The 72,089-nt window shown below is 39.7% G+C and overlaps 1 long non-coding RNA gene across 1 annotated transcript; it reads right to left on the bottom strand.

The window, feature by feature from the left end:
• Positions 1–37,080: 37,080 nt before the first annotated feature.
• Positions 37,081–37,610, bottom strand: LOC121399631. Its single transcript, XR_005965227.1, has 2 exons — positions 37,577–37,610; positions 37,081–37,333 (listed from the first exon to the last, which is right to left on the bottom strand). It is a non-coding gene; the product is annotated as an uncharacterized LOC121399631 (long non-coding RNA).
• Between the last annotated feature and the right edge of the window lie 34,479 nt (positions 37,611–72,089).

Genomic DNA, 72,089 nt, shown 5'->3' with positions numbered 1-72,089 from the left:
AGAAAAAAAGGTTTCTGGTATTTCTTGCAACTAGGGAGCCTGCAGTGACTCCATGATTGTTCCTTGCAAGGCTGATGTAGATAATTAGATTACCATAGCAAAGATACTCCTCCCATACTAGACTCCTGATAACAAAACAGTCACAACAAAGGGTAAGGGTCTTTATACTGGTAATATCATTTTCTACCACAAACATGGAAGATCAAACATGTCCCTGTTTGTCATATTTAGCTCAAGAAATAACAGAAAACAAAGATTTTTCTTTTTGAATAATGCAATAGACAAAATGGATGAGCAAAAGGCCTATTTATTGAACTCTTGTTGAGCAAAGGGGCACATGGCACCTTTAAAGTCACATTGGCTCAACATTTAGGACTGAATCCAAATCCCACACAAAGTGTTGGGGTGTGGCTGATTCCTGAATGTGGATTTGGTGATGTTTAAATGAATACCTGCGAAATAGATTTATTATATTTGGAATATATTTGGCCAAAGGTTTAGGACTGCTTTATCTGATAACAGAGTTGATAAATGTTACTGTGTATGTAATATTTCTGCTAATCATAAACAATAAAACATATAACAAAACCACAAATATCTGGATCTGACCTAAATCTGTTACAATAGGCTTTAATTAAAGCAAAACACTGAATAGGGTGAATGCGACAGAATCATGTATTCGTCTAGTTGAAAACAACTAACTGCCTCTTTACCTAAATATCGGACATTTATTGCTTCCTCAGGAAACCATCATGTCTGCCCCAGGAATTTGAGTTTATTTACCCAACCACCAAGGGGGCTTTCACAGTTTTTATGATCTAAGAGCTTAAACAGATTAGTGTGAATTTAGGTTGGAATTAGTTGGAAGAGAGAAAATAAGAGACTATGATCCCTATAATCAAACTTTATTTTCTCTCTGTAATGCGTGTACTTCCAATACATAAATACTGTTATAAGGCGCTTAGAATTCTTCCAAAATAGGAAGTTTTTTTTATCTTTATCTAATGAAGCCAACAGGTTGACATGAGAGCCAGTGTGGGAGAATCATTTTTGATAACCTTCTCACTTGTTGGGAGTTAAAAGCACCTTAGGCAACATCAGTTCTGATTCTTCTCTAAATCAGACCTTGGAAGAAGATGAAAGAGCTTAAGTATCTGCAAAAGGTTTTTTGGAACACAGCGGAGTCGACAGAGATATTATAAAAGAGGCCTTATGCTGTGGGAATGATATAAACAAAAGAGATTAAGTGTTTACGATATGTCTTTCAAGCAGAGGAATAATCCCCTCTAGTTGGCACTGCATGAAAATGATTTTAATCAATCTAAAAGGAGGAGATGGATGCTTCATGAAAGAAATGTTCATAATGGCGCTTTGAAAAAAGGGGAAGAGCTCCTGTTTATTAAGGGTCAGTGAGAAATTGAAAATTAGAATGTGAAAATAAAATAAAATACAGCAACAGAAATGCCAGGAATACATTATAAAGAAATATAAATATTAAAATGGAAAGGGGATAAAAAGATAAAAGCTGGGTTGTTACACTCACATCTATGTCTGTGTTCATATTTAGTCTTTATAATCTCTATGTCAAGGAGCTCTCAGGGTGAAGATAATCTGTGTTCTGTTCTGTATATTCCACTGACATGATTCCCATTACTTTAGAAAAACACAAATGGAGCATACTTAAAGGAGAAGTAAAGTCTAACTAATGAAGTAGCTAGAAATTTTGTACATTATGTTTTGTGCTTCTGTACCAGCCCAAGGCAACCTCAGTCCTTTAGCAGTAAAGATCTGTGTCTCCAAAGATGCCCCAGTAGCTCCCCATCTTCTTTTCTGCTGATTCACTGCACATGCTCTGTGCTGCTGTCACTTACTGAGCTTAGGGACCCACTCACAATATACAGTACACATAGAATAGAAATGTCACAATATAAGGCTGATTAGTAATTAATACAGATAATTACTACATGTCAGCTCAGAAACCAGTACAATTAGCATCAAAATATAATATTTAGCTTTGTAGCATCAGCTTATATTACAGGCCAACCTAATTTTCTGCTGGATAATTAGTGACGAGCCCTAAGCTTAGCTTCTCAACAGCTGCCCAGAGCCCACTGAGCATGTGAGTGTCACAGACACTTTCCAAGATGGTGACCCCCTGTGACAAGTTTGAAGTCCTGGATCATTGCTGCTATTGACAAGCTGAAACTTTAGGCTGGTGCGATAAGTTCAGTATTCAGTTGAGCCATATTAATTTTTAGGGTTTAGTTCTCAGCATATGACAAAATGCATAATTAAGTCCAGTCCAGAGGGGGGCTCTGAAACTGCAGCCATGGTGGGCCCCGGGCCCCCCAGTCTGACCCTGTCTATCCCCCACAGTTTTATAGACTCTGAGTACCTACAACTGCTTTGTACAGTTTTACATTTATTCCCCAATATAAAAAGAAATTTGTGCCATTTCAACAAAGCAGAGCTCTACGTAGGTTACTAAAGGTGTACATGGACTTAAATACAATAAATTCAGCATTAATTAAACCCAATAGGAATGTATTGCCTCCTATAAGGATTAATAAGGCCTTAGATGCGAGTACAAGGTACTGTTTTGTTATTTCAGAGAAAAAGGAAATTATTTATAAAAAATAGAATTATTTGATTAATATGGTGTCTATAGCAGCCAGCCTTCACACAATTCTTTCTGGATAACGGGTTTGCGGATAATGGATCTCATTCCTGTACAGCATTAACCCTATTTTATCTTCTATTAATTTCGACTTAGACAGTCAAGTATGACTTGGCTTACAGTGAGCACAAATCCATCCTTTGATGTTTGAAAGCTTTTATACAAAGGGCTGTAATCTGTCTAATTGCTTGCCCCTGCCGACCCCTTCTTCATAGAACTAAATCAGCAGCACTTGGGATCATAAATCTGGGCTTCTGCCGTCATTGTTGTGTATGGTTTTATTTAAGCTGTCCTCTGCCAAGGTAAACTTTTGTATCATACTTTAAATGTGAAAGCGTTTTTGTGCACAGAATAATGTAACCCTCAGGAATTTACAGCCTTGTCATAAAAATATACAGTATGCTGTTTAAGAGGCACCTGCTTATGTCATAAATGTGATTCTCCTATGTGTTATGTTTTGGGTAGCTGAGGATGAGGAGAGTATAACAGTGCTTTATTAGCAGAGTCATACAGCCATTACACAACAGTAAGCTTTCACTTTTAAGCTACCAGGAAGTATGCACAGTATAAGTCTGAGCACAGTGACATCTATAGGCCATTTGTATAAACACCACACTATGGGGCAACTTTACTTATGGTCGAATATCGAGGGTTAATTAACCCTCAATATTCAACTGCCAAATGTAAATCCTTCGACTTCGAATATCGAAGTCGAAGGATTTACCGCAAATAGTTTGATCCAATTTTTTTTTAATCCATCGATCGAACGATTTTTCTTCCACCTAAAAATTGATAGAAAGCCTATGGGGACCTTCCCCATAGGCTAATATGGCACCTCAGTAGGTTTTAGGTGGCGAAGTAGGGGGTCGAAGTTTTTTTTAAAGAGACAGTACTTCGATTATCGAATGGTCGAACGATTTTTAGTTTGAATCGTTCGATTCGAAGTCTAAGTAGCCAATTTGATGGTCGTAGTAGCCAAAAAAAAAATCGAAATTCAACGTTTTTTTTTACTAAGTAAATGGGCCCCTATGTGTAATGCCGGCCCTATGTGCAAAATATATAAATGTTTTAATTGTTGCCATCCTGTTTACAACTTTATTATCAATGTGTGGTTTAAGGGATAAAACATTAATATAACACTATGTCCAAGGCAATAAATAGAATAATTGTTATGTCTATATTAATGGGATTGAAGACCACTGAGGAAGCAGAGTTCAGGGAGTCATATAGTCATATAGTCCAGTAAGTAGCCCAGAAAAGCGAGCCTGGCACAGGTGGAGCGGCAAGAGCCATGACAGGGGGGGTGAATAGGGACCCAGGGTTGATGGGATTTGTAGTTTAGGAAACAGCAGTGAAGAGGGAGGAGGCTTAAATAGACGAGAAGGAAAGGGATAGCCATTAACGCATGGATGTCTGAAAGGAGAGGACAACGTTCCTTACCTCCCGCATTTGAAGTACAGAAATTGGGTTTTGGATGAAGGGTAAGGTAAAAAAATTGTCTCAGACTTGCAGTGCTGGTTGCCTCGTAGAGCTCCCCTTGTGACGAGCCAAAAGGGGGCCAATGGATTGAGATGCGTGCATGTTATGGAGGGGCAGGCCTGGGGCTAGGATTTGGCACAGGAAGTGGGAAGTTTGGAGGCCGGTGCTTAGTCACAGGCTTGGTGAGGGTTTGTTTAAATAGTTTATGTTAATTAAAGATACATAATTGTTAACTGTAATTAAGTTTAATAACTGCAAAGCAGCCTACATCGGATAAATGTTGAAGTACTTGTTTATGGAAAGTCATATCAAAGTTGCTTACATGTTTATGTGTTGTTATTGAATTGAGCTGCGGCCATGAATTCAGACTGGAGTCTGGTTATTGATGTAATTGGGGAAGGTCGATCTTAAGTGGGATCGTTTTTGCAACCTCTCCTAGTCATGCAGTATCCAAGGCACTAAAGAGTTTCTAGTTGAAATTCAGGCACAGGTCAGGGTGAGGAGAGTCAGAACCAGAAGATGAGCCAATAATATCAATTTAGAGATCGAACAGGAACTCACAAAATAACTTCTATAATTAGACCCACATTAAACTGGCCATAGACGCAACGATCTGATTGTACAAATCAAGGATTCGTATTATTTTCGGACCGTGTGCGGTTTTTCGTCTGCCGGAGATCGGTCGTTGTCGATCGGACAGGTTAAAAGATTTCTGTCGGCTGCCGATAATATCTCTGCGTGTATTGCCGATCGTACGATTTTCAGGGGGAGACTGTCACCAGCTTTTGTCGGACATAACTTTCGTACGATTGCTGTCAGGGGCAGAACATCGGCTGATCTGTTCTTTTACTACTTTATTTGATCGGAATGGTTAGTGGCAGGTCGGGAGATGGGAAAGTCAGATCATACGATGATTTGTATGATCGGATCTTTGCATCTATGGCAGCTTTAGAGCCATGGGTGATGCCATCTTGGATGCACTGCTCATGACTCATGACAATACTGTACAATCTGTTTCAGATAGGTGAAAAGTACATGGCACAAAGGGTGAAACATATATCACATTGCTGAACCAAAATGTACCAAGTCTGTTACTGATACAGGTATGGGACCTGTAATCCAGAATGCTCTGGACCTGGCGTGCTCCGAATAAGGAATCTTACCATAATTTGAATCTCCAAACCTTCAAATCTGTTAAATATCATTTCAACTTTAAAAAAACCCAATAGGCTGGTTTTGCTTCTAATAAGGATTAATTATATCTTAGTTTGGATCAAGTAGACAGTATTGTGTTATTTTTACAGTGAAAATTTTTAAAAATGTGAATTATTTTATTTAAATGGAGATATGGCCTTCCCTTAATTCAGAGCTTTCTGGATAATGGGTTTCTGAAATTTCCCATACCTGTATATGTGTCACCAGCAGAAATCACTAAAAGAGAAAGGAAAATGATGCAGTACAGCAGCCAACCTTATGGGTTACTGGATTTACAGACTAATGATTTACACAGATCACCTGTGGCTGGATTGGCAACAGGTGAGATAAGCCACGCCTACTTGCAGTTACAAAGCATTGCCATAGGCGTGAACCGGGGCTCACATAGAGCAGTGGTAATACAAACAACATAAGAACACCATGTCCCTGGTTCAACTCCCGGCAGGTTGTAACACGTTTACTACAACAGATATTTAAGAACGGATTCCAGTTGTAATTTCCTTATTAAAGCAGTTGACATTTATATGTGTGTGTATGTGTGTGCTATTCCAAATGATCGCCTAGAGAGGAGTACAAATAAAAAGTTTTGACTCCCAGCACACAATTCACTAGAAGCTGGGAGCCTATGTTTAACCTGCATCAACATAGACTTTCATAAGACTTTGTATTAGCTGAGAGTTTGAATACAGGACTTTGCATGTTTATTTTTGGCTATTAAATTCATGGCATGGCAACAGATACGCAATTAAATAGCCATGTGTTCTTATAGGAAAGCGCCATTAAACTGCAAAATTATGAACTGAGGAGAGCGGACATTGTGCCTAGTTGTTCACTGGGGATTAGAATTTAGTGTAATCGGCTGGTTTTGCCTCCAATAAGGATTAATTCTATTTTAGTTGGGATCAAGTACAACCTACTGTTTTATTATTACAGAGAAAAAAGGAAATAATTTAAAGAAAAAAATGGTAATATTTGGATAAAATGGAGTCTATGGGAAACAGCCTTTCCAGTTATAGTCAGGTAATCCCAGTGGTGGCCAATAAAAGGGCAACCAAGTTTGGGAGTTTTAACCTTAAAAGTAAGTTGCGGGTAAAACTTATTCCCTGTGTAAAATGTATAACGAAGCAATAGAATTCTCAATGAATCAGATTAAAATTAAGTGTAGGACTATTTTATAGAATGACTAATTCTAAACAACTTTTTAACTGGTCTTCATGTTTAATTTTCTATAGTTTTTTTAATTAAGTTCCTTTTTCACCTGACTCTTTCAAATGAGGGTCACTGACCCCATCTAAAAACAATCACTCTGTAAAGCTACACATTTATGGGCAGATTTATCAAGGGTCGAAGTGAATTCGAGGGAATTTTCGAAGTAAAAAAAAAAATCGAAATTCGAAGTAGTATTTTGGATACTTCGACCATCGAATAGGATACTACGACTTCGAATTTAATTCGAATTCGATTTGAAGTAAAAATAGTTTGAATATTCGACCATTCGATAATCGAAGTACTGTCTCTTTTAAAAAGCTTCGACTTCAATACTTCGCCAAATTAAACCTGCCAAAGTGCTATGTTAACCTATTCTAAGTTTTTGGATAAAATCGTTCGGATCAAAGGATTTAATTGGACGATTTTACTTCAACCGCAGAATACCCAAATTCGATGAAAATAGTTCAAATTCGATATTCGAATTCAAGTATTTTAATTCGATGGTTGAATTTCGAAGTATTTTTTACTTCAAAATTCGACCCTTGATAAATCTGTCCCTTATTGTTATTGTTACTTTTTATTACTCATCTTTCTACTCAGGCCTCTCCTATTCATATTTCAGTTGCTTATTCAAATCAATGCATGGTTGCTAGGGGAATTGGACCCTAGCATTCAGATTGTTGCAATACCATAATGAAGAGCTGCTGAAAAAAAAGCTAAATAAGACAAAAAAACACAAAAATAAAAAATGAAAACCAATGGCAAATTGTCTCAGAATATCACTCTCTACATCATACTAAAAAAAATAATTTAAAGGTCAACCACCCCTTAAAACTGGTATCTTGTTTGGGGTGCAATTGTTGTGCCGCTATAATAAAAGGCAGTAAAATTAATCACCCAAAAAAAGGTTATGAAACTAATATAAATTCATATGCTACGTGTAAATCCAATCATGTTGTATATCTACTTAAATGCCCATGTGGCTTAGGATACGTAGGTCAGACATCCAGGGAAGTTAAACTGAGAATTCAGGAGCATAAAGGCAATATCAGGAACTTTAAGGCTAATACACAGACAGATACGTCTGTTTCAAGTCACTTTTTTGAATGTAAGCATAATCCTATGCAACTGCGCTGGTGCGTTATAGACGAAGCTCCCCCTGATAGTAGAGGAGACAATAGACTGAAAAGACTTTTACAGAAAGAAGGCAAGTGGATCAAGAAGCTAGGTACACTTATCCCTGATGGTCTCAACGATTCTTCGAGTCTGAAACCTTATTTGTAATATTAATATTTTGACTCCTTTACTTTACAGACCTTGAAGTTGTGAGAAAAGTTAATGCTGAAATAACAACAAAAATAGGGTAAGATTTTATTGTTCTAAAGTTTTTTAATAGTCTCAAGTATTTTAGCCTTTTTCTAAGGGTAGTTTTAGATGGTAATATCACTTTACCTTGACATTTTGTATCTAACTTTGTTTTTAACAGGTTGGTGAAATTAATGTACTCATTGATACAATGTATTTAATATATAGAATGTATTTTGGCTGTTTCTATACATTGTCTCTATTTGACTAGACACTATGGCACTGAACAATGTATACAATGTATTTTTTATATTTTTTATGACTGGACACGTACTTAAAGAGTACATAATCACCTGAAGATTTGTGGATTGCACTTGAATCACCTGTGGATACAACATTGAACTTTCTGATAATTTGCATACCATATCAGATTGGATGTGGAGATTTAATTGGCAAAATGGGTGTGTTTAAATGTTCACTGTGTATCTGTGTGTGTTACACTTGAGAAAGGGCTTTTTTGGGCCCGAAACATGTCGTGTCTCACAGACTGAAATAAATAAGCATAAGCAGTTAAATCTGCAATTTGAGTGCTCTCCTTTTACTTTCTACTAAGATTAAAACTGGTATCTGTTTGCTAGGGGTTTATCACTCAAATAATCAGAGGGAAGATTTGAATTCATAATGTAACACGTGCCTCCATCCCTCTGTAATTGAATTTGTAAATCAGACTATTTTATTTCTCCAGTCTAAATTTTAGAATCCACTGTAAAACGCTTTTCCATTTCTGAGCAATTTACCAATAAAGAATCCAGATGGAAGCTAATGGCCATGATTCTCAAATGTCCTTCATATTTCTTCATTTAAGTTAAGTAGATGATGTATTTTTCTTGCACTTTTTTTTTGTATGTGTGTGTGTGCGTTTGACATATCAGCTTTTTCCTATTTCTGGTCTGATGTATTTGCAATGTCTGGAAGTAAAAGGCCCAATGAAATCTCAAGGACTTATGGCACAGGGGTTGCTCCAGCCTTACAATGTTATTGTTATGGAACGCTTGCCAAAAGCAACATCTTGTACGTTCTTCATTTTTTGAAAATTTGTTTTCATAATGCAACTTTTTTTTTAAATCTTTTTTTTACAAATACAGCCAATTTTTATAACAAAAATATACTCACATAATGGGCATGACTTCATTTAAAAAGGTGCCAGTAGCAGCTTAAATCAGTGGCAACTTGAAGTAAAGTTATTTCATATAAGATGTAGGTTGTAATTTGCGGCAAATTTCCGTGTGTAATAAATTCTGGAAACTCCCGCGAAAATTCACCGGCGACCAAAAATTTGGGACGCACGATGGAAAAGTCACTCGAATCAAAACCGTTGCACATTAACACTGTTCGGAGGCCCATTGATTTTAACACCTGCGTCAATTTTCAAGTTTCGCAAATTTTTCACCATTTTGCAAATTTCACTGGAAATTCGCAAATTTTTTCGGAGAAGCAAAATGGGAAATTTCGCCCATAACTAGTTGTAATGAAAGAGAAGGAAACGTCAAGAACCTCTGCTGAGGTTTTATAGAATAAATAGTGATTTCCGGCAGCCATGATGGAATTTGTAAAACCAGGACCAGAACAAACCTCTCTGTATAATGCTGAAATAGTGATCCACAGAGATGGGTTTACAGTAGGACAAAAAGGAAACTGTACCCCTCCCCCCCCCAGCACAAGTAGCGCTACTATCTCATTCTTATCCCTTGTTGTGGATACTAGTGATTTGGCACTGGCTAGAAAAAAAATGACTTTGGGGTAAACAAAATGCCTGAAATATGTAAAAATAAATAAAAACAATGGTATAAAATGCCCAAAATATCTACAAATAAATAAAGAAATGTATTTAAAGCAATAATAGCAATGTAGCCTCCCAATCCATATGGTTCTTTTGAATATTTTGATTATATTTACATGAATATTAGATGTTTTTTACAGATTAACTTCCCCATAAGTAGATAATTTAGAGAACTGTGCAGTGGAAACCAATATAAACCAGTCAGACGTTTGCTTTCACTATTTTATCTGCAGGAAAGGGGTAAAAACCAACTGCTCATTGGTTGGTGTAGGTCACTGGTTGAACATGACAGGGGCATGAAAGTGCTTTAAAGTAATTCAAATATCATATACTGTTTCAGTGTAGGACTGGGACACCAGGGGCCCACCCAAAAACCTTTGACTAGGGGCCCACTAATTAATCTTAGACCAGGGGACCACTCTTTGTACTATTATTCTTCCTCTTCTCACTCAACCTCTATTCTCCTAGTCTCTTTTCTTTACATACTATAATATAATATTCCATCTATTTAGCCACTTTGTTCTCATAGAAATAGGGAATGGCCATGAAATAGGCCAAATGTTTAGCAGCATAAGGGCCCACTGACATCTGGGCCCTGGTATCCCGGTCAGGGCCGCCATCAGGGGGGGACAGGGGGGACAATCGTACCGTGCCCGGTTATGAAGGGGGGCCTAGCAGCGCTGCATTTTTTGAAGATGCGGGCCCCCTTACTAGAGCTCGAGCCGTACGTCTTGCCTCTGCGTTGCCAAATGAGGAAGTGCCGAAAAGCCGAAGCCGATGCACCGAAAAGACCCGAAGTCACGAAAAAAGCCGAAGTCCCGAAGCGCCGAAAAGACCCAAAGTCACAAAGCGCCGAAAAGACCCGAAGTCACGAAAACAGCCAAAAATTGAAGTCCTGAAGCGGTGAAAAGACCCGAAGTCACGAAAGGAGGCGAATTTGAAGTACTGAAGCCATGAGTTCAATTCTACTGAACACCAGTTTGTGGTTTTTTTTTTTTTTAATCCCCTGGCCACCAATGTATTATTTTAATATTCTATAGGCCCTTGCGACCAATCTTTTTTTAAAACATTTTTTTTGGGCGGGATATGGGGTGGAGCTTGGTCGTCAGTGTGGGCAGGGCCCAGCGGGCCCCAAAAATTTTGTTGTATGGGGCCCCGTGATTTCTAATGGCGGCCCTGATCCAGGTGGGCCAGTCCGACATTGTACTGTTTCCCTGCACTGGTAAAACTGGTGTGTTTCTTTTAGAAACTCTACTATAGTTTATATAAACAAACCGCTGTGTAGTAATGGGGCAAGGATCAGGTTACACAGCAAATAATAATTACATTTTGTAGAATACCATTGTATTCTATTGCAGAGTGTATCTGTTATCTGCTATGTAACCTGTGCCTTTTCTCCTTTTTCAGCCTAAGGGCAGAGATACACGCTCAGATTTGGGGAGAATCTAAATCGATGGCAGGATGGCACTCGGATAGCTTCATTTTCCGAGTTTGGAAAACGAAGAGCACCGATTGTCATCCTGACGATGATTTGCATTCTAGACGGCGGAAGGCAGTTCAGGGAGATTAGCCGCCCCGAAGAAGAGGAGACTAATCTCCCCAAATCTGAGCGTGTGTCTCTGCCCTGAATAACTGCCCCACGGCAGCATATTTACATACTATAGTAGTGTTTCTAAAGCAAACACATAACTTATACCAATGCAGGGCAACAGTGCTTTATATTTTAATTGCTTTAAAATGTTTTTATTTTTTGGTGTTCCTTTAAAATAGCAAACCATGACAGTATCCCTTTAAAGGGGAACGAAACCCTAAAATGAATATGGCTACAAATTCCATGTTTTATATACTGAACTTATTGCACCAATTTAAAGTTTCAGCTTGTCACTAGCAGCAATGATCCAGGACTTCAAACTTGTCACAGGGGGTCACCATCTTGGAAAGTGTCTGTGACACTCACATGCTCAGTGGGCTCTGAGCAGCTGTTGAGAAGCTAAGCTTAGGGGTCGTCCCTAATTATCCAGCAGAAAATGAGCTTCCCTGGCTGTAATATAAACTGATGCTACAGGTTTGCTGATTATTACATTCTGATGCTAATTGCACTGGTTTCTGTGCTGCCATGTAGTTATTATCTGTATTAATTACTAATCAGCCTTATAGTGTGACATTTCTATTCTATGTGTACTGTATATTGTGAGTGGGTCCCTAAGCTCAGTAAGTGACAGCAGCACAGAGCATGTGCAGTGAATCAGCAGAAAAGAAGATGGGGAGCTACTGGGGCATCTTTGGAGACACAGATCTTTACTGCTAAATGACTGTGGTTGCCTTGGACTGCAAACAATACCCAAGAGCGAGGAGCACACTTTTTTAAATATATATATATACATATATGATTTTTAGGAGAGATTGTTACACATTGAACTTGTGAGACTCTTTAGGCCGCCCCAGCCTGCTAAGTAGCAGATTCAAACTTGTTATTTCATATGAAAAGCCTCTTCACACTCAGTTGAATATGTGTCTGGCAGCTTCTTCGTGTCTCTGCGGGTACCGGACACCAGGTTTGAAAAACTGATTAAGGCTAATTGAGCAGCAGAGAAAAAAAACACAACATAACAATTTCAGACTAAGCCCAGTCTCATGTAGGCCACATATCTTAAAGTCATTAGATTTGTAAATTAAAGGGAAAGAGCAACCCTCCTTCACCTGCCTGTGATATTCTGGGGTTTTATCTGGAGGGCCACAAGCCACCCATCTCCTTTATATATTAACCTTTTATTGACTGGGGGAGGTCAGATTGGATGTTCTTTCCAAAAACCGATTCATGAAGTTATACAAATGCCAGAAAGCAGTTTCATTGAGTTTATGTTGCGTTTGGGATTCTTAAACATAATTGTAGCACTATAGTAAACTGAGTGCACCATTCTCTATCCATAGGCTTCATTCCTATACCGAGGGATGAAACCTTAATTATTCAGGGAAGCACAAAAAGGAGAGCACTCACCCACTCCACGCCAAAGCACGTCCGGACTCCCTGTGCTGACACGTAGAAGCATCTCCGGAAACCACTCTGAAATTATGTGTCAAATAGTGTGGTTTTCCACGGAGCACCAGGCAGTGTTGGGCCTTAAAAGTTGAAGTTTATTGAAAAATGAATTAAATATTTGAAATACCCGCAAACAGTGAATCAAAAACCCCCACGCTTAATTATTCAGGGGTAAGCCCTCACAAATGGTGTGGAGGCAGGGTGTAGTACAACTGTAACTTGGTGCAGGGTACAATAATTGGGTGCCAGAGGTTCTTATAACTTAACCAGAGAACATATTTATTGAAAAGGAGCATCCACAATGGAGTGTACATACAGAGCAAACATGATGAACAGTGGATAGGCATATACTCACAGCACCTTTGGTAAGTATCAGTCCCCGAAGGGACATGTACATGTACAGCAGCAAGGATGTAACCCAGCTTTCAGCCTTTTCCCTAAGTGGAACCTGAGGGGAAACTCGCATCCCTAGGTCTGTACACTTAGTTCCTACTTCTGGGCAATTGGTACCCGGGATCATAATCCCACTGAACTCCTCGGAGGAGCCTAAAGCTACTCGGCTAAATAGCCAAACTATCTGTCACTCCTAGAGTGACCTCTTAAGGTGAGTAGCCTATCCTTACTAGACCTGACCTATCTAGGTACCACTCAAGCTCTTCCTGCCCGCTCAGGCCAGAGCTTGCACAAGATGGACCCTGAGTACATGGCTGCCCAAGACGTTATACTTTAGCACAGTGACATCTACTGGGCACTGATAGAACACCAAGGGGCTTAGCTTTAAACAGGATAAGGAAACAGGTCCTCCTCCTAGCTGTATTTTAGGACCCAGTTATGCGTCTATAACACTAGGGGACTTCTTGCTAAATAAAACTGGGAGACTAATTTACCACTAATTACTTATATAATTAAAAATTGAGGGGCAGCCTGGGGGGACATGTAGGCAGGGTTGAACTGGACATCCGGAGCCCACAGGGGTGAACTTTAAGGGCCCTCCTTCTGGCATCCGCCTTACTCCCCTCCCCCATACACCCATACATTTTACCTTTCTCCCATAGGCAGGGGAGCAGGTTTGAGTACAGGTGGTGGAGTAGGCCTCAGTCTGGGAGGTGAAGTGGGCCTCCGTCAGGGCGGTGGAGCATGCCTGAGTCCAGGCAGTGGAGCAGATTTGGGTCCAGGTGGGACAGTGCCTCATGAAAACCAGGGTCCACCGGGTTTTTTTCCTGGTGTCTCACTGGCCCAGTCCGACACTGCATGTAAGCATTGCACATCCCACCCCTTAATTCATTTAGATGTGCAGGTTAGGAAGCAGATCATTTTAATCCTGTATGAAATCCAAAATGTGGCAAAATTCCTGGAATAAATGTTGGATGAGTCAGCACTTAGGGGTGCCCCTTCATGCTTTAATACATGTGTCTGGGGTACCTCCTGTTTCTTAATAGAAACCTAGTAAGGGTAACAACTTATTTATTTATGTATTTATTTTGCCTTTGACTACCTCCCTTTTTATCCTGTATTTATCCTGTGAAGCACCTAACTCATCACTTACAGGCATACTGTATGTACTCTATAAATAACACTTAAGGAGTTGTAATGAAACCCGAAATTCTGATTTTGTCTTTTGACACTTTTTAGCAGTTGCTGAAACCTCTGCAAACAAGCATTTAGCATATGTAGCACCCCTAGTAAGGTTAAATTGCAAGCTCTTTCCTCAGATTGACCCATGGAGTTACCCAAAGGCACTCTTGTTTAAAAAAAATACCAATAGAGATAAATTCATAATTATAATATCCTCAGCCATATTTTTATTTTAACCCCAAATAACTATTTTTAGAGAGGAGTATTGTGAATATAAATTGTAAATCCGAAACCACTTGTCTCGAATTAAGCTTCACCTGTGCAACATCTTGTTACCAAGCAACATATTATTCCCCAATTTTTCCAATAAACTCAGACATTTGCAAACAATATTGAGAAGAGAATGGTTTGCTAGGCAGCTGGCACTGTTTTTACATTGTTAAGCTTTCTTGGCCTCAGCAGACACTTAAGTTTTTCTATGTGACCGACCAATCTCAGCCAAGTTCATAGTTGTGTGAGCTATCAAAAATGACAGAATATTGGCAAATAGGAGCACCTCTTTAGCCAGAAACTTTCCATGGTCCAGCTGGGATCAATTACGCTGAATAGTCATTGCTGCAGGACTAAATTTTAAAACTTTATTCTGAAATTGGGTTTTGCATATTTGCCAGGAAGAATTAAACACCTCCTTGCCCCGAAGATTGGGATAAGGATTGCACCTGTGAAAAGCTTTGACATCAATAAGCGGAGCACTAGATATAGTATGTATTTCTGGTCATTGTTAGTCTCCTAGCTCTCCATGGACCCATCTAATGATGAAGCCCTCAACTGATTGCAAACCAAATTAGCAATGAAATCTCAGACCAGATAACTTGTTTCAATCCCATGATGTTTAGGAGGGTTTTTGTGAAGATATTTATTTGCCTATGTTGTTCTATTAAAAATAAAATTATACCGTACCAGCCAGTATAGAGGTTTCAAAGTCTTAGAAACAACGAAGAGGGGGAGAGCTGGTATGGAACTGTATTACATGGGGGATCAAAAGTGGAAGTCTGAAGCTAAGACATTTGAGGAATGTGTAATATAGAAGGTAAGTTAAAAATCTAGATATTTTCCTTCATCTGAAAAAACTGGCTACCTGGCAAGATGACATTTAATCATGATAAATGTAAGGTAATGCTCTTGTTTATTTAGAAATAGCCAAGCCATTTACAGTATCCTAGTGATGGGCAAATTTGTCCCGTTTTGCTTCGCCACGAAATTTTGTGGGACTCAAAACTGACGCCGGCGACAATTCAGACGCTTGCGACATTTGACACGCATTAAAGTCAGACAAATAACTTTCACGAATGTATTCACTGACCAAAGAGCATTTGTTTTAAGATGGAGTCAATCCCCATTTGAAACCTGGAAAGAGTCAGATAGAAAAACTATACAAAATAAATAATGAAGACCAACTGAAAAGTTGCTTAGAATAAGCAGCTTTATAACATACTAAAAGTTAACTTAAAGGTGAAGCACCCCTTTAAGGACATATTGAAAATATGAAGAAGAGTTACTGGAACATCTCAGTTATGAGAAATTATTGGTCAACTTGGGATTGTTTCTTCTGGAGATAAGGAAGGATATGGTAACCAAAAGCAAGCCACTTATACCCTTCAAGTTAGGCAAATCCTAAATGGAGAAGGACAGATTGTTAAAAAAATAGTAACACCAAAAAAGTATTTAACATATAATTTACTTTTGATAAAACTAATCTGTTTGTTGAAAAATACTGCTATATTGATATAAACAAGCTGCTGTGTAATGGAGGCAATTAAAATAGCGCTAAATAGCACAGGTTAAATAGCAGAAAACACTACTTTAAAACACTTTCATTTGTTGGCATAACTGTTCCTTTAAGCTGTAGCAAGCAATGCATGTGAGTAGTATTGATTTGTAGGAGCAGAGGGTCATTCTTTCTGTTTAAAGCACTGGTAAGGTCCCATCTAGAATATTCACCCAAATTGTGGTCTTAAAAGGGATATCAATGAAATAGATAACAAAACTGGTAAAGGTTATGAGAGAAAGTTGGTCAAGTTGAGATTGTTTACACTGGAGATAATGGGGGTATGTTTATAGTGTAAAAATATATAAGGTGATCGTATAATAAATTCTCAAATTCTTTCCTTTCCAGTAAGTCCTTCCAGCAGACCTCCTTCTGAAAAGAGATTTTACCATAAAAGGGTTTATTACAGTGAGAGCTGTGAAGTTGCACTGGCAGATATATTAGTTCTCAGCAGAAGGTTGATCTAGGGCAGGGTTCCTCAACCTTTCATACACATGAGCCACATTCAAATGTTGAAAGAGTTGAGGAGCAACACAAGCATGATAGTTCCTGGGGGTGCCAAATAAGTGCTGTGATTGGTCATGTGGTAGCCTCTATGTGGACTGGCAGCCTACAGAAGACTCTGTTTGGCAGTACACCTGTTTTTTATGCAACCAAAACTTGTCTCCAAGCCTGGAATTGAAAAATAAGCACCTGCTTTGAGGTCACTGGAAGCAACATCCAAGGGGTTTGGGGATCACTGATATAGGGACTTGTCCTAAGTCAGAAAGAAAATGTTCTCCCTCTGAGGCAGGTTTGAGAAACTTTAGATTTTTCATCTTTCTTCTTGATGAGCTAAGAGTTAGGCAGGTTTCCTTTAGACACATGTCTTTATTAAGCCTTATTAAGTTTTATCAAGAAAAAGAATAACCACACACCCAGCACTTCAAACTGTGTGCACATTTTCTGTGGTGCTACACCATGGACGTCACTGGCCAAGTTGACACAAACATAGAAGCTACACACTTTAATGCAATGGGAGGTGCTTACCCGATTTATTCTGTCATTACTATTAACTTTAGGTGGAGATGGTCGAATGAATGGATCGATTGACATCTTTTCATCCAGTTCAGTGGTGATTGTAGCAAATGGTCTGCCTGGGGTAGAATCATCCAGCCACATCATCCATCAAGGCCCAGACTCTCAATCTGTGGGATCTGGCAAATGCCAGAGTGGCTGCTGTAAGATGCCATAGAAAGTTATAATTTACAGGGCTGGTTGGGGACTTATCATGATCGGCACCCTAACTCCAGAACCAAGGTTAGGCTCCCTGGTCTTGGCTCTTACTTCTGCCTTTAACAACCGCCTTTCACCTTTAGCCCTCAGCTAATTGAATGCTGTCAGGTCTTACTAAGAGAGGAGCAAAGCTAAAGGTTCTGGATGAGCAAAGGGGCACAATTGTTTCACCAAGGATACTCAAAGGAAGACAACACAGCTTGGAAGACAGACCAGACAATTTAACATGGACGGACAGGCTGGGCCAGCACAAGCAGAGTTAAGAATAGTCAGATAGGATGGGAGAGCGTAGAATAAACAGAAAGGCAATGGTCATATTTGAGAGTTCAGAATAAACAGCCAGACAAGGGTCAGGATACAGAGTTCAGAATAGTCAGGCAAGGTTCAATAACCAGAAGATCAACAGGAACAAACTAAATTGAACCTAACAACAGGCAATGAGCTCAACACAGAAATCCCCTTTTATACCGTTTGAATTTCGCGACATTGCGCAGTGACATCATCATGCCGGCACATAAACCCAGAAGCACGCGGCCGTGCGCACTCTAGGGGAACCGGCACAGGAATGAGGAACACGGCAGCATGCAGCAGGTGTCCCCGCCGCCCACTAGACCAACAGGGTGAGTCCTTACAGGACTATTTGGTCTTTTGTGTACTTGGAATGCCAAGACTTATTTTCACTCCCAATTCAGATCTGAATTCATCCACTAAAAACACATGTTGTCTCTAAAACTAGATGTTTTACCAACAGGTAACTTAGATAAGGGGGACAAAAGGACAGGATGCAGGATAACTGCCACAGTGCAATTTTATTGCAATCCAAAATAAAATTGCACTATGGCAGTAATCGTGCATCCTGTCCTTTTGTGTATATGGTGTTGAGACACATGACCAGGCAAAATGTCCTGACATGGCTGCCTACACACCAATATTATAAAAAAAAAATATATATATATACTTGCTGGCTCAGGAATGGAATTTTATATTGTAGAGTGAGTTATTTGTAGTGTAAACAGTGAAATAAAAACTACACCATAAAAATCATGACAGAATTCCTTTAAGTATGTTTACCAAAAGTCTGCATGTGCATTATTACTTCATAGTGGGACCACCCATAGGTGCATTCCCGGATCCCACTAGGTGGAGGCGCTGTGCTAAGTACCAGGTACCCAGTCTCTCCCAATACCACTGCAGAGTGGCTCAGGTTTGTTCCGTGCCATCAGCTAAGCACCACAAGTGGAGTGTAACACCGACAGAAGGAGTGTATATAGGGTTACAATGTATAAAGGTTATAGCAGGCCTGAACTGGCCATCTGTGGGTTCTGGCAAATGCCAGAGGGGCTGCTGTAAGATGCCATAAACACTCACTATTTTGTAGGCTGGTGGGCAGCTGATTGGGCCTCTGTGTACCTGAAGTGGCAGGGCCTATTTTGACTTCCAGTCCAGACATGCGTTATAGTTTTGTGTTAATATTTAATCAAAATAAAAAAGAAACAACCTAGCAAATTTATGGCTACTCTGGCAAGACAAGTTATTCTGAACATCAGAAAGGACATCAAAGGGACGACGGCACTGATAAAATAACCAGAAGGGCTACAGTGGCATCATGACATTTGGATCTGCAACCTATCCCCATGTCATTGGTCTGGGTGTACATTCTTTGGAAGCACAGAGCAAATACACAGATGCACTCAGATCCCCAAAGGAGCACTTTATTCCTCTATCAGTCATGGAGACATCCTAATATGTTTAACAGTTTGTCTGCAGAGCAATTACACTGAATGATCAGGCAATGCTTAGCTCTTAGTATTGCAGTTCTAGTCAGAGAAATACAGGAGATATATATATTATCAATGGCATTGTGTTTGTGTTGTAGTGTAATGCACTATAGTGTGTCCAATAGTGTGTCTATAGAATCCCTTATAATCCCTACAGCAATCTCATTAGGGTGAAAATTAACCACTTGCGGCATTTTAAGACCTTATATATTACTGTTTAGAATAAAGAGGATTTAATGATGTTTCAAAAGATCCTGGACTGAATCGTTTTCACCTTAATGACATGGGGTTAGTTGTCATCTCTCGTATTTGGTTGCCACCTTCACTCTTTTTTTACTATGATGACGCACATGATGAATATGTAAATGGAATAGAATACTGAAGAGCAAAGTTTGCAATTCTATTTAGCATCTTTCAGCCAGTTGTGATTGATAATGTTCTGCTGAGCTGATCAAGGCTGGTGGAGAGATAATAGTATGTATGTATGTATAACTTTATTTGTAAAGCTCTGTTAAGGAACGGCAGCGCTGTACAGTGCATAAAAGTACAATATATATAAAAGTATACATGGGGGAGACAAATCACATAATAAATATATACAGAATCATATGACAAAGAGCTTAAGTGCTATGTGGTAAGAGACATAGTGAGAAGGAGTTCCCTGACCCATAGAGCTTACAGTCTAAGTGGATGGGAGGCTAACATACAGGTACAAATTGGAGATAAAAAGTGCACAAAGTAAGGCATAGTCAGTAGGGATAGGACTAGTCAAATGTTCTAGTCATCCAAAAGGTAGACTCTTAATTTTTTCTTGAAGAGATTAAGAGAGGATTCCTGACGGAGGAATTCCGGGATGGCATTCCAGACATCAAGAGCAGCAAGATAGAAGGGTCTGAGACGAGAGGTGGCAGTGGATGTGGATGGTGTGAAGAGAAGGTGACTCTGAGAAGAGCGGAGAAGAAACGTATAGTGAGACAAGAGAAGAAATGTATTGAGGAGCAGAGGAGTGAGGGGCTTTGAATGTTAGTAGAAGGGTTTTATATGCTATCCTTTGCTTAACAGGCAGCCACGCTAAGGATTTTATTTGGGGTTGAGCAGGTTCCCTTTTAGGAGAGAGCAGATGGATCCTGGTGGCAGAGATTGATTGATTGGAGGGGAGAGAGTACAATACTTCACCAATTAATGCAATGACCTGAATGGCCTAAACATTGGCTTCATTTTGTTACTAATCCCAAAGAAACCAGAAGCAACTTACGGGCTCATTTATCAACACTGGACAGATTTGCCACAGTTTATTGCACTGATGGAAATTTAGACATAAAAACCCATTATTTGTTTGGTTATGAATGATTCAAATGGACGTGTTTTATATCTGTTGATACGCAAACACAGTGCAGTTAGGACACACTAAGATGCAAACCATGTGTGTACATCGCCTGTAGGTTAATCAGATAAACGAGCTATATTCATGTTGTCATAAGAAAATACAAGAAAATCAGCATCATTTTGTCCATAGGGATCCTGTTCAATAATGTAAGTGGTCGGTGCTGAATCAGTTTATTTTTATTAACGTGTGACTGGTAGATACTGAAGTGTTTATTGTTTCTCTTTAAATTTAAGTGACAGCTGTATAATTATTATATTGCCCCACTCTGCTATTTTTTGTCATGCGTTTCGTGATTGCTGCTTAATAACACAACATATATTTCCCAGTGCTGGCATGTTGGTTAGTTTTCCTGTCCAATATTTTGAGTTATTTCCTCAATGTGGTTTTTGATGCAAAGAAAAAAAAAATTGACCTTTTTGACTTTTTGTGAACAAAAATGGCAAAAATAATAGCTGATAAAATAAATGATTTTGCATCACACACATATACAATATATATATTGCTCCAACAGGTAGCTCTACAAAATATTGAAGCAAGAGGTTTGACTAATTCTAGAAACAGAAAGAAAAATTAGAAAAATTGTTTAACACTTTTTTTATGTTAAACAATAAACTAAATTTGAGTTCAGGCACTTTACAATTAAAATATCGCAGAGAATAAGGTGTTAGCGTAGAGTCACGGGCATGAATAATTTTGCAAGGCCTTGTATCTACAGTATATGTACAATCTGGCATGATAATTTCTATATCTCAAATGTAGTTATCTCTTTTTTGTTTTCAACGTTTGCCAATATTGCTGGAAATACTATGATCTGCCAGATAGATTATCTCTTTAAACATCCCAGTCATACTGTCCTGCTAATGATGTGCAGAGCAATAGATAAAAGAAATGCATTAACACCATTCTGTCAAAGTACAAAACGTAAAATAAGCAGAAACCTTTACTGTTTTAAGTCAATCTGATTATTGTGTATTACAAAGGAAAAAGCTTTTGAACAAAAGATATATCTTCCTCACACCATAATGCTCTTTGGGAATAGAATCTAATCTAATGGAATTAGTGGAAGTGAGGTCTAATATCCTCAACTCCAACTAGACTTCTAAAATGACATTTTGAAATCATGTATAACTGGACCCCTTTTATTGTACATGAATAATGTTATATAATATTTAATATGCATGGTGTTGTGGATTCTAGACGTCTATCCACAATTGTATGCAGTATGCCAAGTGCAAAATATGGTTGTGTTTTGTTCTTTTTAACTTTTAACTTCTTTTTACTTAATTTTTTAACTTTGTAGCTTGATTTGGAGGCAGCTCTCTATCCAAGAGGGGCAGGTGGGGTGGAGTCGCATGCTGTACCCCATGCCACCATATGAACACCACTAACTTGCATGTCATTGAGACACTCAAGTTAAGGAGCATCAGGAGGTCTCTCTATCCAAGAGGGGCAGGTGGGGTGGAAGCACATGGTGTCCACATCCCACCCTATACCATCCCCTAACTTGCTGTGAATCAGACACTTAAGTTAGGGAGCATCAAGAGATAAAGGTCACATCAAGGCCTATCCTTACCACCTGCACCAGCACCTAGTCACCTCAAGCATCTTATTGGTTGCTTTAGGTTATTGACATCAACTTCGTTCCTTTTCTACATATGGCAGTAAGACCTCCTAGGAAATAACCAATTTCCTAATCGCAATGCAATCATTTTTAGTGGATGCAATCAGTGCCAATAACCCATACCTCACTTGTTTAAATTGGAGACTGTAGTTAGTTCCAAGTGTAGTATGTTATTGCTTTCAAATTGTAGATGAGTATTTGTCACCCAAGCTTGCTCTGTAAAGAACATAACAGAGACTGGCCGTGCTGTGGCGTTGATGCACTCAGGAAGGGAATCTCTAGCATGGTACAGCTGGCACACAGGCCAATTTCATTGTAAGCTATCAAGCTGTTCCTATGGCATAGGTGGAACTATCTCTAACACTTATCTAATTAGTAAGCAGTTCTACATCCCAGAGTCACTAGAGCAACACATCCATACAATGGTCATGTCCTACTGGTCATAGATGCATGCTCTCGGGCAGGCTTTCAAAGTGTTGTTTTAAATAGCTCCAGCATAATCAATAATTAGGCAACCTGCTTAATTTGTTGGGCTAAAAATATTATTAGATTTTTTTAATAAAATTAGTTTTTAACTAGAATTTCTCTTTTTTTTTACCCGTTTTCTCAAAGGGTAGAGCCCTCTTTATGAAGCATCACTAGCACAAGTTTTTAGAGTTTGTCAATAGTCTCTTTAAATATTATTGAGCTCTGGCTAATTTACTGAATAATAACCCTATACTGAAATGTTGTTCTTTGGTCTACGTGATATTTTTATTTAAAAAAACAAAACAAATGTAGGTTGCTTTTAATGTGACATTAAATAACCCCAATAGGCTGGTTTTGCTTCCATTTAAAGATTTATTATATCTTAGTTGGGATCAAGTACAAGCTACTGTTTTATTATTACAGAGAAAAAGGAAATAGTTTTTTAGAAATTTGGATTATTTGGATAAAATTTAGTCTATGGGAGACAGCCTTTCTGTAATTATAAGATTTCTGGATAATGGGTTTCCAGATAACAGATCCCATACTTGTAATAGCTTTTACTTATTTGTGGTAAGTTTGTTCCAGTGTGACACTTTACATAAATTCCTCAAGAAAACCCCAGGTCCCCAAGCATTCTGGGTAATGGATCCCATACCTACATTTTATATGTTTCCTGTGTAAGAGGGAAGTCTGTTTTACTTTGTTAATTGACAGTATGTCTGCCTGTAGCTGTGTTTTGTGTTAGAGCAATGGCATACAAGTTGTATAGATTGACTCTTTAAATGTCAAGGATCTCAGTGCATCATTTCCTATTGTCAGTAGTTGAAATTTCTACAAAATGAGCTTTCTGCCTGGTGTAACAAATGCAGACCTATAGCTACTTGCTGCACTGCCTATTGCTGTAATAATGTTTTTTTAAAAAAAAATAAAAACCCATTAAATTTGCAATTTCAGCAAAATTCGCTATTTTTGACTAAGAAAAACCTGCTGAGATGCATTCATACTAATACGTACACCAATGTTTGTTTAAAAGAAAAAACAGTTGTGTGGAGCATTCTCGATTTGCTTTTACCATGAAAGCCAATGTAATTCTAAAGAAGAGAAGTTTTATCGGGAGCTTTCACGCTCAAGAAAAAAATACCCAAGAATGGAATAAATCATAAAATATAAAAATGGCATGAGAAAACTACTGTACAGTATATTAAGGTTTTATCTATTACATTGCACCTACACACTGTCAGGAACAGTGTTTGGCGTTCCATCCCATCTGACACCTGATCAAAATAGTGGCACCCATGGTTGTAATGTCCATGTGTTTGCACATGAAACACCGCCAGTTTTAAATACATGAATACTAGGATTAATGTCTAATTAGAGCTTCTTCTTGATAAATTCCTGGGTAAATACTACTTTTTCTGCCTGGTTCCTGACCCCACTGCCTGTTTTTGACCATCTATCTGTCAACTGATAGCCTTGTCCATTACCCAGTATATTGCCTATGTCACCAAGAGACTCTACTGATACATATGTATCAGATTTTGGTCTTTTGAGTCAAGTTAACTCCTTGGTCCTGACTTCAACCCCAAAAGGCTAAGTGGTTTTGACTCATCTGACTAATCATTACTATTTGTGTTCCTAAAAGCAGCAAAGCTACTGTGTAATGAGCAGGCTTATAAATGTTAACCACCCTGGAAGTATCAACAAAATTGGTGTTTAGTCATCCAAAACCTGCCAGTAGAAGAATTTGATTTATTATTTATTTGGGTCCTGCATTCAGACACCGGATGCACTTACTGGGCCTATTCGGATGCCGCCAGGTCTTAATGTGAGAGGACCAAGGAGAGAGTTTTGGGCAAGCAAGGGAACCATGCGTGTAAATAGAACGGAGAATAGGAGCGTGGTCAAAGATAGGCCGAGTCAATACCAATTCAGGATGCGCAGTACAGAATCAAGAGGCAGAGAACATAGTCAAGGTCACAGGCTAGGTCTATACACAAAATTATAGATTTAAACAGGATCCAATAGACAGGCAGCAGACAAGGGTTGGTCAGGGTCAGGCAGGGTCAAGAACTGATCAGAATACAGAAGAAATCGCACTAAGGAACTATTTGAATAGACCTATGTTGGGCAATGATACAGTATTAGCCGGCTCTTTAAATATTTGAATTTCGCGTCCCCACCACAGCACCACCGGACAACCGCGGATTCTCACAAAAGTATAATAGGAATAGCATCTGCTATATATCCAATTCTGCATAAGAAATCCCAGCTATGAATCCAACGAGTCACAGAGACAGGCATCCCCTAGAGGCACATTTACCTAGGGTCGAATATCGAGGGTTAATTAACCCTCGATATTCGACCGTCAAAGTAAAATCCTTCGACTTCGAATATCGAAGACGAATGATTTTGCGATATTCCTGCGATCGAATGATCGAAGGAATAATCGTTCGGTCGAACGATTAAATCCTTCGAACCGAACGATTCGAAGGATTTTAATCCATCGATCGAAGGATAGTCCTTCGATCAGGAAATTGTTAGGAAGCCTATGGGGGCCTCGGTAGGTTTTAGGTGGCGAACTAGGGGGTCGAAGAAATTTTTAAAGAGACAGTACTTCGACTATCGAATGGTCGAATAGTCGAACGATTTTTAGTTCAATCGTTCGATTCGAAGTCGAAGGTCGTAGTCGAAGGTCGAAGTAGCCCATTCGATGGTCGAATTAGCCATATTCGACCATTCGAAATTCAAACTATTTTTCCTCTATTCCTTCACTCGAACTAAGTAAATGGGCCCCCTAATGTTCAGTTTTATGGATCCCTTATGAAATTGCATTTACATATACATTTGACTATGAGAGCCGTCCTGGGCAAATAAAGGTGCATTTGCTTGATTCTGCCCCTGCACAAACTAGACCCAGTTTTATGTCATCTCTAGAATTAAGAATCAAAAAAGCAGGTTCTTTTGCATTTTCTCTTCTTGTAGATTAAGGCTAGAGATGAGTGAACAGCTGCAGTTTCATTTTACAAATATCAGTTTTTTTTCTTTTTTGCCTTTTCTTTCCAAAACATCTGTTTTGCAGTCGTTTTACTGACCCTTTGAAAATGGCCTGTTTTGCTGCAAGTTAACCTTTCAGAATATTTTTTTCATGAGTTTGAGATTTCTTTATAATCCCTAATATGCTAAAAAGAAAATAGGAAAGCAGCGATAAGATAAATACATAATTATTATTGCAGTTGCCGGTGCAACATGATGCCCATTAATTGCTTCCAATTGCTGTTTTTCGATGGTACCATGCAACACTTCTAATACTTTAATCTTCTCTCTGTCCCATGTTTCCTTCTTCACTTGGTCCCTGTGCTTCACCCTATCACCTCATCCCCATAAACTATATTGCAGTTTTTCTCTGTTGTTACTGAGAGAAAATAATGTGAATGCACCTGGAAGCCGCCCTGCCTTGGATGAATTCTGTTCTCAAGCTAGCCTTGGTCACTAATACCCTGGCCTTGAGGGCAGAGCCACCTGTTTGTCTATAAGAGCTGTTCACTGTGCTGTGGAGTGATATCTGTGTCCTCTTGCACCAGTAACTCCCTTTTTATACGACTATAAAAGCCTAATTTTCTTCTTGTTATGGGTTACTCAGTGACTGAGTTCAGAATCCACAGAGCTTGTGTTAAATCAACGTTGTCTTACACCTCAATCGATCTCCGGTAACTGAATTTTCCCAACATCGTTCAGTAGTATAACTGGTCCTGGATGTGGTCCCAGGTTTTACTGAGAACAAGGGCGCACCAATACACACAACAAACAAGCGTGTTAGAGGATACAGTCTGGACCCCCAAAATAATGCTTAAATATAATGATTAGATTATATTTATATAGATTGACTTTAGTTTGCTTTTTCTTTTTAATGCTTGCCACAAATTGGATGTTTTTTCATGGTATCAAACTAATTAACAGCTGTTTCGCTCAATGTAGTTCATTGAAACCATTCTTTCTCCCCCCCCCAGTGCATTTCCCTATAGTACCAATCCCCCCTAAGAATATTTTCCCACAATATTTCTCCTATCCCTCAGTATTTCTCAACAGTACACCCCCCTGTATAAGTCCCTATAGTATTTCCTTTCAGTGTTTTTCCAAACAGAACCATTTCCCCCCTCAGTATTTGTCCCTTCTCTCAGTGTATTTCCCTACAGTACAAATCCCCCTTAGTATATGTCCCTACAGGACCCACCTTTAGTGATTTAACTACCCCACTCATTCCCATTTTAGTATATGTCCCCATCAGTGATGGGCGAATATTTCCTTTTTCGCTTTACTGAAAAATTCACGAATTTCCCGTGAAATTCGCGAAACTGCAAAAAATTCATGAAACGCTGCCTGCGTCTCATTTGGACGCTGGCGTACGTTCTTTTGGATGCATTAATTCGCCAGTGCTGAAACGCAGGAATTCGCCGCTAGAGATGTCGCGAACTGTTCGCCGGCGAACTTGTTCGCGCGAACATCGGGTGTTCGCGCTCGCCGGAAGTTCGCGAACGTCGCGCGACGTTCGCCATTTTGGGTTCGCCATTGTTGGCGCTTTTTTTTGCCCTCTCACCCCAGACCAGCAGGTACATGGCAGCCAATCAGGAAGCTCTCCCCTGGACCACTCCCCTTCCCTATAAAAACCGAAGCCCTGCAGCGTTTTTTCACTCTGCCTGTGTGTGCTGAAGAGATAGTGTAGGGAGAGAGCTGCTGCCTGTTAGTGATTTCAGGGACAGTTGAAAGTTTGCTGGCTAGTAATCGTTTTGATACTGCTCTGTTATTGGAGGGACAGAAGTCTGCAGGGGTTTGAGGGACATTTTAGCTTAGGTAGCTTTGCTGGCTAGTAATCTACCTTCTACTGCAGTGCTCTGTATGTAGCTGCAGTGGGCAGCTGTCCTGCTTCTGATCTCATCTGCTGACTGCTGCAATAACAGTAGTCCTTGTAAGGACTGCTTTTATTTTTTTTTTTGTTGTTTTACTACTACTACTACTACTACTATAAGAGCCCAGTGCTATTAGTCTAGCAGTGTTGGGGAGTGGGACTGGTGTGCTAATCTGCTGCTCCTAGTAGTTCAGCAGCACCAACTTTAATTTTTTTTTTTTAATATTCATTTTTTTTTATTTTACTTTTTTTATTTTACTACCGCTGTAGTAGTGTATAAGTTGACCTTTTAGGCATTATTTGCCCTGTAGGCATTATTTGCACAGTGTTTTCTTCAACCCGCCATCTAGCTGTGTGACCTTGTTCACATTCTGTCTAAATATCCATAATATTACCGTCTCCAGAAAAAACACCGGAGTGACTTTTTTCAAGCAGCCATAATATATTTTACGTAATCCGTATCCACCGCTGTAGTAGTGTATACGTTGACCTTGTAGGCATTATTTGCACAGTGTTTTCTTCAACCGGCCATCTAGCTGTGTGACCTTGTTCACATTCTGTCTAAATATCCATAATATTACCGTCTCCAGAAAAAACACCGGAGTGACTTTTTTCAAGCAGCCATAATATATTTTACGTAATCCGTATCCACCGCTGTAGTAGTGTATACGTTGACCTTGTAGGCATTATTTGCACACTGTTTTCTTCAACCCGCCATCTAGCTGTGTGACCTTGTTCACATTCTGTCTAAATATCCATAATATTACCGTCTCCAGAAAAAACACCGGAGTGACTTTTTTCAAGCAGCCATAATATATTTTACGTAATCCGTATCCACCGCTGTAGTAGTGTATACGTTGACCTTGTAGGCATTATTTGCACACTGTTTTCTTCAACCCGCCATCTAGCTGTGTGACCTTGTTCACATTCTGTCTAAATATCCATAATATTACCGTCTCCAGAAAAAACACCGGAGTGACTTTTTTCAAGCAGCCATAATATATTTTACGTAATCCGTATCCACCGCTGTAGTAGTGTATACGTTGACCTTGTAGGCATTATTTGCACACTGTTTTCTTCAACCCGCCATCTAGCTGTGTGACCTTGTTCACATTCTGTCTAAATATCCATAATATTACCGTCTCCAGAAAAAACACCGGAGTGACTTTTTTCAAGCAGCCATAATATATTTTACGTAATCCGTATCCACCGCTGTAGTAGTGTATACGTTGACCTTGTAGGCATTATTTGCACACTGTTTTCTTCAACCCGCCATCTAGCTGTGTGACCTTGTTCACATTCTGTCTAAATATCCATAATATTACCGTCTCCAGAAAAAACACCGGAGTGACTTTTTTCAAGCAGCCATAATATATTTTACGTAATCCTTATCCACCGCTGTAGTAGTGTATACGTTGACCTTGTAGGCATTATTTGCACACTGTTTTCTTCAACCCGCCATCTAGCTGTGTGACCTTGTTCACATTCTGTCTAAATATCCATAATATTACCGTCTCCAGAAAAAACACCGGAGTGACTTTTTTCAAGCAGCCATAATATATTTTACGTAATCCGTATCCACCGCTGTAGTAGTGTATACGTTGACCTTGTAGGCATTATTTGCACAGTGTTTTCTTCAACCCGCCATCTAGCTGTGTGACCTTGTTCACATTCTGTCTAAATATCCATAATATTACCGTCTCCAGAAAAAACACCGGAGTGACTTTTTTCAAGCAGCCATAATATATTTTACGTAATCCGTATCCACCGCTGTAGTAGTGTATACGTTGACCTTGTAGGCATTATTTGCACACTGTTTTCTTCAACCCGCCATCTAGCTGTGTGACCTTGTTCACATTCTGTCTAAATATCCATAATATTACCGTCTCCAGAAAAAACACCGGAGTGACTTTTTTCAAGCAGCCATAATATATTTTACGTAATCCGTATCCACCGCTGTAGTAGTGTATACGTTGACCTTGTAGGCATTATTTGCACACTGTTTTCTTCAACCCGCCATCTAGCTGTGTGACCTTGTTCACATTCTGTCTAAATATCCATAATATTACCGTCTCCAGAAAAAACACCGGAGTGACTTTTTTCAAGCAGCCATAATATATTTTACGTAATCCGTATCCACCGCTGTAGTAGTGTATACGTTGACCTTGTAGGCATTATTTGCACACTGTTTTCTTCAACCCGCCATCTAGCTGTGTGTATTATCGTTTCCAGAAAAACCAACTGAGTTTTTGTTGTTGTTGTTGTTTTTTAAAAAATAATGCCAGGCAAAGGCAGGCCGCCACGCAGAGGCCGTGCTAGGGGCCGTGCTGCTATGCAATCCTGTGGCCCTAGCAAATTGCCCAGTTTTAAAAAGCCAATGACCCTGAACTCCCAAAATGCTGAAGAGGTAGTTGACTGGCTTACACAGCACACCCCATCCTCTACCGTTTCTAACTTTACCACAACATCCTCCTCATCCTCCACTGCTATGGCCACCCCACGTAACACTTCCTCCACCACCGGTGCCCCTTCTTCACTGGGGTCAGAGGAGTTATTTTCCCATGAGTTTCTTGAACTGAGTAATGCGCAACCATTATTGCCAGAAGAAGATGAAGGAGATGAGGACCTTACACCAGATTTAATTCTGGCAGAGAACACAACAGAGATGGACATAATGAGTGATGAGGAGGAGGTCCCCGCTGCTGCTTCCTTCTGTGATGTGTCAGAAGAAATTGATGCATCTGAGGAGAATGATGATGAGGAGATTGATGTTTTGTGGGTGCCTAGTAGAAGAGAGCAAGAGGAGGGTAGTTCAGATGGAGAGACGGAGAGTCAGAGAGGCAGTAGGAGAATAAGACTTAGAAGAAGCAGGGAGGACAGCCCGCAGGGATCAGTAGGGCAACAACATGTATCGGCACCTGTGTTCAGCCGGCCAACGCACCCGCCATTGCCGCCAATGCCGCCAACTTCTACTGTTACCGCCAGATCGCACACTTCCAAAAAGTCAGCAGTGTGGGATTTTTTTAATGTGTGTGCCTCTGACAAAAGCATTGTAATTTGCAATGAGTGCAGTCAGAAACTGAGCCTTGGTAAGCCCAACAGCCACATAGGTACAACTTCTATGCGAAGGCACATGAGCGGCAAGCACAAAGCACTTTGGGAGCAACACCTCAAAGGCAACAGGCAAACTAAAAGCCACACTCCTTCTGGTCCAGCATCTTACTGCTCTACCTCTGCTCTCCTTGACCCGTCTGAACCACCCTCCACTCCGCCTTCCACCTTGACCACCTGTTCCCATTCCCAGTCATCTGCCACCAGCCAAGTTTCTGTGAAGGCCATGTTTGAGCGTAAGAAGCCAATGTCTGACTGTCACCCCCTTGCCCGGCGTCTGACAGCTGTCTTGTCTGCACTCTTAGCCCGCCAGCTTTTACCATACCAGCTGGTGGACTCTGAGGCCTTCCGCAAATTTGTAGCAATTGGGACACCGCAGTGGAAGGTACCCAGCCGCAATTTTTTTTCTAAAAAGGGAATACCACACCTGTACCAACATGTGCAGAGCCAAGTTACCGCATCTCTGTCACTTAGTGTTGGGCCAAAGGTCCATATGACTACTGACGCATGGTCCTCCAAGCATGGTCAGGGCAGGTATGTCACCTACACTGCCCACTGGGTGAACTTGGTAATGGCTGGGAAGCAGGGAATGGGTAGCTCAACAACAACAGTGGAGTTGGTGTCACCGCCACGGATTGCACGCGGTTCTGCCACCACCTCTACTCCTCCATCGCTCTCTACCTCGTCTTCTTCTTCTTCTTACTCTGCTGCTGGGTCCTCCTTCTCCTCCTCCACACCTGTGCACCCCCAGCTCCCCCTAGGCTATTCGACGTGCCAGGTACGCCGTTGTCACGCTGTCTTGGGGATGACGTGCCTGGAAAGCAAAAACCATACCGGATCTGTACTCCTGTCATCTCTGCAGTCACAGGCCGATCGGTGGCTGACCCCACACCAACTGCAGATCGGAAAAGTGGTGTGTGACAATGGAAGCAATCTGTTGGCAGCGTTGAGACTAGGCAATTTAACACATGTGCCCTGCATGGCACATGTGTTAAATTTAATAGTCCAACGTTTTGTCTCCAAGTACCCAGGATTCCAGGACGTTCTCACCCAGTCCAGAAAGGTGTCGGCCCATTTCAGACGTTCCTACACAGCCATGGCACGCCTTGCTGACATTCAGCAGCGCTACAACATGCCAGTCAGGCGTTTGATTTCTGACAGCCAGACTCGCTGGAATTCAACGCTCCTTATGTTGGAACGTCTGCTGCAACAACAAAGGGCCGTCAACGAGTACCTTTTTGAACTGGGTGGTAGGACTGGATCTGCACAGCTGGGGATTTTTTTCCCCCGTTACTGGGTGCTTATGCGCGATGCCTGCAGGCTCATGCGACCTTTTGAAGAGGTGACAAATATGGTCAGTCGCACCGAAGGCACCATCAGCGACCTAATACCCTTCGCTTTATTCCTGGAGCGTGCCGTGCGACGAGTGACAGATGAGGCTGTAGACCAGCGTGACGAGGAGCTGGAAGCGCACGATTTCTGGTCGGAATCACCAGAACGAACCCAGGCACCTGCTGCAACGCAGGGAGAGGTGCCAGAAGTGGAGTCAGAGGAGGAAGGTGGCTTTGTGGAGGAGGAGGAGGAGGACCAACAGGAGCAGGCTTCCCAGGGGGCTAGTGGTGACCTTTTGGGGACCCCTGGTCTTGTACGTGGCTGGGGGGAGGAGACCGTGGATGATGCAGTCCTTGATAATGAGGAAGCGGAGATGGATAGCTCTGCATCCAACCTTGTGAGAATGGGGTCTTTCATGCTGTCATGCCTGTTGAAGGACCCCCGTATCAAGAGGCTTAAGGAGAAGGACCTGTACTGGGTCGCAACGCTACTAGACCCTCGGTACAAGCATAAAGTGTCAGAAATGTTACCAACATACCACAAGTCCGAAAAGATGCGGCATTTACAAACCAGCCTGCAAAACATGTTGTACAATGCTTTTAAGGGTGATGTCACTTCAGGAACTCATCAACATTCCAGGGGCAGAGGTGCCAGTAATCCTGCCACGAGCACACCTGCAAGGACAAAGCCCTTTGGCCAGTCTGTAACGTCAGACATGCAAATGTTTTTCTGTCCAAGGCAGCGCCACAACCCTTCTGGATCCACCCTCAAAGAACGCCTCGACCGGCAGGTAGCGGACTACCTGGCATTAACTGCAGATATCGACACTCTGAGGAGCGATGAACCCCTGGACTACTGGGTGCGCAGGCTTGATCTGTGGCCAGAGCTGTCACAATTTGCCATGAACCTCTTGTCTTGCCCAGCCTCAAGTGTGCTCTCAGAAAGGACCTTCAGTGCAGCAGGAGGGATTGTAACTGAGAAGAGAACTCGCCTAGGTCACAAAAGTGTCGATTACCTGACCTTTATTAAAATGAATGAGGGGTGGATCTCGGAGGGTTACTGCACGCCGGAAGACTTGTTCTGACTTCTATGCAGCTGTCCTTCTCTTCAAGCCTCATGACTCCACACACAGCTGTCCTTTAGCGTCCTCCTCCTCCCTCCGCCACCGTTACAAACTAGGGTGCAAACCCTACTGGTTTAATTTTTTCTGGCCTCTGTGCTTCAGTGGCTGCAACCAAAAAAACTGGGCAAACAATGTCTACAAGGTCAACGTATGGCAAAAAATGACTATTTTCAGCATTTATATGGCATATTTTTTCTGGCAACTGTGCTTCAGTGGCTGCGTCCAAAAAAATGCATATTTTCTGCATTTATATGGCATAATTTTTTTGGCCTCTGTGCTTCAGTGGCTGCAACCAAAAAAATGCATATTTTCAGCATTTATATGGCATAATTTTTCTGGCCTCTGTGCTTCAGTGGCTGCAACCAAAAAAATTTATATTTTCAGCATTTATATGGCATAATTTTTCTGGCCTCTGTGCTTCAGTGGCTGCAACCAAAAAAATGCATATTTTCAGCATTTATATGGCATAATTTTTCTGGCAACTGTGCTTCAGTGGCTGCGACCAAAAAAATGACTATTTTCAGCATTTATATGGCATATTTTTTCTGGCCTCTGTGCTTCAGTGGCTGCGGCCAAAAAAACTGGGCAAACAATGCCTACAAGGTCAACGACGTTGACCTTGTAGGCATTGTTTGCCCAGTTTTTTTGGCCGCAGCCACTGAAGCACAGAGGCCAGAAAAAATATGCCATATAAATGCTGAAAATAGTCATTTTTTGCCATATACGTTGAGTCAACGTATGGCAAAAAATGACTATTTTCAGCATTTATATGGCATATTTTTTCTGGCCTCTGTGCTTCAGTGGCTGCGGCCAAAAAAACTGGGCAAACAATGCCTACAAGGTCAACGACGTTGACCTTGTAGGCATTGTTTGCCCAGTTTTTTTGGCCGCAGCCACTGAAGCACAGAGGCCAGAAAAAATATGCCATATAAATGCTGAAAATAGTCATTTTTTGCCATACGTTGACTCAACGTATATGGCAAAAAATGACTATTTTCAGCATTTATATGGCATATTTTTTCTGGCAACTGTGCTTCAGTGGCTGCGACCAAAAAAACTGGGCAAACAATGCCTACAAGGTCAACGTATGGCAAAAAATGACTATTTTCAGCATTTATATGGCATATTTTTTCTGGCAACTGTGCTTCAGTGGCTGCAACCAAAAAAACTGGGCAAACAATGTCTACAAGGTCAACGTATGGCGAAAAATGACTATTTTCAGCATTTATATGGCATATTTTTTCTGGCAACTGTGCTTCAGTGGCTGCGTCCAAAAAAACTGGGCAAACAATGCCTACAAGGTCAACGTATGGCAGTTGTTTAAAGAGAACAGTAGATTACTAGCCAGCAAAGCTACCTAAGCTAAAATGTCCCTCAAATCCCTGCAGACTTCTGTCCCTCCAATACAGAGCAGTATCAAGCAGATTACTAGCCAGCAAACTTACTATCATCTGTCCCTGAAATCACTAACAGCTCTGCCCCTACACTATCTCTTCCAAGCACACACAGGCAGATTTTTCAGATACATTTTTGCCCTTGATCCCCCTCTGGCATGCCACTGTCCAGGTCGTTGCACCCTTTAAACAACTTTAAAATCATTTTTCTGGCCAGAAATTTTTTTTTTAGATGTTAAAGTTCGCCTTCCCATTGAAGTCTATGGGGTTCGCGAACCGTTCGCGAACCGCTCGCGTTTTTGCGCAAGTTCGCGAATATGTTCGCGAACTTTTTTTCCGACGTTCGCTACATCCCTATTCGCCGCAAATTCATGCCTAGCGAATACATTCACCCATCACTAGTCCCCACAGTATTTGTCCTATCTCTCAGTGTATTTTCCTATAGTACAAAATGTCCCTATAGTATCTCCCCTCAGTGTGCTTCTCCCATAGTTGAACCCTACAGCCACATATTTCCTTCTCCTTCTCTTATTTATCTTATACAGTACATTCCCCTTTAGTATCTCTCCCCTCAGGATATTTCTCTACAGTATTGTTCCCTTCCCTTGTATTCTCCTACAGTGCCTCTCCCATTCTCCAGCCTGTTTTCCATACAGAATATCTCTTCCCCTCACTGCATTTCCCTACAATACTCATCGACTGGTGCATTTGTTTTCATTGCCTGGTTTACTGTAGTTCATGTTTAATATATACCAGTCCATGGCAGGCTCTCTTTGCTCATTTGTATCAGTTTTGTAATTCAAATTAGCATGGTAAGAAGTTAATTTGCTAAAACACAGCTGAGTGAAAATCCTTGCTCTAAAAGGGACTGTAATATTCCTGGAAAATATCTTAAAGATTCAGTTTACATATGTCACTTTTTTCAACATAACATCTTGTTCGCATCTATAATAATCATTTTTACCCTTTAGGAATTGCATACCGTTTTTAAAAAAACATGTTTTCCATGTTAGGGTTCTGTAAAAAACACATGATCTCTGCCTCTTCAACCAATGTTTCTACCAATGAAGTTTCAAAATATGCATTAATCATTATAGTACCCAATCCTATTGGGTTTATTTAATGTTTATGCAACCAAACCTTTCCTCAAACCTGGAATTCAAAAATAAGCAGCTGCTATGATGCCACCAGGAGCAACATCCAAGGGGTTGGTGAGCAACATGTTGTTCATGAGCCACTGGTTGGGGGCCACTGCTGTACAGAATATTAAGCAACTGCTATAGAGAATGGCAGCCCCCCCCCCCAAGAACAGCAAAATTGTGGGTAGGGTGATTTGATAGGGCATAGAAAGGGTTTGGCCCAAAACAAAAGGTATTATTCCATCCCAACTTTGGTCTTTTCAGCAAAAGTGGAGCTTTGCTGCCTTGGGTGTTTCATTGAGAGGGTTCATACTTGCTGTTTTGGGCTTTTAGTCCTGAGATTCATTTCCAGAAGATTAGCTGGAGGTCATGTGCATATTTTAACTTCTTCATCTGGCCCATTGGGTTGGGTGGTCATCGTGACAGACAGTACACAGTGTAACCCAAAACCTGGATTTTCTTTTTCTTGTCTTGAAGGGAAAGGTGGCCAAGGCCGATTGGGAAGAATTCCAGTAACAAGAACAATCTGTGTCTAAAACTGACCAGTATTGCTGAACTATGGCCTTCATAATTTCAAAACCTAGATTCTCTTTTATTGTCTTAAAGATGAAGGTGGTCAAGGCTGTTTAGGAAGAATTTCAGTAACACAAACAGTCTGTGTTTCAAAACATGTCCAGTATTTATCACACTGCGGTTCGTATAACTCTGCTCTGGAAATTGTAGCTTAGATGATAACGCTTCATTAGTTACTGAGGGATTTGGCAAACTGGATTCAGTGATAAAATATGATGTGCAGATCTGCGATAGAAGGGGAAAATGTGATCAATTGTATATAGGGGCCATTCGGAAAGTTGGTGCAACACTATGAAACCTAATTCCCACTAAAGTGTGACTTTGTAGGGAAACAACATTATATTATGTATAAGAAACAAATAATAATAATAGTGGTAGAAAAGAAAGGACAGAGTTCCTGGCTCCTAGGCTCTCAACAATATTCATGTACACTTTACAGTGAGGTTCAGATTCTGTGCAGCTCTATTACTCTATGCCTACCCAAATGGAATGTACTGGAATGTACTGTACGTTGTACGTTGTCCTCTTCTCCAGTTGCCAGTCCAGCTGGAAAGTACAATCCTGCTGCAGCTGTGTGAGTCCATATCGGTCATCTGGAAAGTGTAAAGTGCAGCTGCAACGGTGCTTCTCTGTGACTGCTTTGACCTGCCAACTGGAATGCAAAGTACAACTTCATCTTCATCCTTCATCATCCTACATTCAGCTTCTTTGCAGAAATCTACAAAAGAGTAAACCTACCAGAAGGCATCCCTTAATTTAGTAATACAACTTCACCAAAGTTGAGAACAGACAGGACGCTGAAGCAGAATTACTGCTGATATGCTCTTTTATTTTCCACACAACATGTTTCGGACAGCATATGTCCTTTTTCAAGTGTGAATACAAGTGAATTACAAAACGATTTATATAGACCACACAGAGGTGAGTGTAACCACACCCCCCACCTGATAAATTAATTAGTAAGCATTAAACGATCCCATATGTGGATATATGTAATATATCAAAAGTTCATGTTGTGACAATCATATAAAACAAAGTGCAGGATTTCCCATTTTCAAAGCCTGGAAGATTAAAAAAGACTGTTAAATAAGTGTTAATAATAATTCATGTGTCTTAAAAATTTTAATATGTATCATAACCACATATATAAATAAACAAGTTAAAAACATTAGAAAACTTGATACAAAGCGGAAGCACTGCCTCGAATAGGCCTACTTCTGCTCAGGACACATATTGCACCACAAACATATATATATTAAGCTTTCCCTGCTGAAATATGCATTTCGAAAGAAGTATAATCTTACCCTTTAGAAGCGAAAATTTGATTTTCAAAATCTGCAAAAAGATTAAAAAATTGTGTTATCATAAGGCGAATTATAAAAAGGGTATTAAGCTCCAATGGTCATTAAGGCCCATGGGTGACACTGTGTTGAGTTTTTTAATCCATCGAGCTTCATGTTGAAGGAGCATTTTCTGAATATTACCCCCTCTTTTGGGTAACTTAACATTTTCCAATACAAGCCACCTTAATTGCATTTGGTTGTGACCATGAGACGCAAAGTGCCTAGATACTGGGGTGTCTGATTGGGTACCTGATTTAAAATTTCTAATATTACCCCTGTGCTCTTTAATTCGTTCTTTTACTGCTCTACTTGTTTGGCCTATATAGGCCAAACCACAGGGGCATTTTAGCATGTAGATTACGTTCTTAGTGTCACAGGTAGAAAAATCTCTTAGGTTTATAATGTTACCTCTAGTGGGATGATTCACTGATTCACCTTTAATAATCGACGAGCAACATATGCAGTTTAAACATGCAAATGTGCCTCTTTTTGGTGGTCCCCAAAATGTTGTTTGTCTTTTATGGTGTATAATGTCCGAAGGACATAAAGAGTCTCTAAGATTACGACCTCTAGTGTAACTAAAGATAGGATTTTGTTTAAAGGCAGACCCATATTTCGCATCCTGTTGCAGAATAGGCCAGTATTTCTTGATGATTTGTTCAATTTTTTTACTTTGTCTCCCATATTTTGATACAAAGGGAATTCTATCTATGTTCTGCTGTTTAGAAACGGACCCTTTCAAAAGATCCTGTCGATTAGTTTTACTAATTTCTTTTTGTATCGATTTTAATTTTACCAAAGGGTATCCTCGTTCAGATAATTTGTGGGTAAGGGTGTCTGCAGCCCGTTTGTACTGTACGTCAGTGGTTGCTATGCGTCGTGCACGTATATACTGGCTTTTTGGTATAGCACCCAATGTATGTGGATTATGATAACTGGAATGGAGTAGTAGTGTATTACGATCTGTAGGTTTAGAGTACATTTCAGTGTAAATTTTACTGTCACAAATGCTCAATCTAACATCTAAAAAATTTAGAGATGTGTCAGAGAATTCACCAGTGAATTTTATAGTGGGATGGAACGAATTAGCCATAGTCAGCATATCTGTAAATACTTGTTCAGTACCTTGCCAAAGTATCAAAATATCGTCCACATACCGCCAGTATTTAAAAATATATTTACTGTACGGACCATTCAAAAAGATTTTTTGTTCCAAGTGGTGGACAAAAATATTTGCAAAGGATGGTGCCACCGATGCCCCCCATCGACGTACCCTGGCGTTGCCAGTAGAATTTCTCGTCAAACCTAAAGTAGTTTTTATGTAATACTAAGGTCAGGCAATCCAATAGAAAATAGATTAGATGATGGTCGATATTTGTTTCTAGAAGTGATTCTTCTATATACTGGAGGCCTTCATTCTGGGGAATGGCAGTATACAGACTCTGTATGTCTATACTGCAAAGACGTAAACCGGTATTAGGGAGGGATATGTCCTGAACTTGTCTAAGTAAATCATTAGTGTCCAAAAGGCATGTGGGTATGCCACGTACAATAGGTTGAAGATATTGGTCCACTAATTTAGACAAGGGTTCCAGAACCGATCCAATCCCAGAAATAATGGGGCGCCCTGGTGGGTTAGCCAGGGATTTATGGATTTTGGGTAACAGATGTAAAATTGGTGTACGGGGGTGTTCTGTAATAAGGAAATCCTTAGTTGATGTATTAATCACACCTTGTTCCCATGCTTCCGTAACCAGACCATCCACCTCCCTTTTGATTGCCCAAACGGGGTCATTAGATATTAACTCATAATGTTCAGGTATGGACAGTTGTCTATTGGCCTCTTCCATATACTGGGAAGTGTTCATTATGACTATAGCACCCCCTTTATCAGCTGGTCTAATTATAATTGCTGAATTATTAGTTAAAGTATGTAGAGCCTCCTTTTCCTTTACAGACAGATTGTGTAAATACTTTGGATTACCCCTTACATCCCATATTTTTTGGACCTCCTTACGTATTACATTCTCAAAAGTAGAGATGGCTGCATTATCAATTAGAGGATTAAATGTGCTGGGTTTTTTTAATTGGCTAGGGTGAAAAGATATAGCGGAATCAGTATTTGGATAATCACAAAAATACATTTTCAATTTCAATCTCCTAACAAATTTCAAAAAATCTATTTCCCAGTCATGCACGTTATTCTCATAATATGGTATATAACCCAGACCTTTGTTTAGTAGTGAAGTTTCCACAGCAGTCAAAGTATGTGAGGATATATTAATACACAAGTCTAGTACCTCACTTTCTGGTGGGTTCGTTGCGGGTATCGTTCCCTTGGTATTGGTGCTCGTGGGTTTCTGTACTGGCGTTTTGGTGGGTAGCGCTGCTCCCTGGTATCCACTTCTAAAAAAGGCTGGCCGGCTGGAGACAAGCTGTAATCATCGCTGCTGCTGGAAGCCTGCATTTCTGTTTGTGCAGCCTCCAATGGCGGACGGTAGCTCTGCCGATTATACCTTTGGGGAGCTGGCGGTCCCATCCAATGGTTCCCTCTAGGGCGCTGTCGGTAATTATCGCCTACCGCGCGGTATTCTGATCGGCCACGTTCCACTCTGGGCTGGTAACGATCCTCACGCTGCTGATTGCGGTCCTCGCGCCATGAGTACACGCGGTTTTGTAGATAGTCGTTAGCATCCCTGTCGAACTTCAATGTTTTTTTAGACGCAATATTATTTCGCAGTCTATTTAATGGTTCACAATGTTGGGAAAAGATTTTAGCAGCCGCTTCCTCCCCCTTATCCGCAATGACCTTTGAGCGGAGTAGTTCAACATCAGTTCTGATTGTATCCACCTGTGTAGACAGGCGATCAACAGAGAGCAGCATCAAATCTTGGCTACATTTGTTACATATGGCATACCACTGTTGTGTAAAAGTGGGATCGTCCACTCCCAGATTCGGCTTAATATCCAATCGTAAGCCTCTCGGGATACGTTTATGTTTGATGTATTGAGCTAGGGTGCTTACATGTAAAGAGATGCTTATTTCTTTCTTTTGCAGGTTTAACAGCTGCTTACCGGCATCATCATCCGGAGCTGAGTTGGTCACATCAAAATGGAATGATTCCACGCGTTTTAGGATCCGTTCAACATCAGAGTCCTCATATGCAAAAGTGGATGTGTGGTCGCTGAGGTTCGGGGTGGATTCCACCGACATTTTTCAGGTAGATTCTGCACCGTTGTATAGGACGGAATGATTCTATCACAATGGTAGATATATACAAGGTGGAGAGTATCGCCAGTCCGACAGGATCTTTTGAAAGGGTCCGTTTCTAAACAGCAGAACATAGATAGAATTCCCTTTGTATCAAAATATGGGAGACAAAGTAAAAAAATTGAACAAATCATCAAGAAATACTGGCCTATTCTGCAACAGGATGCGAAATATGGGTCTGCCTTTAAACAAAATCCTATCTTTAGTTACACTAGAGGTCGTAATCTTAGAGACTCTTTATGTCCTTCGGACATTATACACCATAAAAGACAAACAACATTTTGGGGACCACCAAAAAGAGGCACATTTGCATGTTTAAACTGCATATGTTGCTCGTCGATTATTAAAGGTGAATCAGTGAATCATCCCACTAGAGGTAACATTATAAACCTAAGAGATTTTTCTACCTGTGACACTAAGAACGTAATCTACATGCTAAAATGCCCCTGTGGTTTGGCCTATATAGGCCAAACAAGTAGAGCAGTAAAAGAACGAATTAAAGAGCACAGGGGTAATATTAGAAATTTTAAATCAGGTACCCAATCAGACACCCCAGTATCTAGGCACTTTGCGTCTCATGGTCACAACCAAATGCAATTAAGGTGGCTTGTATTGGAAAATGTTAAGTTACCCAAAAGAGGGGGTAATATTCAGAAAATGCTCCTTCAACATGAAGCTCGATGGATTAAAAAACTCAACACAATGTCACCCATGGGCCTTAATGACCATTGGAGCTTAATACCCTTTTTATAATTCGCCTTATGATAACACAATTTTTTAATCTTTTTACAGATTTTGAAAATCAAATTTTCGCTTCTAAAGGGTAAGATTATACTTCTTTCGAAATGCATATTTCAGCAGGGAAAGCTTAATATATATATGTTTGTGGTGCAATATGTGTCCTGAGCAGAAGTAGGCCTATTCGAGGCAGTGCTTCCGCTTTGTATCAAGTTTTCTAATGTTTTTAACTTGTTTATTTATATATGTGGTTATGATACATATTAAAATTTTTAAGACACATGAATTATTATTAACACTTATTTAACAGTCTTTTTTAATCTTCCAGGCTTTGAAAATGGGAAATCCTGCACTTTGTTTTATATGATTGTCACAACATGAACTTTTGATATATTACATATATCCACATATGGGATCGTTTAATGCTTACTAATTAATTTATCAGGTGGGGGGTGTGGTTACACTCACCTCTGTGTGGTCTATATAAATCGTTTTGTAATTCACTTGTATTCACACTTGAAAAAGGACATATGCTGTCCGAAACATGTTGTGTGGAAAATAAAAGAGCATATCAGCAGTAATTCTGCTTCAGCGTCCTGTCTGTTCTCAACTTTGGTGAAGTTGTATTACTAAATTTTGGTGCTAGGACGGAGCGCCAGTGAGACAGTTACAGGACTGGCGATACGCTCCACCTTGTATATATCTACCATTGTGACAGAAGGCATCCCTTGTTGCACAGAATTTGCATGCAAATGGGACACTTTAAGGGCAGAGCACAAGATTTTATACAAAAGTAGAATCACGCCAGGTGCAAAGCTGAACAGGGTTGAGTAAGTGATGATGAGCAAAGTTCCAATTGTTTCCAAAAGCATTTGTTGAGGCAGTCTGAAAGTGTCCCTTTCTAATGGAAGTTACAAATGCATCTGGTTTCCACAGTGGAGAAATTTTGACACACCACAAGGTATACGCAATAGGCATGCATGCATGAAAGTGCTAGAAGCAATAAGAGGTGTGTGCCCCTTAGCTTGCATTTCACACATTCCACGGCACAGGTGTCTTTGTTTTTGATGAAGTCTACACTTCCTAATGGATTAACAATCTGCTGGGGGTGCAGATCAAAACATTGCCTTATCCGGTGAAGAACCCCAAAACAGAGGCACTGATAAATAAAAGTACATGGTATTAAAGGTCAGCATATAGATCAGTTACAAGCTCATATATGCAAGCATATCTATATGTTTGTGTATGTGTGTTTAGGCATCAGGTGTCATATACATATCCCCAGTAGTGATTGGCGAATTTCTCCCGTTTTGCTTCACCACGAATTTCGCAAATTTCCCGTGAAATTTGCGAAATGGCAATTTTGATGCCCGCGTCAATTTGGCAGCGTCGATGTCAAAGTTGACACTGGCGCCCATTAAAGTTCCGATGCCGTCGGCAGTGGCAAATAAACTTTGACGCTGGCGTTGAAAACATCAAATTCTTTTTAATGCCGGCAAATTTTGTGCCAAATTCTCAAATTTATGCGCCGGCAGCTAAACAGCCAAATTTGCCGCAAATTCACGCCTGGCGAATAAATTCGCCCATCTCTAATCCCCAGCGCTAAGGGTGCAAGAGTGTTCCCCTTGATGGTCATTTAACAAACAATTGTGTTGGGCTCTGGATCCAGCTATTGGGGCAGAGAGCAGTGACAGGGGGTGCAGACAGGTGGTAATAGGATATATTTAATGACAGGGCCCTGGTTGCAGTCTGCACCCTCTGCCACTCCTTAACTTGCATGTCTGAATGAAGTGCAAGTTGGGGGGGCAGGTAGATGATGGTGAAAAGACTCAGCCCACCATGACTGCCACAGCAGGGTATCACTTAAACACCCTGTACACCCCTCCACCACTCCCATGGGTCCCCACCCCAGCCTCAACCCCCTCTTCTCCTTCCCCCCACCTGTGCGTCCTTTCTTATGGCAGCACACAATCTCAGGCAGACATGGGGAGCGGGCCTGGCCAGTGGGGCCAACAGTTCTTTTACCCAGTGTCCTGCCAGCCCAGTCTGACTTTGCCCCCTACCTCTCCTACTCTTCACCAATACAGTGTTGACTAATGCAGTCAGTGCCGTATTTGCGGAGCAAGCAGCAGCCCTGCGACAATGCAAAAATGGCTGATTGCCACCTAAATTCTGTAGGATAAATGACCCCTCATGGTCAGTGTGTGTCAGTTAAAGTATAGGATAATGCATGTGCAGTTTGTGTGTATCTGTGTGTATGTGCCAGTTTAGCATTGTCAGTGCAGCTGTAAGTGCAATTGTCAATGTATGTGACTGTGTTCTGGTAGGTATCACATGTGTGATAGTTTGTGTGTATGTCTTTTTGTTAGTTTGCAGGAGTGTGTATATGTATGTGTATATGTGCTTGCATACGTCTCTGCCTGGAAATAAAATCACCAATCAAACATAACTTTATTATCACATTGATCTGTTATATTTTATTTCCATTCTCCGTAGAAGAACATGTAGATAAATCAGGGCTGTTTTGCTTAGAGTCAGTGCTGCATAGGCTACATTTTGTCTGAAGCAATTGAAATCATCTTGCAAAATAAGCACATTATTATGTAACTGACCCCAGTCTTAGAAAGAGTGCCCCTGACATTTAATGAGGAGTCTCGTATCTAGCGCTGGCAAAAGAAACATAGCTTTCTGCCATTTCCAGACATTCTTCACATAATCGGAATAGCTGTAAGGAGCAGGAGCTATTTCATGCTGTATTGTTCCAATCAGGGGAAGGGGGGGAAAGACATTAATATCATGTATAATCAAAGTTTATACAAATGCGGCTGAATGATGTTGCACAGCAGGACGCTTAACATGGGATGTACAAAGATAAATGAGATTGTAATGGGACCTGCACCTTTAAAAAACAAAAATGTGTGTGCCATGAATGAGCTACTGCTGAATTAGCAAATTCCCTGTCACCGGGGGTCACCAAAAGCAAAAGATCTGAATAAGCACAACAAAGAAAAACAATTCTCCATTATGGAGTGGGGCATAAAAACTGGGTTTTATACAGCGGCGTAGCTAGACTACCCCTGCCCCCCATCACCTATAAACAGATATCAGTCATTATGGGGTATATTTATCAAAGAGTGAAGTTAATAGTGAAGTTCCGCCACTAGAGTAAAATTCCGCCACTCTCCATTCATTTCAATGGGGTTTTTATAGGCGTATTTATCAAAGGGTGAACTTTCACTTTCACCCATTGATAAATACGCCTTTTAAAATCCCATAGAAATGAATTGAGAGCTGCGGAATTTCACTCTAGTGGCGGAACTTCACTGTTTGATAAATTTACCCCTATATGTCTTAACATAACAGAGGCCATTAACCAAAGCAAGTGCAAAGTGAGATTTTAGAATCAAACCGCCATGTTTGTTACTCATAATTCCAACATGAGTGTGGTCATGCTCCAAGATATGTCCACCACAATTTCATAGGATGAGTCAATATTAATGCAATTGCACTTGCATTTTGTCACCAGTTGGATAGTAGAGTTTACATTACTTCTGGGGAACATGTTTGAAGCAGTGTTTGCATTCAATTCACTGGATGCGCCTTTAGCACAGCTATTGACACAATCCACTGTAGGAACCTTAGAGCTACCACACGGTCTAGGGTGGCGGTAGCTTCAGGGTTTCCCTGTTTCAATAGGAAGAGTTGTGCACCATTCATCAGTAGAGGCAGGATGGACTCATTGGCAACCATGTGGAAGTGTAGGAGCACTTTGGTTTTGGACATAATATGTGCTCTACATTGCATCTATTTTAGAGCAACCACATATGTAGGTGACAAGTCGTGTCATACAGTACATATGTCTGGGTAAAAAAGAGGCCTAAGGAATACAGCTCTCCTTTACTAAGGCAGAGGTCCTCTTTTTCACCCGTGAGCAACATGCAGATGAATAAAAAGTTGTGGAGCAACACAGGCATGAAAAATGTTCCTGCGGGATCCAAATAAGGTCTGAGATTAGTCTTTAAGGTAGCCCCTATGTGGACTGGCAGCCTTTAGAAGGCTCTGTTTGGCAGTACAAAATGCAACAAAAACCTGCTTCCAAGACAGGAATTGAAAAATAATCACCTACTTTGAGGCCACTGGGAGCAACATTCAAGGGTTCAGTGATCAACATGCTGCTCACAAGGAACTGGTTGGGCATCACTGTACTAAGGGGTAGCAAGGTGGAAACTAAAAGTTCATAGACCAGGTGCAAAATTCCATGTTTTTGCCCACATCATACTTTGGCATCACTGACTTGTGTTGTGCTTATTTCAGTACGCAGGGTTGCCTGAGCTTGGAAGTGAAACCTACTGGAGGTGTGGCACTTGAGCAGCCCATGGAATGAAAAGGGGTGCAAGATGCAGGGGAGCCCTGAATGATGTCCACACCCACAGTAACTTGGTTTAGAGGGAACACTGGCACACAGGGTGCGTTTTGACCCTTCCTTTATCCACATCACGACTGCACATGTACTGTATGGTTTTGTACTGATGTCTTCTAGAAGAACCTGGCTTTTCATTGAGGCAGTGGCTCAGCATTGAAAACCAATGACACAAGAAATATTTTTCAGTTCCTTTTGAGCTTTACTCTTGGTAAGTGTCCCAGGATTTGCCTGTATTAATATTAGGGTAACTTATTGAGGACCATTTACCCATAATGTTTAGCTCTAATTTCTCTATTCCTTGCTTTCAATTGACCATGTTCTACATTCCTTCTCCATACACCACTGTTTATATGTTTGACATTTATGGTATATTACTGTAAAGGAAAAATTGTGTATCTCATTGGGTAGAACTATGCCATTATGATTATCAGAGTGCAGAGCAAAGGAATTTATCCCCAGCTGAATCTCCGAAGGAGCTGATTTTAGAGACATATTTTTATGGGTCGTGAGTACCAAGACTCATCCTATGCCTTTGTTCTGTCAGCAGTTCAGTATTTTTAGAGATGTTTATTTAGGAATTCAGTCATCAGAGCAAGTTGCCACAATTTAACGAAATCTAGCAATACTTTGATTTGTTTATCCGGTCTTGTTGCTGTGTTGCCATATTAGTATTAGTACAAAAGGATGTGAAAGAATTCAACATAAAATCTGCAAGTTGATATTTCAGTGATTTATTCCTTACATGTACAGCCTTGCCCATTTACTGTCCAGTAGGACATTGTGCATTCAATTTAAACCCCATTGGTGGTTGGGACTTTAAACATCTAAGTTGCATATAGCAATTGTCATTAGAATAAGCTGTTTAATTTTTTCCCTGAGATCCCAAATGGTTTATCCAACATGGCAACGAGCAGTAAGCACCTACAATAAACTCAACTCATGCACAATGGTGTCACCAAGATGATGGGGAGATGTTGCCTAGTAGTAGTAGGTTTATGGATAAAATACCTGCCACATTGTCTTAACCTGAAATGTAGCTATTGTAGGGCTGTCTAAATGATGTCTTATGCAAGCACTCAGGATGATGGGCTATAACCAACTTAACCTTCAATGGTAAACATGCCATGGCCTTAGATTCTCAACCCCATTGATATCTTCACAGTCACGGTGACAACTAGTAAATATGGTTTTTACAGTTCTGCAAGTAGAAGTCTGAGACCTGAAATACAGTATCACAATACCTCTGATGGGCCCCTATATCTGGAGAGAAAAAGAATTATGCAAAGTAAGTATAACATTAATTCTCACACATCAAACATTTTGAAGCCCTTGAAGCCCTTGTTATCTCTTTTGCCAATGTGTTTCTATGTTATCAATTGCCAATTGTCATTTTCTATATTTGCAATTGTGCTTTTATTTGCTAGATTAAAAAAACAGCCCAAGTAAAAGTGAATTAAATATAAGAACCTCTTTTTATCTGAGTCTATCATGTGCCCCCAGTATCTCTCACTTCTGCTTGTGCTGAGCCCACATATTAAAGAATCAACAACTTCCAACAACAACAGTTTGCAGTGAATTTGTTGAAAATGTCCTGGTTATTTAGGAAGAAAGTGTTCCTAGTTTTCTGATCTAAGTTTACTGAAAGAACAAAAAAAATTCTTATTGGATAAAGGGGTCTGTGATTCATGTATTCCCTACTGCAGTGACCCCAACCAGTGGCTCGTATGCAACATGTTCCTCATCGACCCCTTGGATGTTGCTTAATTTTGAATTCCTGGCCTAGAGGCAAGTTTTGGTTGAATAAAAACCAGGTGTACTGTCAAGCAGAGCCTCCTGTAGTCTATCAATCCACATAGGGGCTACCGAATAGCCAATCATAGCCCTTATTTGGTGCCCCCAGGAACATTTTGATCGCTTGTGTTGCTTGTCCCCAAATCTTTTAATATTTGAATGTGGCTCATAGGTAAAAAAAGGTTGGGGGCCCCCGCTCCACTGGAACAGCAGTGAAATGTAACTACAGATAGATACTCAAGGACCTTAAAGGAATAGTTCAGTGTGAAAATAAAAACTAGATAAATAGATAGGCTGTGCAAAATAAAAAATGTTTCTAATATAGTTTGTTAGCCAAAAATGTAATGTATAAAGGCTGGAGTGACTGGATGTTTAACATAATAGTCAGAACAATTCTTCCTGCTTTTCAGCTCTATAAATCTGAGTTAGTTAGCGACTTGAGTTTGTAATTGACCCTCAGCATTCAGCTCAGATTCAAAAGCAACAAGTATGACCCATGTGGCCTCCCCTCAAGTCTCTGATTGGTTACTGCCTGTTAACCAGGGTAACCAGTCAGTGTAAACCAAGAGAGCTGAAAAGCAGGAAGTAGTGTTCTGGCTATTATGTTACACATCCAGTTACTCCAGCCTTTATACATTACTTTTTTGGCTTACGAACTATATTAGAATTTTTTTTTATTTTGCACAGCCTATCTATTTACCCAGTTTTTATTTTTACACTGAACAATTCCTTTAATTATTATGTCAGGCCCTTGAACCTCTAAATTAGCTTGTTAACTCTTCAATGTTATTTGCTATATTGAATTACTCTGTGTTAAAGAAACCTGGAATAGTTTGTTCTGAATTCTTAGATAGACTGGGGCGCTCATGGTTTATAACAAAGTTCTAGTCAAGGACAGTGGGCAGAAGAGCCTATACCCTGGTTCCACTTAAAGGGGTGGTTTAACTTTAGGTTACGTTTTAGTATGTTATAGAATGGCTAATTCTAAGCATTTTTCTTTTTTCTTTCTTCTTTTGACTCTTTTCAGCTTTCAAATAGGGGTCACTGACTCCATCCAAAAAATCAAATGCTCTGTAAGGCTACAAATGTATTGCTTTTGCTCATTTTTCTATTAAGGCCCTCATCTATTCATATTCCAGTCTCTTATTCAAATCAAGGCATGGCTGCTAGGGGAATTTGGACCCTAGCAAGCACATTGCTGAAATTCCAAACTGGCGAGCTGCTGAATAAAATGCTAAATAACTCAAAAACCACAAATAAAATAAATAGTAATTGCAAATTGTCTCAAAATGTCACTCTCTACAACATACTGAAAGTTAATTTTAAGATGAACAACCCCCTTTAAGATCAGAACATGTATAGTATTAAGTAGACAGGCAAACCTTGTACAAACAATGTTAAACAAGTGATATTGAGCAAGGATATGGAAATAAAATGTACTACACCAGGTTCTAGGTTTTCTGTCCGCCATTATTCATGTAATTCTACAAAAAAAGAAAAACAAGATATGGAAAGAAAATAAGTAGCTGTCTTGTAACACCTGCATCTGCTCAGATCTCACTAACAGGTCGACAAGATTCTGTAAATCTGATGAAGTTGTCAAGGTTGCCTCAAGGGGCCACAGTTTAAAAAAAAAAAAAAATCTCTTAAAATTCCTTCGAAAACATTATCAAATTAAACGGGTTTCACCACAGGCCACAGAGTGTAAATAAATAGTCTGTCATTGCTTTCCCCCGTCATGAGTTTTCAGGAAAAAAAAGCTTGAAACGTTATGAAGATAGAATTCTTGGAATACATACTGAATCAGTCTGGACTGTAAAACACATGCATGTAGCTCAGTGGTGAGGGAAATGTCCGTGGAGCTTAAAATTATTACTTGAGGTGTCAGCACGCTACTCCATCACACGAGATGGGATTTTTTCTCCTGGCTTATACATTATGTGCTAGTTGTATGATGTTAGACATGCCATGGTTAGCAAAACATTCCATACAACATTCATTCACTTGTTAGCAAGGCTGGAAACAGGTGATTATCAGATGCTCCCTCTAAATGTTTATTTTTCTCTTCATTTTATCATTTTTTGCAAGGGATTCGGAGAGGATATACAGTATATATTTAGCTTTGTACTTAACAAAAGCCTCATTCAGGGGCGGAATTAGGGGTAGGCAGAGTAGGCATGTGCCTAGGGCGTAAAGCTGGGGGGCACCAGACACGTACCTTCTCTGTCACCTACCCCGTGTCTGCTCCCCTATCTCCCCGACTTATGTTCTATTGTGCCGGTCTATCTGAGCTTCACATCGATTCACGCATGTGCATGCGCACGCAAATGGCAATTAGCGCAGGCATACGCGAGTGGCAACTCTCGCATTCACATTCTCAGCCGGCACCTAGGCCAGGTTGCCTAGGGTGCCTTGTCGGCCTTGCCTAACTCTGGCCTCATTTAAAAAGTGGTAGGTGTAGACATGTGCATGTTAAAATATCATGCATTTAGCCATTTGCATGCTGTAAATCGCCACAATCAAAACATAAGACCTCTCCAGCATTGCCGCATCTCAGTCTTTTGTTTTCATATTGGGTGCTTCTGCTGGTTTAGGAGTGCTGGTCACAATAAAGTTGTGCAGATCAAAAACTAAAAATTGACTGCACCTCTGCATAAGAAGTTAAAAAGTCCACCTTTATTAATGACTACTGGAAAAGTACATAAGAACAAGTAGACATGTCATCGCCTGATGCATTTCGGACCCATCTAGTCCTTAGTCATAGCTTATAGCTTATAGACTTAGTCATAGCTTATAGACTACTTTTTCGGAGGTGCAGTCAATGTTTTGTTTTTCATTTGCATGCTGCGCCTATGGGTGCTTTATTTGTTTGGTAGAAAATTGTGCACATTTACATACATGTTAATAAAGACTCTGGTGCACACAAAGTGATGTTGAGCAGCTTTTCAAATAGGCTGAAGTGTTGTTCTTGTGTTGTAACATATCTATCTGATGGATGAAAATTGTATTTTTGTTTTACTAAAACTCAAATTTATCTCATATTTTTATTAAACCAAGTTTAACCAAACTCCCATCCACAATTTTATCTTATTTATCAATAAAATAACTAGAAAAAGTTGGGTCTGGAAAAAACTCGATAAAATCGAGCAAAAACTTAAAACATACAAATTTTTAAGATTTGACTCCTGAATCGATTGATTTTTTGGGGTTATCACCCCAAAACCCATCATTTTTAAGATTAGCAGACGAAACCCAGCACAGATATCTTAAATTGTAAAAGGGACATCTGCTGTTGACGTCTACGTTACCTCGACAGGTTTGAGATAGCAGATTTTCAGGTTTGGACTTTTTGCAGCTTCCGGGTATAATAAATCACAAAAAATTTTAGTTCTTTTTTTCCCTCTAAAATTTGCCCAATAAACCTCCAAGGTTTAGTAAATAACCCCCGAAATAAACCCACCAGAATTGTTTTGCTTCCAATAAGGATTAATTATATCTGTTTTATTATTACAGAGAAAAAGGAAATCATTTTTAAAAATGTGAATTATTTGTTTACAATGGAGTCTATGGGAAATGGCCTTCCCATAATTCAGAGCTCTCTGGATAATGGGTTTCCAGATAAGGGATTCCATATCTGTACTAAAAAGGCTGTTTTTCCTTTACTAGTGTCTATCAGTGTTTGTTCAGTATGCACAATTAATTTCTGAAGAGTTCATAGGGGTCATTATATTAAGCTCAACTATACAGAGGTGCAAAGAGCGCATTTTTGACCTTTTATGAATGGGGTTTTGCGTTCAAATCAGAATGGGGAAATTTGCACAAATGGACCTGTGCTAATGGACATTATTGACCCCTCATATTTTTCTGTGTGCACTGCAGTAAAGAAGAAGGTCAGTGTCTGTAATGTTATATACAGGCATGGGACCTGTTATCCAGCATGCTCGGGACCTGGGGTATTCCGGAATTTCCATAATTTGGATCTCCATACCTCAGGTCTAGTTAAAATACATTACAACTAGTGATGGGCGAATTTGGGGCGTTTCGCTTCCCCTGAAAAAATCAAGAATTTCCCGCGAAATTCGTGAAAAATTCACAAAATGTCACCGGCGTCTCGTTTTTGTCGGCGGCGTCCGATTTTGATGCCGGCATCCATTTTTTTGATGCCGGCGTTCGTTTTTTTTGTGATGCCGCCAAATTTTCGCAGCGGTTTCGTGAATTTATTTGCAGGCGACGAATCGCGGCAATTCGCCGCAAATTCGCACCTGCCAAAAAAATTCACCCATCACTAATTACAACATGAACTAAACCCAACAAGATTGTGTTGCCTGCAATAAGGATTAATTAAGTACAAGTAAAAGCTACTGTTTTATTATTACAGAGAAAAAGGAAATCATTTTTTAAAATGATTTTAATAAAATGAAGTCTATGGGAGACGCCCTTCCCATAATTTGCATCTTTTCGGGACAACAGGTTTCCAGATATTTTGAGTCGAGTGTATAGCATTCTCTGGGCTGCTTTCTCTGTGTTTAGGAATGTACCTAATTGATTTCTGTGACTTGTTTTGTAAATGTGCCCTAAATACCTCAGAGTATTCACTGTGAACTTTAAGACCAAGACACGTTCATAGAACATTTGACAGAAGAGCACCGATAGGAATCCTGTCAAAATGTATATATATTACATATTCTTTAACGGTTCTGTCATAGCAACACCTTTCTTTCCTCCAAGCAATAAATAGTATGGACTTTAAGTCATATAAGTCCCGGGGAGATATCCAAACATACTTTGCTTGTATATACAGACGTAAGAAGGTTACAAGCGATCAGCAGGGGAACTCTAGGGGGAAGCTGACTACATGACACTCTATCACAATGGAGGGAGAAGAATTTTAGACAGTGAGTAAGACATTGCAGCTGCTTGTGCATTTCACCTGCCCTAGAGCCGTTGAGTATACAGTACTTCTATGGGGTTTTTTAACTCTGATTCCAAAAACAAATCTGTCCTGTGGCTCTGTATCTGCAAAGCAAAGTTATTAAGAGATGCACATTATCATGTGACTGGCCACTTCATCCATCTATCATCCAAATACCAAAGCCAAAGTGAAAATGTTCTAATCTATTATGCTACATACAACAGTTAATCACGCTTTTCAACGTGAGTCTCCAAAGCAACATTCATCAAGAAAAATACCTTAATTTTTTTTGTACTGATACGGTTATTAGTAGGAATAATACTGTCAAACTTACCACTTCTAGATGGAAACCCTGTCTTCAGCCCATGATAAATGGTGTGTATTAGGGTTAGGTTTAGGGTTAATGGTAACTTTGCCATATTTAGTCCATTATAATCAATCTACTGCCTCTTGCTCAGTATTGAAATTGGGTAGGGATGGATGCCATCCTTCCACTTCAGCCCCTCGGTGGGATGCAATATTTTTGAGTTATGGATCTTTTTTATTATTATTATTATTATTTGTTTCTTTTGCTCCTCCCCAATTCTGTGTGCAAATTAAAGAAATAGTGCACCTTAAGTGAACTTTTAGTATATTATAAAATTCTAAGCAACTTTTCAATCATTTTCTTCATGATTTATTTGTTATCTGCTTCTGACTCTTTCCAGCTTAAAAAAACAAAAGCTACAGATGTATTGTTTTGCTACTATTCAGGCTTCTCCTATTCATATTCCAGTCTCTTATTAAAATCACTGCAATCAGATTGCTGAAATTGCAAACTGGAGAGTGGCTGAAAAAAAGAGCTGGATAATTAAGAAAATACCAATAATAAGAAATGAAAATCTATTGCAAATTGTCTCAGAATATCAATCTCTACATCATACTAGAAGTTAATTGAAAGATAACCAACCCCTTTAAATAGAGAGATTAAAAAGCACAAATAGAAGCATATGGAGGATAAAAGGAGAAAAAAGATTGCTGGGAGAAGAGATGGAGAAGTGTTATAAGAATGAAGAAGTTGGAGGCATCAGAGAGGGTTATAGAAAATAAAGAGAAGAAGAAAACATGGGAAACAAAATTAGAAAACGAGGGTAGAGAGCAGTAGCAGACTGAGGAATGGTGGGAGAATGATATATATAAAATAATGTAATATAGAATATGATGGGGTTGTTATGACACAATACACAGACAGGGTACATTGTTTGTAGAAGCTGAATTGGCAACCAAGAAAAGTCATATGCACAATTTTCATTTTGGTCTCTCTACAGGCCACACATTTAGGTAAATCTGTGCATACTGGACATTAAACTGTTCATTGTAACCAAATATCAACACAGAAGTGATTTGCTTTAAAGTGGGTGAAACCAGAACGTGTTGGTGGGTAAGTGCCTCATCTGATTGGAGTGATGATGGTCCAGAGGCCAAAGTAGTGGTCAACTGCTGGATTAAGCTGGGACCCCATGAATAAAGATAAATAGCGGGAGGGGCTTATTTTACCACTCCGTGGCACACATAGCATCCCTCCACTTTTTTCACCTCAATACAAGCACTGCTCTTACCTATAGTGATCAGTCAGCCACCTTTATCCATAGTGGTGCCTTCAAAAACAGACCTACAGACCGTACCCATATAATGATGTTCTCCACTTCTAAAATATAGGTCTATTCTCATTGAAAAGGGGCCAACTGAAAGAAGCCAGTTTAGAAATTAAAATTAAAATAAAAAATATGTTAATTATTTCCCTTATCATTTCTGTGACCACATTGGATAATTTGGTTGAAAGGGATTCTGTCATGGGAAAAAAAAATATTTTTAAAACTAGACTGGAATCTGTTTTTCAAAAGAGCCAACTGATTTTGTTATATCTAATATTAAAATCTGACATGGGGCTAGACATATTGTCAGTTTCCCATGTGCCCCCAGTCATGTGACTTGTGCTCTGATAACCTTCAGTAACTCTGTACTTCTGTACTTCAAGTTAGAGTAATATCACCCCCCCCTCCCTTCCCCCCAGTCGCCTATCAGCAGAACAGTGGGAAGGCAATCAGATAACAGCTCCCTGGTACATATAAGAACAACACTCAATAGTAAAATCCAGGTCCCACTGTGACCCATTCAGTTACATTGAGTAGGAGAAACAACAGCTTGTCTGAAAGCAGTTCCATCCTAAAGTGCTGGCTCTTTCTGAAAGCACATGACCAGGCAAAATGACCTGAGATGCACCTACACACCAATATTACAGCTAAAATAAAATTCACTTGTTGGGTTAGGAATGAAATTTTATATTGTAGAGTGAATTATTTGCAGTGTAAACAGTGTAATTTAGGAATAAAAACTAGACCATAACAATCATGACAGAATCCCTTTAATCACAGGGCAAAGTCTTGTTCTTTTATAAGCTGGGCAGTTAAATTATTGTGTTAATATTACAGTGAAATTCATAAAACTACAACTACGGAAATGTAAAATAAAACCATTAAATCAGGACCATCCATAGAATCCAGTGGAACACCACCCATGAGGCCAAATGTTCATGACAAATGTTAAAATGAGTTTTATACTTCTTTAGCACCAGCCAGGCTAGAATAGATAACTACTGTTGCTTTTAAATGTCCTATTAACTGATTTTTATTTGACTTCTTAAGTAAAACTGACAGCAGTCGTCTCCAAATATTCCACGCCTGAGTTTACACGGTAGCAAATGTCATTTGCGGTATTTTTTTTAACACAGTAATACCTGACTGTCAAAATGTAAAAGGGGGAAAAAAAAACTTTTTACTTCTCTTTTTTTTAATTTTCTTGACAGGTGCAACCTCCATTTAGAAATAAAATCCCCGAAGGGGAATGGGATCATATTAACTTTTTGTTTTAAATTCTAGGAATATTAAAGTTTACCATTCATTTTGATTCTGATCTTGCGAAAATGACAAGGTCTGACCTGTTAAACTTCTTAAAAGCAGGTTTAAGGTTTTATAGAACTTCTTTCTTCATATTATATATATATATATATACAATATACAACAGTACCTACTGTATTTCCCCCTATGGATTTGGGTTCTAACATATAGATGTCTTCATGATCAACTTTTTTTTTTCTTAGAATTACTAGAAAGAAATACATTCTCGCCGGATGCTTAACCCAAAACTGATGAAGCATGATTAAGAAATACTATTTTAATAATAAAGATAATGGGCTTGATTCACCAATTGCATGCGTGCAAGTAATGGAGCTCTAAAGGGTGCACAATTGCAAGTACAAATCAGACCCCAGGTGTAGAGTCCAGAACTAGGTTTTTAAGATGAAGAATTGGCTCAAAAAACAAAAAAATGGCCCAAAATGCAGCACTATGACAAAGTGCCTCGCTGAGGCATGAAACGCGTGAGGATTTCTTTTTCTCTGTTGTGATCCACTATCTATCACTAACCACAGGAGCCATTATCTGGAAACCCATTATCCAGAATAATCCATTATGTGATTTAAGGGAAGGCCATCTCCCATAGACTCCATTTTAATAAATTAAATCAAATTTTTAAAAATCAATTCCTTTTTTTCTCTGTAACAATAAAATGGCATCTTGTACTTGATCCCAACTAAGATATAAGTAATGCTTATTAGAGGCAAAACAATCCTATTAGGTTTAATGAATATTTAAATTAAGTTCTGCATAATAGGTCCCATACCTGTCCTATTTTCTCCAAGAGTGTATTCCTCAAGCTTTAGATATGGGGGCATGTGCACTCAGGTTTGGGTTGAGGTCTTCTTCTGGTCTCCTCACCCACGACCTTACGTTGATGGGTTTTGGCTATGGCTGCCTCCATCTATAGGCACATACATGCCCCGCCCCCTTCCATGACATCTCAGCTAAAAGTCATGGAGGTATGAAAGTGCTCTTCGAACAAATGAGTATTGTATTAGATTCTAACCATGTCTGTGTTTTTTTCTGCATATTTAATGCATTTTTGTATTACACATAACACTGTGTATAATTATTCAGGTCTAAATATCGGAGAAGGTTCATGTAAATGGCACATTCCTGTTAAATAGAAATTTCACAAGTCAGAAATAATACATTAATGTAATTGATTGCAGATTCATCCTAGAAAGCAAAGCAAACAAGTCTGGTATAATGGGAACATAGGCCAGAGCAGGGGATTATCTTTCCACTAGACAAGCATTTTTATCTTGGAGAAACAAACAAACTGCAGAAAGAAAGGGAAAAACGGCCACGCTACACGGGCCACAAAGGAAACTGTGTCTGCTGTGATCAGGGGGAGATATATCTCTTATAATCACAAATCATTGGCAGGGTGCTAGCTGTAAAATAAAGTTGATCTTAAAGGGACACTGAAAGTTTTTATGCTATAAGCTTGATCTGTTCAGGCATCCTTAATGCTACGAATCTTCTATCATTTATTCTAGGAAGATTTGGCTAAAAAAAAACCTTTTGGCACATGATAAAGCTGTCATTCATACTGTGGACCAAAGGCAGGGTAGCCTCCCAGAGGCATAAAAACATGGGCACTAATAACACTAATTTCAATGTCATTAATTAATTTATGGCAAATTCTTTTTTTGAGGTTTCAATTCGAACGCCTATTCCCTAAGCAACTGCATTATTTTCCTTTTACTGCTGCTGTTGTTGTGGATTTATTTCCTAGCAAGGAGCACCCTCTTGTCTTGTGTGAAATAGATGTGAAAAAGTTAACAGTTTTCATTCTGCCAGGAAGTTACAGAGGGGTGAGGTGACCTGTACCCCATGGGAGGGAGGCATTTCCCCCATTGGTTCAAGGATGCCCTGTCTCCTAGATTGCCATGAACTAGTTGCTCTTGGTGTTTCACCTGATTGGAGAGGTGACGGTCCAGAGGCCAAAGTAGTGTTCAACTTCTGGTATAAGCCAGGGTACTAGGACCCCATGAATGAGGATTAAGAATGAGAGTTTAGACCTTGGCATTAGTGATCGGCGAATAAATTCATCAGACATGGATTTGCGGGCGGCATGAAAATTCACAGGCAAAAAATCCAGCGCAACTAAAAAAAATTGGCACGCATAAAAATTTGGTGCACAAAAAAAAATTTGGACGCCCATTGTCTTTAATGCATTTGGACAAAATAGTTGCACGTATACAAAATGTTGCTAGCGTCACAATTGTCGTGCATTGGAAATTATTTGATGCACGACAATTTTTTTTTTTTCCACTTTGCTAATTTTTTGCCGTTTTGCATATTTTATGGCGAAGCAGAACGGGACAGATTCGCCCATCACTACTTGTCATAGTACACCCCCAAGAAGTGTAAGGCAGATAAGCATCAGTAAAGGCAATTCAGCAGCCCATCTAGAAGAATAAGTGATGTTAGTGCTCTCTAGGCCACAGCAACATGAAGTTATTCTCCTTTCCCTGGATGGCATTCACTGTGGACACCCAGGCATCTGAAATGATGCAACCTGGGAGTAAGATTCCATCATTTTTTAATGTTCTACTAAATTTGAAATTTTTGAAGTTTGTTACTTTTGCACTGTTGTCAGTTCTGCTATTGAAACATTACATTATTGCATGCAAACTTTAATGGAGAACATGGTATTGTTATTCAATGTTCAATAAAATTCCTGTTCATGTTTAAGAACCTCTGGTGCCCAATTGTAGACGTTCTACATGAGAGGTATACGTCAACTTTAATACCATGACAGGGGCCAAGCTTCTCCCTACTTTCCTTAAATTAGCAAACCAACCACATGTGATATCTTGGGTCAAAAGGCTGCCACTCATATATTAAATCACATAAATACTACCACTATAAACCAACAACAGTTGAGTGTTGGGTAATATACAATCACATGTATGTAATTTATAACTGTTAACTTTCTTATCTGATAGACGCTGAAGGCTGCAAACAATTATACCCAAGAGCGAGGGGCCCACCTGCTGTCCTTCCTAGGCATGACTTTCCAAGTAGCAACCCAGGAACTACAAAATCCCTAATCCTTAACACCCTCTTCCACTTCACACCTTCCAAACCCTGTAATGGCCCTGTTATTCCCAGTTCCTGGCTCAATCACCAGGGGCATTCTTTCTACCGTGAGTGCAAGAATAACATGTAATGTCTACTCTAATGGGAGTTGCTCAGAGTAGGACTCGCAGTGCCTGTAAAGGTGAAAAGGTAAGTGGCAGGTGACACAGTGATCAAAATAGCATTACATTTAGTTTACCAATCTGGCCAAATCCAACTTTATCTCAGGTCTAAATGCCACTCCTACGATCCTTTTTTTGCTACTGCAAAAGGGATCTAGTCTCAAAACTCTAGAAAACTAATGTTACTTGGTGTTTCTTTATTGTTTAGATATGCTCTGATTAGGTAATACAACTGTAGTAAAAGTTCACCCTTGAATTAATCTATATCAGATGGTGCTGTAAGGAGAGCATATGAAGTACAGGGAAGAAGTTGATGGATGTAGGACAGAAGAAGCACATTGCAAAGACACTGTACTGTTGGGACAAAGAGGGACAATTTGTATGGATTCTGTAGGGCAGTGGTCCTGAACCAGTGGCTTGTAAGTCTCTCACCAACCCCATGGATGTTGCTCCCAGTCGCCTCAAAGCAGGAGCTTATTTTTGAATTCCAGGTTTGGAGGCAAGTTTTTGTTGCATAAAAACCAGGTGTTCTGCTAAACAGAGCCTCTTGTAGGCTGGCAATCCACATAGGGGCTACCAAATGGCCAATGACCACCAAAATTGCACCACCAGGAACATTTTTCACACGTGTTGCACCGCAACTCTTTTTATGCCTGAATGTTGATCATGTGTGATAAAGGTTGGGGACCAGTGCAGTAGGGTGAAGTGTACATAAGATTGTAGTAGATCAGTAGTGTATCAGACAGGAATCAGGTAAACAGCTCTTGCCTCACTACTTCCTATGTCCCTAAATATAGTTGTCACGCTATGCACAGTATTCTTCATTTACTTCAAAGGCAATTGACAACTCTGATTTCTTCATGTTTCCTTTAGATGTTCCATTCAGTTGCAAATTACATACGCAATAAAAAGAAATACACTTCACACCACTTTGTATGCAGATAAATTGGCAAATAAAAAAGATTAGCATCAAGCAGTCGGTTCTTGCAAAATAACTCTTTTTCCGAGATCAAACCCAGCAGACACGATGAACCACATTGTATTCCTTGTATTCTTTCTCATACAGTTTTTCTTGAAAGGCAGAATGTTTTCCAAATATAGCACTTGATGCCTTGCTCTGAAACAAAGTAGAAGGGATACAGAAAAAAAAATCTACACAAGGGACCTACTGTATTTTTCCAGAAGAAGAGATCCAATTTTACTTTGATCAAAGGAATCATAATTTGACCCTATTAGAATACAGGAAGGATATTCAGCAAATGGAATTTATCTACAATAAGATTACCGCCGAAAGATAAACGACAGAACTGACACTGGTAATTTACCCATAATATACTGTGCAAATGGGCACAGACAAGGTATAATGAGGAGAGGTGAACAACATCTTTGAATCCTTTATCTCGGATAAAATTTGCTGACTGACACATAAGAATGCAAACGGTGAACTTTAAAGAAAAAAGTGATCTGATGACAATAGTTGGCTTAGTTGCAAAGACTTTTTCGTTTCATTTAATTTCATTACTGTTGGACTTTTAAACCTGTTCAGAGTCTCTTTTTTCTTTTCATTTCTACATACTCACTGGCAAACTTTGAGAGGTAGAGTTGGTACAGTATAATAAATTTATTTCTAAACCGCGTTTGATTAGGGATACACCGAATCCCGGATTCGGTTTGGGATTCGGCCAGGATTCTGCCTTTTTCAGCAGGATTTGGCCGAATCCTTCAGCCCGGCTGAACCGAATCTGAATCCTAATTTGCATATGCAAAGTAGGGGCGGGGAGGGAAATCACATTACTTTTTGTCCCAAAACAAGGAAGTAAAAAAAATTTCCCATTCCCACCCCTAATATACATATGCAAATTCTGGGATTCAAATTCCGTTTGGTATTCAGCCAAATCTTTCACGAAGGATTCAGGGGTTCGGCCAAATCCAAAACTGTTTAATTGCCTTAAGGTGGCCATAGACATCGCCAAACGAGCAGATCTTTCCCCGATATGCCATTAATGAGCATGGCTATATCGGGGTAATCTGATTGTTCGGCCGTATGGCCGAACGATCTGATTACGATGCGCAATGGGCTCCGGCGGGATTGGTCGGGTCAAAATCAAACCTGACCGATCGACCAAACGACCGATCTCCGCCGGACGAAAGCTGTCGGCACACTCCACACACGATCCGAAAATCATACGAATCCTCGATTCGTACGATAGGATCTGTGTATCTATGGCCAGCTTTAGTTCTTATGTCATTTAAAATAATAGGTGTCGCTCATGGTGGTACGAAGGCAATTTAGCATGTTGCCTCCACCTAGTGCAATCTGATAACACATCAGAGGTTGGACACACTATAAAAAAGAAATATAAAATAAGCAATATCTCTAAAATTTAGATATAATCTAAAGAAATATCAAGGAGGTATAACACAATAAGCGCTTTTAGCAAAGACGCATTGGGTGGTGTGTCTTGATCTGTGAAGAAAGAACCCTAGGACTGCTAGGGAGATTGCTTTCTTTAGTGAGCAGGAGACACCTGCCGCAATGGGTCTTAATTGATGCCCTACTTTCTGCACTGAGGGAATCCAATCACAATATAGATTTCTCCAAAACGAGGTAGAGAAAACAAGCTTGGAGTCATTGTATGCAGCCACCAATCTAAGAGTCAGCATTGGAAATGATAATATGTGTAATACAGGTTTTTTTATACCCAAAAATGGGCACCAAAAATGGTATCAAATTATTGATGACATCACACATAGATCTGGCAAAACATTTGCAGGGGTGGGAAGGGGAAAACATTTTAAATTTCCTTGTTTTCTGAAAAAAGTCACGCAATTTCCCTCCCCACCCCTAATTTGCATATGCAAATTAGGATTCGGATTTGGTTCAGCTGGGCAGAAGGATTCGGGCGAATCTGAATCCTGCTGAAAAAGGCTGAATCCTGACCAAATCCCGAACCGAATCCTGGATTTGGCGCATCCCTATCTCATACTAATCCAAAGTGAAGAAACTCTGATTATGATTTCTGGTATCGAATGAAGTCCCATTGCCTTGCAATCTTCCTGATTTTAGAAACTGCAAAGGAGTTGCCATTGCATGATATTCCTAAGGGCTATACTATAACTCATCAATGCCATCAACGTACAGTATAGAAAATATTTGGTGATATACATCTCCCCAGCAAGGTCTTCATTACTACAGCAAGTAGTAGTAAAGAAGTGCTTCATTCAAAATGCTGCTGAAAAAAATTTCTGTAAGTAAAATCCATGTTCTACTTAAGAACATTAACATTGTCCCTCCTGCTTACATTTTTCTTTGGTGACACCCGTGAGATATTGTTTCCTTTTTGATTAAGTTGTGATCTCACATACTGATTTCATTCATACACTGCTTAATTAGTCTCTGGCACCAGTAGATGACATGGCAACTGAGCATGGACTGTGTTCCCGTGAAGTTATATGAAGGAAACGCCCAGTGTTCATAGTTCTCACCATGTATTGATAAATGGACGTGGATGCCTGGGCATGAACACACACACACAAAACTATCTTTTAGGCTTTTACTGGTTATTATAATGTAATATAATGCTTTAAGTGAATGTTGCTATTCTATTTTACTATTTGAATTCTTTTCTCCTTCTTTTCTCCTTCTTTTCTCCTTCTTTTCTCCTTCTTTTCTCCTTCTTTTCTCCTTCTGTGTTCTCCAGTGTAAGATTATTGTCAAATGTATAGAAATTGTCATAATATGATATAGTTTTTACATTTTATTAATTAACACTGAAACATTTGGAAGAGGAAACAACTTTATTAGTTTATCACCTGGTTGTCTGCCTCAAACAATAGGAGTCCTTCCTAATTTATAAGACAAAGGCACTGGTCTGGGAAAAAGTACTATCACACCTAAGCCCTTATAACATTCAGGGCAGAGACACACAGGGAGATTCGGGGAGATTTAGTCGCCAAATTGCCTCTTCTTTGGGCGACTAATCTCCCCAAATCTCCATGTGTGTCTCTGCCCTAAGAAAGGGTCTGGCTCACTGGAACCAGTGAATAGATCCCTATAAATATGCATTATCAATTAGTCAGGAAGGGGTAAATATTTCCAGGAAGCAAGGAAACATGTATACTCCTAATGGCAGGTGGGCAACTTCCCATAATTAATTGAGATGTCCTAGCATCATTCAGGAGAGATTTCAAGAAACTTCTAGAAGCCCACCTTTCCTGTATATAAATGTGGCTACAGTAGGGCAAAGTAGACACACAGGGCCCAGGAGAGGACTGACCACCTTGCTAAATCAGAAGGAACAATCATGGACCAAGCACCTAATAGACCTCCTTCCCTCTTACCACATAGCACTTAAGCTCTTTGTCCTATGATTCTGTATATATTTATTATGTGATTTGTCTCCCTCATGTAAACTTTTATATATATTGTACTTTTATGCACTGTACAGCACTGCGGCTCCTTAACAGCACTTTACAAATAAAGTTATACATACATACATACATACAATAGAACCTAAGGAGGGGTATACTTAGGCTGTGTGATCCTCTAAAGTTAAAGGTTTTCATAGAATGTCCAAAAGTTGTAGGGTGGGGTAATATTTAGGCTGTTAGTGTAACATAAGGTATACCAAACCCAGAACTAACTCCAAGGACCGGGTCACGGCTCACTCTTTTCCCTATAGCTGCCGCCTTTGGCTTTGCCTCTGCTACTCAAAAGCAGCCAGGTCTTGCTATGAGAGGACCAAGGAGAGAGTTCTGGGCAAGCTAGGGAACTGAACATGTAGTAGCAGAACTGGAAACAAGGAGCCCAGTCAATGGCCAGGCCGGGTCGGTACCAATCAAGCAATGCAGTATTATGTCAGGAAACAGAAGTGTAGTCAAGGTCACAGGCCGGGGTTAAAAAATCAGTAACACGGTTCAGAGTTGGAATCCGAGGAATGGTCAATAACAGGCAGTGATCAGTACAGACAGCAAGATAGCAAACAATGTGTATAAGAAACGGATCCACACACACACTAATTAATGCAGTCGGGGAATATCCCCTTTTATTCAGCCACCAAACATCAACGTTTCGGGGGGGGGAACACCCACCCTTCATCATTGGTGGCTGAATAAAAGGGGATATTCCCCGACTGCATTAATTAGTGTGTGTGCGGATCCGTTTCTTATACACATTGGTTGCTAAGGGACCCAGCCGGGTCAACGGAAGGAACGCACAACCAACTTGCAGGATTGGTGAACTACAGGTGTGCGGTAGGAGAATTACATTGTAAGCAAGATAGCAAAGTCATGGACAGGCAAGGGTCAAAAACAAATATCAGACTTGAAAAACACACCCAGGAACTATAGAAATAGATGTCGGGCAACATGAAAAGATAGATGTGCCATTAAATATTTAAATCTCACGCTAAGCGTGATGACATCAGATGCAGTCGCGCGTCAAAAACCCTGAATTGTCACGAGCATGCGTCCAATGCAGATCGAATGCACAGTGGACTCTGACACGCGGGCATCACCATGCTCCAACAGGTATTATTACAGTTGGGCTGTTGTGTGTTATTATAGTGTGTCTATTTAAGATGTGTCCTTATAGTATATATTTTGGTATATTTGTCTTATATGCTTTTGTGTACATATTGTGATTTTGTTGCATAAGATCTTTTAATTTATGATTTTTGCTTATTCAAATATTTATGCAATCAATATAAAAACATTCATTACATTTATTGTTTTGTGAACTCCTTGCCACACTATACTGCAGAACCTTCCTTATTTTCATAATCTTAGCTTTTATCTACACTACAGAATATACTCCCCAAATAGTATCAACAACAACAAATAAACAAATCCCTGTCATGTCACTATAGCCCCAGATTAGGGTAATGAAAGGCACAGCGTTTAAGTGTTCTATTATACCTTAAAAGATCCAGTTCTAACATTTATTAGATATAAGATCCACCTCCCTCAGTGGCGCCTGACATCCTGCTCTCCAATTCTGTAGAAAATTAGCACAGTCGGCATCTACATTCTCTCTTCTTTAGCAATAAGTCACTCTTTGCAAATGCTCAACATGTTTTAAAAAAATGTTAAAAACAAATTATGATATGGAATTATTTTTTGCAGAACACATAGGGGCAAATGTATTTCAACTAGGGTTGGGGGTGGCATGTTCACTATCTAAAATGTAAATTGCACCAATATTTGTATACGCAACCCAATGGGACTTAACCCCCTGCCCAAATAGTTCAAATACACTCAATAAGAATAAAACATATTAGTACAATAAAAGGCAATATTTATTAAACACTAAGCCAAAACACTTCGGCTAAAACCAGTTAAAATAATAAGCAGCACTGCATATGGAAAACGGGATCCCTTAATACAGATGTAATCTATGCACTAGTGCCAAGTACAAAGTACCAATGTCTAAATATATGCGTAATAAATTACTGCCCAATGGGGCGTATATCGATACACTGAGCACAGCAGTGCAATGGTGAATTGGAGGTCCCAATGTTCAAATTAGATATGTAGCCTTCCAATATCCGATATTGGTATCCAGAACAAGTTGCTGCTAGTGCACAGTAATGGTAGTGTGTCCAGGAGTCAGAGGAATCAAACGGATTGCCCTGTGGACAATACGCCCTTAAAACCACTCTCTGCAGGAACGTATGGTATCATAACAGGGCTGTTAATAAAAGAACGGGAGTGCGCCCAACATGGTCAAGAAATGCACGGGGGGGCCCACCCATGTGAAGTGGAGTTGGTCGTAATTTGATATAGATCAGCGGGAGGGGCAGAAATACCGTTGCAAATTTACATTTTGTGTGTGGACACCCCGGCCCATTGGTCCTTATACATAATTGTATTTACTGCCTATCAGCACCCTTCTCTCACTTTATTCCATTGTTGCAGTTGCACCAATATTTGCTACTAATCCAACATGGCTTCTGCAACCTGTGGATTACAGCTCAAAACCTCTTACCAGGAGATCAAGGGAGAAGAAGAAAAAGAGATTTGAACATGTCTCATTAAACTGCATTTGAAAACTGAGCATCTAGAAAAAGAGAAATTAATTATAAACTCTTAACCATGTCTTTACCCCATGTAAACTAAAAAAAAATGTTGCCTGATGCATCTAATTTCTGTTGGAGATGCCAAGGAGAAGAAGGCAATTTCAGACAAATTTGGCTCAAATGTGCAGCACAGAAGTCAAAAGGGCAGTGCTATGGCGAACGTTGCACTTAGGGAAACTCTATAGAAGCACACCACAGGTGATACCTTGTTTTTATGCATACCTAGAAACACATTGGAGAATATTGGATTAATTTTATATACATTTTTAAGGTACATAGATAACTGACCATTTGCCAATACAACACTAATATTATTAGCCTCCATAGGACCTTAGAGATATTTGAAGTTTCATTTTGTAACCAATATTGCCAATGGGTACATAAAAATTGCATGCAGCCCATTGGTCAGTAAATTATTATCTTATAGTAGGACTTTAAGGTTTATTTTATGTGGTGTTACATTTTTTTTACATTTCATTACTGTGCTGTCCAAGCTGGTAGAATCTTATATTATTATATGAAGAAAGACAATATTCATGGTGCATAACTATTCTTTTATATATTGTTTTACATTGTTAAATTGTATTCTGATTTTAATAAATCAAGCTCTGATTCAGTGGTTTAACTGTACTGGATATTCCTCTGTGGAATATCAATGATACATGAGCGTGTTATACCTTATAAAGCTGGTCACAAGCTTGGCAAGAGAGTGGTCTATTTTTCATTGTGGAGCAACCTCAATTTGTATTTGGCGTTTTTTTTTTGAAAATTACACTGAAATTACAGTGCGTGGCGAATGTGCCACTTCCAGTTTTGCACATTGAGTACTAAAGTCTTTTGTACATAGACATATTGAGGTTGCAAATTCCTTGCCAGCTGATGATGTGATGACAGATTCTATGAATGCCTTTAAGAGTGCCTTAGATGATTTCCTCGACAAATATAATATCCAAGGCTATAGTGATCTGAAGAGCTACAGTTAGTTTAATGTAAGAATGTGGATATATGGAGAGATATTACAATGCACTGCACTTTCCTTGTGGCACATCAAGTTGCACAGGGGATAGTTCAGAAGTGTTGGGTTGATTTTTGAATTACAGGTGGTGCAGGTGTTGGCCTCGACTGTCAATCTGTGGATAATGGCAAATGCCTGAAGGGCTGCCGTAAGATGCCGCAGACATTAACTATATGTTGGCCTGCTGGGGGGGGGGGTTGTTTCGGCCTCTGTGTTTTTGAAATACCAGGGCCAATTTTTAATCCTAGCTTTTTTCTGTGCAGGAGGCACAGGTGGTTTATGATGTTAAAATGATTAACATTTTTGTACACGGTTCATAAAAGATAGATATGCACAGAAAAATGAGTCCTCATTTCTTTTAACTATGTAACAAGGTGGACAATAAGGAGCACCCCAAAAGTGTAAATAATACTGCAGACAAGTATTTAAATTATGTCCCTTCCAGGTGCTGCAGATGTCCTCGGACTGTATCAAAGCCCACACAACTCCCCCCACCCCAGCCAAATAATCCACCCTCCGCCCCCCTAATCCCCCAACAGTGCATACCTTTCCTGCATTGGCACACAATCTTAGACAGTGGATGTGGGCCTTCATGGAACTCACTAACCCCCCAAGTCATAATTATTTTGGATCATACAAAATATACCATACCTGGACTAGTCAATTTAATTCATTTCCATTAATTCAAGTTTTTTTTTAAAAATATACATATATAAATGTATTTGAAAGTAAATTAACTAAGTCCTAGACTAAGGCCAAAAACCAAGGGCAGAATTGCGTCACAATAGCAACACTTTATAATTAATACTGATACTGAATAGATGTTATAAAGCAAACATAAAACCTTTGTGAAGAATTGTCTTTGTGCCTGCTTTGCTGAATCAGTGATAAGTTACAGAGGGGGGTCAGCTGGTTGATGAAAACAAAATAAAAGCACAGATTCTGAACTCATATTTTTCATCTGTTTACACAAATAAGGAACCAGTAAGTGAAGGTTTCCTTCTTAATAGTCCCAATTCTAGTAATACAACTAATGATGCATGGTTTACACATGAAGAAATTCAAAAGAGACTGGAACATGTTAAGATTAACAAAGATCCAGATGGTATTCATCCCAGGGTACTTAGCGAGCTTAGCTCTGCCAAACCTCTTTACTTAATTTTTCAGGATTCATTGAGATCTGGCATAGTGCCGAGAGACTGGCGAATTGCTAATCTGGTGCCTCTATTCAAAAAAGGATCCCGTTCTCAGCCTCAAAACTATAGGCCAGTTAGTCTGACGTCAGTGGTAGGAAAGCTTTTTGAAGGGTTAATAAAGGATAAGATACTGGACTTCATAGCAAATCATAATACTATGAGTTTGTGCCAGCATGGTTTTATGTGTAATAGATCTTGCCAGACTAACTTAATTTCTTTTTACGAGAAGGTAAGTAGAGACCTCGATTCTGGGATGGCAGTGGATGTGATTTACTTAGACTTTGCTAAAGCATTTGATACAGTGCCACACAAAAGGTTACTGGTTAAATTAAGGAATGTTGGCCTGGAACATAGTATTTGTACCTGGATAGAGAACTGGCTAAAAGATAGACTACAAAGAGTGGTGGTAAATGGAACATTTTCTAATTGGACCAGTGTTGTTAGTGGAGTACCGCAGGGCTCTGTACTAGGTCCCTTGCTTTTCAACTTGTTTATTAATGACCTGGAGGTGGGCATTGAATGTACTGTTTCTATTTTTGCAGATGATACTAAATTGTGCAGAACTATAGGTTCCATGCAGGATGCTGCCACTTTGCAGAGTGATTTGTCTAAATTGGAAAACTGGGCAGCAAACTGGAAAAAGAGGTTCAATGTTGATAAATGCAAGTTATGCACTTTGGCAAAAATAATATAAATATAAATGGCAGTGTGTTGGGAGTTTCCTTAAATGAGAAGGATCTAGGGGTCTTTGTAGATAAAACGTTGTCTAATTCTGGGCAAAGTCATTCTGTGGCTACTAAAGCAAATAAAGTTCTGTCTTGAATAAAAAAGGGCATTAACTCAAGGGATGAAAATATAATTATGCCTCTTTATAGGTCCCTGGTAAGGCCTCATCTGGAGTTTGCAGTGCAGTTTTGGACTCCAGTCCTTAAGAGGGATATAAATGAGCTGGAGAGAGTGCAGAGACTAAGTGCAACTAAATTGGTCAGAGGGATGGAAGACTTAAATTATGAGGGTAGACTGTCAAGGTTGGGGTTGTTTTCTCTGGAAAAAAAGCGCTTGCGAGGGGACATGATTACACTTTACAAGTACATTAGAGGACATTATAGACAAATAGCAGGGGACCTTTTTACCCATAAAGTGGATCACCGTACCAGAGGCCACCCCTTTCGACTAGAAGAAAATAACTTTCATTTGAAGCAACAGTCTTCACAGTCAGGACAGTGAGGTTGTGGAATGCACTGCCGGGTGATGTTGTGATGCTGATTCAGTTAATGCCTTTAAGAATGGCTTGGATGATTTTTTTGGACAGACATAATATCAAAGGCTATTGTGATACTAAACTCTATAGTTAGTATAGGTATATAGAATTTAATTAAAAGTAGGGAGGAGTGTGTGTATGGATGCTGGGTTTTCATTTGGAGGGGTTGAACTTGATGGACTTTGTCTTTTTTCAACCCAATTTAACTATGTAACTATGTAACTATACTATGTAAGGCTGATCTGGCTCCTATTCTGAGCAAGGGGAATTGAAATTACCAAGCGTGAATTCCTCAAAGCTCGATTGAAGTGCGGGCTTGTGTTATGGGAAAATGATAAAAGTATTTATCTTTTTTGGACCTGCAATGACTCTTTCATGTTTTTCACCTTGATATCCTGCAAGTGTAATGTCCCATCTGCAAAGCCTTTATCTCGGCACTTCATTTCCTCTAAGTGGCCTCGCGTCAGTGAAATATAAAGCATTCACCAGAAGCCATGGAAAGTTCATATGTTTTTTTTTCTTGTGCCCCAGACTAGATTCATTAATAACATGATTTAATTCTTACTACTATATATTTACTTGTTTAAGAAAACTTACAGCAGTTTTATTGTAAAATAATGAACATCTGCAACAATGCAGAGGCCAAAACAAATACAATTAAACACAAGCTAATATAAACGGGTTTTACAAGTTCAAATTTCAGCCAAATATCACACAGCTGGCTGCCTCTTGAGGTTCTAAAGACAATGCACTTAATAACGAACTAATTCCAGGTCCATGTACATATAATTTTCATTGGGAAACATCTGGCTCTAAAACTAATGGCACTCCCTATAAGGCCTACTAGGCCAGTCAATATGGTGGACATTATTCCACAGTAATTTGGAAATGAAAGAAAAAGGCTTAATAATCTGAATCCTTAACCTGTTAAACTAGGAGCTTGGCACACACTAAACAGATTACCAATCCCAATCATCTGAATATACAACATTTTATAACGTATTGAAGAGATTACAGTCTTCACTAATTTAATTTAAAATTAGAGTTTGATATTTTTTCTTCTGCACAATGGCTAACAAATAGTGGGGAATGAATAATTGTACTCTGGAGCTGTAACCTTTAGCAATATTTAGGGAGTTATTTACTAAAAAATTTACTAAGAATTTTTGTTTTTTTTTATAAAATTGGACTTGTAAAAAAATCACAAATTTTTTGGAATCGATTAAACCGCGAGGATGGAAAAGTCTGAATCACAAAAATCCAGCATCTCAGACCTGTCAAGGTTATATATAAGTCAATGGGGCAAATTTACTGGAGGGTGAAGTGGCTAACACTGGCGAATTTTTGCTCTGGCGAAAGAGCATTACTATGCAAATTCACTACGTTTTTGATTTTACTGACCGTTATCTCTATCGCCAGACTTGCCTTCCCCATCTCAGACCAGGCAAAGTGCAATGGAGTAGATAGGACTTACTTGAAATTTTGTCCCAAAAATACTGGCATCTTTTCCTTTTTACAGGGTGATAGGCTGAAAATGATCGAAATTTTTTTTGGGGGTACCCTCCTTCCCCCCTACATTTGATAACATGTGGCACCTAAACTATACTGTGGGCAGATGTGTAGGGCATTATAACAACTTTATATAATTTATTGAGGTTCCCTGGCCTTGTGTAGTGTAATGTATTTGCTGCAGCATATATAGCCATTGTACTTTAACTGCACGCCGTATGCAAATTAGCAAATGCTAGCGTAAATTTGAACTTCTGATCGTATTTTCGCTAGCGCAACTTCACAATCGTTCAGTACCCTTTGTGCAACTTAGGATCTTCATGAATTAGTGTTGTCTAGATGAATTTACACCTGGTGAAGTGTTGTGATGTACGCAATACCAGCACTGGCAAATTTTTGCAGGTCTCTAAATTTGCCCCAATCAGAGAAGTCCCAATGATTTTTTGATGTGCGCTGGGTCTCATGCAATACCCCAACGTTTTCTGGGTTTTCGGGCAAAAATCTGAGTTGTCAGGTGAAATATCTGAAAAAATCGTGAAAATCGGATGAAGAATCCAAAAAAACTTTTTTTTGCGAAAATGTAATAATAAATAAGAGTAAAAAAACCTGAGTTTGTAGTAGAAATTATTGAGATAAATTCGAACTTTCATAAATAACCCTCTTAGCAATTAACACCCAATAGTCAACTGAATTAAGGCAACAGATCAGCTTGAGTAAATCTTGCATAAAATATGTACTGGTTTAATGAACTACTTCCATAAACAGGTCACTAAAGGTGAGTATTTCAGGTAGGTTTAATATTTAACTTCTAAATGAAAACCATTAAATGGCAACTTGCGTTCACATGCATATCATAGTGATTCAGATAATGCCAGTCTTTGTGATTCCTTTGAATGGCAGAGTTCTCTGGACTAAAACTACTATTATATTTACAATTTTGGGAAAGCAGTGCTCCCATAATTTAGATTACTTTATCATAAATGTTCTAGAAATTATAGAATTAGTTCTTCTAAATTGTTACTGCATTGATTAGTTTGCTGCTTATGGGGGGTGAACTAGTTTACCCAAATTTTGGTGTAGAGCAGCCTTTGGTGTTGGCAGTATTAGCGGATA

The sequence above is a fragment of the Xenopus laevis genome, chromosome 2L (assembly GCF_017654675.1).
Source record: "Xenopus laevis strain J_2021 chromosome 2L, Xenopus_laevis_v10.1, whole genome shotgun sequence".
Lineage (NCBI taxonomy): Eukaryota > Metazoa > Chordata > Amphibia > Anura > Pipidae > Xenopus > Xenopus laevis.
This window is presented reverse-complemented; position numbering and strand designations above follow the sequence as displayed.